The following is a 72,089-nucleotide window of genomic DNA, read 5'->3' on the forward strand; positions in this document are numbered from 1 at the left end:
TAGTTACTATATTATATTCACCTGTAGTCAGGTTAGATAGTTACTGTATTATATTCACCTGTAGTCAGGTTAGATAGTCTATTATATTCACCTGTAGTCAGGTTAGATAGTCTATTATATTCACCTGTAGTCAGGTTAGATAGTTACTATATTATATTCACCTGTAGTCAGGTTAAATAGTTACTGTATTATATTCACCTGTAGTCAATGTTAAATAGTTACTATATTATATTCACCTGTAGTCAGGTTAGATAGTTACTGTATTATATTCACCTGTTGTCAGGTTAGATAGTTACTATATTATATTCACCTGTAGTCAGGTTAGATAGTCTATTATATTCACCAGTAGTCAGGTTAGATAGTTATTATATTATATTCACCTGTAGTCAGGTTAGATAGTCTATTATATTCACCTGTAGTCAGGTTAGATAGTTACTATATTATATTCACCTGTAGTCAGGTTAGATAGTTACTGTATTATATTCACCTGTAGTCAGGTTAGATAGTTACTGTATTATATTCACCTGTAGTCAGGTTAGATAGTTACTATATTATATTCACCTGTAGTCAGGTTAGATAGTTACTGTATTATATTCACCTGTAGTCAGGTTAGATAGTTACTATATTATATTCACCTGTAGTCAGGTTAGATAGTTACTGTATTATATTCACCTGTAGTCAGGTTAGATAGTCTATTATATTCACCTGTAGTCAGGTTAGATAGTCTATTATATTCACCTGTAGTCAGGTTAGATAGTTACTATATTATATTCACCTGTAGTCAGGTTAGATAGTCGATTATATTCACCTGTTGTCAGGTAAGATAGTTACTATATTATATTCACCTGTAGTCAGGGTAGATAGTTACTGTATTATATTCACCTGTAGTCAGGTTAGATAGTCGATTATATTCACCTGTAGTCAGGTTAGATAGTTCCTATATTATATTCACCTGTAGTCAGGTTAGATATTTACTGTATTATATTCACCTGTAGTCAGGTTAGATAGTCTATTATATTCACCTGTAGTCAGGTTAGATAGTTACTATATTATATTCACCTGTAGTTAGGTTAGATAGTTACTATATTATATTCACCTGTAGTCAGGTTAGATAGTTACTGTATTATATTCACCTGTAGTCAGGTTAGATAGTTACTATATTATATTCACCTGTAGTCAGGTTAGATAGTTACTGTATTATATTCAGGTTAGATAGTTACTATATTATATTCACCTGTAGTCAGGTTAGATAGTTACTGTATTATATTCACCTGTAGTCAGGTTAGATAGTCTATTATATTCACCTGTAGTCAGGTTAGATAGTCTATTATATTCACCTGTAGTCAGGTTAGATAGTTACTATATTATATTCACCTGTAGTCAGGTTAGATAGTTACTGTATTATATTCACCTGTAGTCAATGTTAAATAGTTACTATATTATATTCACCTGTAGTCAGGTTAGATAGTCTATTATATTCACCTGTAGTCAGGTTAGATAGTTACTATATTATATTCACCTGTAGTCAGGTTAGATAGTCTATTATATTCACCTTTAGTCAGGTTAGATAGTCTATTATATTCACCTGTAGTCAGGTTAGATAGTTACTATATAATATTCACCTGTAGTCAGGTTAGATAGTTACTATATTATATTCACCTGTAGTCAGGTTAGATAGTCTATTATATTCACCTGTAGTCAGGTTAGATAGTTACTATATTATATTGACCTGTAGTCAGGTTAGAAAGTTACTATATTATATTGACCTGTAGTCAGGTTAGATAGTCTATTATATTCACCTGTAGTCAGGTTAGATAGTCGATTATATTCACCTGTAGTCAGGTAAGATAGTTACTATATTATATTCACCTGTAGTCAGGTTAGATAGTTACTGTATTATATTCACCTGTAGTCAGGTTAGATAGTTACTATATTATATTCAACTGTAGTCAGGTTAGATAGTTACTCTATTATATTCACCTGTAGTCAATGTTAAATAGTTACTATATTATATTCACCTGTAGTCAGGTTAGATAGTTACTATATAATATTCACCTGTAGTCAGGTTAGATAGTTACTATATTATATTCACCTGTGGTCAGGTTGGATAGTTACTATATTATATTCACCTGTAGTCAGGTTAGATAGTTACTATGTTATATTAAACTGTAGTCAGGTTAGATAGTTACTATATTATATTCACCTATAGTCAGGTTAGATAGTTAATATATTATATTCACCTGTAGTCAGGTTAGATAGTTACTATATTATATTCACCTGTAGTCAGGTTCAATAATCGATTATATTCACCTGTAGTCAGGTTAGATAGTTACTATATTATATTCACCTGTAGTCAGGTTAGATAGTTACTGTATTATATTCACCTGTAGTCAGGTTAGATAGTTACTATGTTATATTCACCTGTAGTCAGGTTAGATAGTTACTGTATTATATTCACCTGTAGTTAGGTTAGATAGTTACTATATTATATTCACCTGTAGTCAGGTTAGATAGTTACTGTATTATATTCACCTGTAGTCAGGTTAGATAGTCTATTATATTCACCTGTAGTCAGGTTAGATAGTTACTATATTATATTCACCTGTAGTCAGGTTAGATAGTTACTGTATTATATTCACCTGTAGTCAGGTTAGATAGTTACTATATTATATTCACCTGTAGTCAGGTTAGATAGTTACTGTATTATATTCACCTGTAGTCAGGTTAGATAGTCTATTATATTCACCTGTAGTCAGGTTAGATAGTCTATTATATTCACCTGTAGTCAGGTTAGATAGTTACTATATTATATTCACCTGTAGTCAGGTTAGATAGTTACTGTATTATATTCACCTGTAGTCAATGTTAAATAGTTACTATATTATATTCACCTGTAGTCAGGTTAGATAGTCTATTATATTCACCTGTAGTCAGGTTAGATAGTTACTATATTATATTGACCTGTAGTCAGGTTAGATAGTCTATTATATTCACCTGTAGTCAGGTTAGATAGTCTATTATATTCACCTGTAGTCAGGTTAGATAGTCTATTATATTCACCTGTAGTCAGGTTAGATAGTTACTATATTATATTCACCTGTAGTCAGGTTAGATAGTTACTATATTATATTCACCTGTAGTCAGGGTAGATAGTTACTGTATTATATTCACCTGTAGTCAGGTTAGATAGTTACTATATTATATTGACCTGTAGTCAGGTTAGATAGTCTATTATATTCACCTGTAGTCAGGTTAGATAGTCTATTATATTCACCTGTAGTCAGGTTAGATAGTCTATTATATTCACCTGTAGTCAGGTTAGATAGTTACTATATTATATTCACCTGTAGTCAGGTTAGATAGTTACTATATTATATTCACCTGTAGTCAGGGTAGATAGTTACTGTATTATATTCACCTGTAGTCAGGTTAGATAGTCGATTATATTCACCTGTAGTCAGGTTAGATAGTTCCTATATTATATTCACCTGTAGTCAGGTTAGATATTTACTGTATTATATTCACCTGTAGTCAGGTTAGATAGTCTATTATACTCACCTGTAGTCAGGTTAGATAGTTACTATATTATATTCACCTGTAGTCAGGTTAGATAGTTACTATATTATATTCACCTGTAGTCAGGTTAGATAGTCTATTATATTCACCAGTAGTCAGGTTAGATAGTTATTATATTATATTCACCTGTAGTCAGGTTAGATAGTCTATTATATTCACCTGTAGTCAGGTTAGATAGTTACTATATTATATTCACCTGTAGTCAGGTTAGATAGTTACTGTATTATATTCACCTGTAGTCAGGTTAGATAGTTACTGTATTATATTCACCTGTAGTCAGGTTAGATAGTTACTATATTATATTCACCTGTAGTTAGGTTAGATAGTTACTATATTATATTCACCTGTAGTCAGGTTAGATAGTCTATTATATTCACCAGTAGTCAGGTTAGATAGTTATTATATTATATTCACCTGTAGTCAGGTTAGATAGTCTATTATATTCACCTGTAGTCAGGTTAGATAGTCTATTATATTCACCAGTAGTCAGGTTAGATAGTTATTATATTATATTCACCTGTAGTCAGGTTAGATAGTTACTATATTATATTCACCTGTAGTTAGGTTAGATAGTTACTATATTATATTCACCTGTAGTTAGGTTAGATAGTTACTATATTATATTCACCTGTAGTCAGGTTAGATAGTTACTATATTATATTCACCTGTAGTCAGGTTAGATAGTTACTATATTATATTCACCTGTAGTCAGGTTAGATAGTTAATATATTATATTCACCTGTAGTCAGGTTAGATAGTCTATTATATTCACCTGTAGTTAGGTTAGATAGTTACTATATTATATTCATCTGTAGTCAGGTTAGATAGTTACTATATAATATTCACCTGTTGTCAGGTTAGATAGTTACTATATTATATTCACCTGTAGTCAGGTTAGATAGTTACTATATTATATTCACCTGTAGTCAGGTTAGATAGTTACTATATTATATTCACCTGTAGTCAGGTTCAATAATCGATTATATTCACCTGTAGTCAGGTTAGATAGTTACTATATTATATTCACCTGTAGTCAGGTTAGATAGTTACTGTATTATATTCACCTGTAGTCAGGTTAGATAGTTACTATGTTATATTCACCTGTAGTCAGGTTAGATAGTTACTATGTTATATTCACCTGTAGTCAGGTTAGATAGCTACTATATTATATTCACCTGTAGTTAGGTTAGATAGTTACTATATTATATTCACCTGTAGTCAGGTTAGATAGCTACTATATTATATTCACCTGTAGTTAGGTTAGATAGTTACTATATTATATTCACCTGTAGTCAGGTTAGATAGTTACTATATTATATTCACCTGTAGTCAGGTTAGATAGTCTATTATATTCACCTGTAGTCAGGTTAGATAGTTACTATATTATATTCACCTGTAGTTAGGTTAGATAGTTACTATATTATATTCACCTGTAGTCAGGTTAGATAGTTACTATATTATATTAAACTGTAGTCAGGTTAGATAGTTACTATGTTATATTCACCTGTAGTCAGGTTAGATATTTACTGTATTATATTCACCTGTAGTCAGGTTAGATAGTCTATTATATTCACCTGTAGTCAGGTTAGATAGTTACTATATTATATTCACCTGTAGTCAGGTTAGATAGTTACTGTATTATATTCACCTGTTGTCAGGTTAGATAGTTACTATATTATATTCACCTGTAGTCAGGTTAGATAGTCTATTATATTCACCAGTAGTCAGGTTAGATAGTTATTATATTATATTCACCTGTAGTCAGGTTAGATAGTCTATTATATTCACCTGTAGTCAGGTTAGATAGTTACTATATTATATTCACCTGTAGTCAGGTTAGATAGTTACTATATTATATTCACCTGTAGTCAGGTTAGATAGTTACTGTATTATATTCACCTGTAGTCAGGTTAGATAGTTACTGTATTATATTCACCTGTAGTCAGGTTAGATAGTTACTATATTATATTCACCTGTAGTCAGGTTAGATAGTCGATTATATTCACCTGTAGTCAGGTTAGATAGTTACTGTATTATATTCACCTGTAGTCAGGTTAGATAGTTACTGTATTATATTCACCTGTAGTCAGGTTAGATAGTTACTATATTATATTCACCTGTAGTCAGGTTAGATAGTTACTGTATTATATTCACCTGTAGTCAGGTTAGATAGTTACTATATTATATTCACCTGTAGTCAGGTTAGATAGTTACTGTATTATATTCACCTGTAGTCAGGTTAGATAGTCTATTATATTCACCTGTAGTCAGGTTAGATAGTTACTATATTATATTCACCTGTAGTCAGGTTAGATAGTCTATTATATTCACCTGTAGTCAGGTTAGATAGTTACTATATTATATTCACCTGTAGTCAGGTTAGATAGTCGATTATATTCACCTGTTGTCAGGTAAGATAGTTACTATATTATATTCACCTGTAGTCAGGGTAGATAGTTACTGTATTATATTCACCTGTAGTCAGGTTAGATAGTCGATTATATTCACCTGTAGTCAGGTTAGATAGTTCCTATATTATATTCACCTGTAGTCAGGTTAGATATTTACTGTATTATATTCACCTGTAGTCAGGTTAGATAGTCTATTATATTCACCTGTAGTCAGGTTAGATAGTTACTATATTATATTCACCTGTAGTTAGGTTAGATAGTTACTATATTATATTCACCTGTAGTCAGGTTAGATAGTTACTGTATTATATTCACCTGTAGTCAGGTTAGATAGTCTATTATATTCACCTGTAGTCAGGTTAGATAGTCTATTATATTCACCTGTAGTCAGGTTAGATAGTTACTATATTATATTCACCTGTAGTCAGGTTAAATAGTTACTGTATTATATTCACCTGTAGTCAATGTTAAATAGTTACTATATTATATTCACCTGTAGTCAGGTTAGATAGTTACTGTATTATATTCACCTGTTGTCAGGTTAGATAGTTACTATATTATATTCACCTGTAGTCAGGTTAGATAGTCTATTATATTCACCAGTAGTCAGGTTAGATAGTTATTATATTATATTCACCTGTAGTCAGGTTAGATAGTCTATTATATTCACCTGTAGTCAGGTTAGATAGTTACTATATTATATTCACCTGTAGTCAGGTTAGATAGTTACTGTATTATATTCACCTGTAGTCAGGTTAGATAGTTACTGTATTATATTCACCTGTAGTCAGGTTAGATAGTTACTATATTATATTCACCTGTAGTCAGGTTAGATAGTTACTGTATTATATTCACCTGTAGTCAGGTTAGATAGTTACTATATTATATTCACCTGTAGTCAGGTTAGATAGTTACTGTATTATATTCACCTGTAGTCAGGTTAGATAGTCTATTATATTCACCTGTAGTCAGGTTAGATAGTTACTATATTATATTCACCTGTAGTCAGGTTAGATAGTCTATTATATTCACCTGTAGTCAGGTTAGATAGTTACTATATTATATTCACCTGTAGTCAGGTTAGATAGTCGATTATATTCACCTGTTGTCAGGTAAGATAGTTACTATATTATATTCACCTGTAGTCAGGGTAGATAGTTACTGTATTATATTCACCTGTAGTCAGGTTAGATAGTCGATTATATTCACCTGTAGTCAGGTTAGATAGTTCCTATATTATATTCACCTGTAGTCAGGTTAGATATTTACTGTATTATATTCACCTGTAGTCAGGTTAGATAGTCTATTATATTCACCTGTAGTCAGGTTAGATAGTTACTATATTATATTCACCTGTAGTTAGGTTAGATAGTTACTATATTATATTCACCTGTAGTCAGGTTAGATAGTTACTGTATTATATTCACCTGTAGTCAGGTTAGATAGTCTATTATATTCACCTGTAGTCAGGTTAGATAGTTACTATATTATATTCACCTGTAGTCAGGTTAGATAGTTACTGTATTATATTCAGGTTAGATAGTTACTATATTATATTCACCTGTAGTCAGGTTAGATAGTTACTGTATTATATTCACCTGTAGTCAGGTTAGATAGTCTATTATATTCACCTGTAGTCAGGTTAGATAGTCTATTATATTCACCTGTAGTCAGGTTAGATAGTTACTATATTATATTCACCTGTAGTCAGGTTAGATAGTTACTGTATTATATTCACCTGTAGTCAATGTTAAATAGTTACTATATTATATTCACCTGTAGTCAGGTTAGATAGTCTATTATATTCACCTGTAGTCAGGTTAGATAGTTACTATATTATATTGACCTGTAGTCAGGTTAGATAGTCTATTATATTCACCTGTAGTCAGGTTAGATAGTCTATTATATTCACCTGTAGTCAGGTTAGATAGTCTATTATATTCACCTGTAGTCAGGTTAGATAGTTACTATATTATATTCACCTGTAGTCAGGTTAGATAGTCGATTATATTCACCTGTTGTCAGGTAAGATAGTTACTATATTATATTCACCTGTAGTCAGGGTAGATAGTTACTGTATTATATTCACCTGTAGTCAGGTTAGATAGTCGATTATATTCACCTGTAGTCAGGTTAGATAGTTCCTATATTATATTCACCTGTAGTCAGGTTAGATATTTACTGTATTATATTCACCTGTAGTCAGGTTAGATAGTTACTATATTATATTCACCTGTAGTCAGGTTAGATAGTTACTGTATTATATTCACCTGTAGTCAGGTTAGATAGTTACTATATTATATTCACCTGTAGTCAGGTTAGATAGTCTATTATATTCACCTTTAGTCAGGTTAGATAGTCTATTATATTCACCTGTAGTCAGGTTAGATAGTTACTATATAATATTCACCTGTAGTCAGGTTAGATAGTTACTATATTATATTCACCTGTAGTCAGGTTAGATAGTCTATTATATTCACCTGTAGTCAGGTTAGATAGTTACTATATTATATTGACCTGTAGTCAGGTTAGAAAGTTACTATATTATATTGACCTGTAGTCAGGTTAGATAGTCTATTATATTCACCTGTAGTCAGGTTAGATAGTCGATTATATTCACCTGTAGTCAGGTAAGATAGTTACTATATTATATTCACCTGTAGTCAGGTTAGATAGTTACTGTATTATATTCACCTGTAGTCAGGTTAGATAGTTACTATATTATATTCAACTGTAGTCAGGTTAGATAGTTACTCTATTATATTCACCTGTAGTCAATGTTAAATAGTTACTATATTATATTCACCTGTAGTCAGGTTAGATAGTTACTATATAATATTCACCTGTAGTCAGGTTAGATAGTTACTATATTATATTCACCTGTGGTCAGGTTGGATAGTTACTATATTATATTCACCTGTAGTCAGGTTAGATAGTTACTATGTTATATTAAACTGTAGTCAGGTTAGATAGTTACTATATTATATTCACCTATAGTCAGGTTAGATAGTTAATATATTATATTCACCTGTAGTCAGGTTAGATAGTCTATTATATTCACCTGTAGTTAGGTTAGATAGTTACTCTATTATATTCACCTGTAGTCAGGTTAGATAGTTACTATATTATATTCACCTGTAGTCAGGTTAGATAGCTACTATATTATATTCACCTGTGGTCAGGTTAGATAGTTACTATATTATATTCACCTGTAGTCAGGTTAGATAGTTACTATGTTATATTCACCTGTAGTCAGGTTAGATAGTTACTATGTTATATTCACCTGTAGTCAGGTTAGATAGCTACTATATTATATTCACCTGTAGTTATGTTAGATAGTTACTATATTATATTCACCTGTAGTCAGGTTAGATAGTTACTATATTATATTCACCTGTAGTCAGGTTAGATAGTTACTCTATTATATTCACCTGTAGTCAATGTTAAATAGTTACTATATTATATTCACCTGTAGTCAGGTTAGATAGTTACTATATAATATTCACCTGTAGTCAGGTTAGATAGTTACTATATTATATTCACCTGTGGTCAGGTTAGATAGTTACTATATTATATTCACCTGTAGTCAGGTTAGATAGTTACTATGTTATATTCACCTGTAGTCAGGTTAGATAGTTACTATGTTATATTCACCTGTAGTCAGGTTAGATAGTTACTATATTATATTCACCTGTAGTCAGGTTAGATAGTTACTATATTATATTCACCTGTAGTCAGGTTAGATAGTTACTGTATTATATTCACCTGTAGTCAGGTTAGATAGTTACTATATTATATTCACCTGTAGTCAGGTTAGATAGTTACTATATTATATTCACCTGTAGTCAGGTTAGATAGTTACTGTATTATATTCACCTGTTGTCAGGTTAGATAGTTACTATATTATATTCACCTGTAGTCAGGTTAGATAGTCTATTATATTCACCAGTAGTCGGGTTAGATAGTTATTATATTATATTCACCTGTAGTCAGGTTAGATAGTCTATTATATTCACCTGTAGTCAGGTTAGATAGTTACTATATTATATTCACCTGTAGTTAGGTTAGATAGTTACTATATTATATTCACCTGTAGTCAGGTTAGATAGTTACTATATAATATTCACCTGTAGTCAGGTTAGATAGTTACTATATTATATTCACCTGTAGTCAGGTTAGATAGTTACTATATTATATTCACCTGTAGTCAGGTTAGATAGTTACTGTATTATATTCACCTGTTGTCAGGTTAGATAGTTACTATATTATATTCACCTGTAGTCAGGTTAGATAGTCTATTATATTCACCAGTAGTCAGGTTAGATAGTTACTATGTTATATTAAACTGTAGTCAGGTTAGATAGTTACTATATTATATTCACCTATAGTCAGGTTAGATAGTTAATATATTATATTCACCTGTAGTCAGGTTAGATAGTCTATTATATTCACCTGTAGTTAGGTTAGATAGTTACTCTATTATATTCACCTGTAGTCAGGTTAGATAGTTACTATATTATATTCACCTGTAGTCAGGTTAGATAGCTACTATATTATATTCACCTGTGGTCAGGTTAGATAGTTACTATATTATATTCACCTGTAGTCAGGTTAGATAGTTACTATGTTATATTCACCTGTAGTCAGGTTAGATAGTTACTATGTTATATTCACCTGTAGTCAGGTTAGATAGCTACTATATTATATTCACCTGTAGTTATGTTAGATAGTTACTATATTATATTCACCTGTAGTCAGGTTAGATAGTTACTATATTATATTCACCTGTAGTCAGGTTAGATAGTTACTCTATTATATTCACCTGTAGTCAATGTTAAATAGTTACTATATTATATTCACCTGTAGTCAGGTTAGATAGTTACTATATAATATTCACCTGTAGTCAGGTTAGATAGTTACTATATTATATTCACCTGTGGTCAGGTTAGATAGTTACTATGTTATATTCACCTGTAGTCAGGTTAGATAGTTACTATGTTATATTCACCTGTAGTCAGGTTAGATAGCTACTATATTATATTCACCTGTAGTCAGGTTAGATAGCTACTATATTATATTCACCTGTAGTCAGGTTAGATAGTTACTATATTATATTCACCTGTAGTCAGGTTAGATAGTTACTCTATTATATTCACCTGTAGTCAAGGTTAGATAGTTACTATATTATATTCACCTGTAGTCAGGTTAGATAGTTACTATATTATATTCACCTGTAGTCAGGTTAGATAGTTACTATATTATATTCACCTGTGGTCAGGTTAGATAGTTACTATATTATATTCACCTGTAGTCAGGTTAGATAGTTACTATGTTATATTCACCTGTAGTCAGGTTAGATAGTTACTATGTTATATTCACCTGTAGTCAGGTTAGATAGCTACTATATTATATTCACCTGTAGTTATGTTAGATAGTTACTATATTATATTCACCTGTAGTCAGGTTAGATAGTTACTATATTATATTCACCTGTAGTCAGGTTAGATAGTTACTCTATTATATTCACCTGTAGTCAATGTTAAATAGTTACTATATTATATTCACCTGTAGTCAGGTTAGATAGTTACTATATAATATTCACCTGTAGTCAGGTTAGATAGTTACTATATTATATTCACCTGTGGTCAGGTTAGATAGTTACTATATTATATTCACCTGTAGTCAGGTTAGATAGTTACTATGTTATATTCACCTGTAGTCAGGTTAGATAGTTACTATGTTATATTCACCTGTAGTCAGGTTAGATAGCTACTATATTATATTCACCTGTAGTTAGGTTAGATAGTTACTATATTATATTCACCTGTAGTCAGGTTAGATAGTTAATATATTATATTCACCTGTAGTCAGGTTAGATAGTTACTCTATTATATTCACCTGTAGTCAGGTTAGATAGTTACTATATTATATTCACCTGTAGTCAGGTTAGATAGCTACTATATTATATTCACCTGTGGTCAGGTTAGATAGTTACTATATTATATTCACCTGTAGTCAGGTTAGATAGTTACTATGTTATATTCACCTGTAGTCAGGTTAGATAGTTACTATGTTATATTCACCTGTAGTCAGGTTAGATAGTTACTATGTTATATTCACCTGTAGTCAGGTTAGATAGCTACTATATTATATTCACCTGTAGTTATGTTAGATAGTTACTATATTATATTCACCTGTAGTCAGGTTAGATAGTTACTATATTATATTCACCTGTAGTCAGGTTAGATAGTTACTCTATTATATTCACCTGTAGTCAATGTTAAATAGTTACTATATTATATTCACCTGTAGTCAGGTTAGATAGTTACTATATAATATTCACCTGTAGTCAGGTTAGATAGTTACTATATTATATTCACCTGTGGTCAGGTTAGATAGTTACTATATTATATTCACCTGTAGTCAGGTTAGATAGTTACTATGTTATATTCACCTGTAGTCAGGTTAGATAGTTACTATGTTATATTCACCTGTAGTCAGGTTAGATAGCTACTATATTATATTCACCTGTAGTCAGGTTAGATAGTTACTCTATTATATTCACCTGTAGTCAGGTTAGATAGTTACTATATTATATTCACCTGTAGTCAGGTTAGATAGCTACTATATTATATTCACCTGTGGTCAGGTTAGATAGTTACTATGTTATATTCACCTGTAGTCAGGTTAGATATTTACTGTATTATATTCACCTGTAGTCAGGTTAGATAGTCTATTATATTCACCTGTAGTCAGGTTAGATAGTTACTATATTATATTCACCTGTAGTCAGGTTAGATAGTTACTGTATTATATTCACCTGTTGTCAGGTTAGATAGTTACTATATTATATTCACCTGTAGTCAGGTTAGATAGTCTATTATATTCACCAGTAGTCGGGTTAGATAGTTATTATATTATATTCACCTGTAGTCAGGTTAGATAGTCTATTATATTCACCTGTAGTCAGGTTAGATAGTTACTATATTATATTCACCTGTAGTTAGGTTAGATAGTTACTATATTATATTCACCTGTAGTCAGGTTAGATAGTCTATTATATTCACCTGTAGTCAGGTTAGATAGTCTATTATATTCACCTGTAGTCAGGTTAGATAGTTACTATATTATATTCACCTGTAGTCAGGTTAGATAGTCGATTATATTCACCTGTTGTCAGGTAAGATAGTTACTATATTATATTCACCTGTAGTCAGGGTAGATAGTTACTGTATTATATTCACCTGTAGTCAGGTTAGATAGTCGATTATATTCACCTGTAGTCAGGTTAGATAGTTCCTATATTATATTCACCTGTAGTCAGGTTAGATAGTTACTGTATTATATTCACCTGTAGTCAGGTTAGATAGTTACTATATTATATTCACCTGTAGTCAGGTTAGATAGTTACTGTATTATATTCACCTGTAGTCGGGTTAGATAGTTATTATATTATATTCACCTGTAGTCAGGTTAGATAGTCTATTATATTCACCTGTAGTCAGGTTAGATAGTTACTATATTATATTCACCTGTAGTTAGGTTAGATAGTTACTATATTATATTCACCTGTAGTCAGGTTAGATAGTTACTATATAATATTCACCTGTAGTCAGGTTAGATAGTTACTATATTATATTCACCTGTAGTCAGGTTAGATAGTTACTATATTATATTCACCTGTAGTCAGGTTAGATAGTTACTGTATTATATTCACCTGTTGTCAGGTTAGATAGTTACTATATTATATTCACCTGTAGTCAGGTTGGATAGTCTATTATATTCACCAGTAGTCAGGTTAGATAGTTACTATGTTATATTAAACTGTAGTCAGGTTAGATAGTTACTATATTATATTCACCTATAGTCAGGTTAGATAGTTAATATATTATATTCACCTGTAGTCAGGTTAGATAGTCTATTATATTCACCTGTAGTTAGGTTAGATAGTTACTCTATTATATTCACCTGTAGTCAGGTTAGATAGTTACTATATTATATTCACCTGTAGTCAGGTTAGATAGCTACTATATTATATTCACCTGTGGTCAGGTTAGATAGTTACTATATTATATTCACCTGTAGTCAGGTTAGATAGTTACTATGTTATATTCACCTGTAGTCAGGTTAGATAGTTACTATGTTATATTCACCTGTAGTCAGGTTAGATAGCTACTATATTATATTCACCTGTAGTTATGTTAGATAGTTACTATATTATATTCACCTGTAGTCAGGTTAGATAGTTACTATATTATATTCACCTGTAGTCAGGTTAGATAGTTACTCTATTATATTCACCTGTAGTCAATGTTAAATAGTTACTATATTATATTCACCTGTAGTCAGGTTAGATAGTTACTATATAATATTCACCTGTAGTCAGGTTAGATAGTGTAGATAGTTACTATATTATATTCACCTGTGGTCAGGTTAGATAGTTACTATATTATATTCACCTGTAGTCAGGTTAGATAGTTACTATGTTATATTCACCTGTAGTCAGGTTAGATAGTTACTGTGTTATATTCACCTGTAGTCAGGTTAGATAGCTACTATATTATATTCACCTGTAGTTATGTTAGATAGTTACTATATTATATTCACCTGTAGTCAGGTTAGATAGTTACTATATTATATTCACCTGTAGTCAGGTTAGATAGTTACTCTATTATATTCACCTGTAGTCAATGTTAAATAGTTACTATATTATATTCACCTGTAGTCAGGTTAGATAGTTACTATATAATATTCACCTGTAGTCAGGTTAGATAGTTACTATATTATATTCACCTGTGGTCAGGTTAGATAGTTACTATATTATATTCACCTGTAGTCAGGTTAGATAGTTACTATGTTATATTCACCTGTAGTCAGGTTAGATAGTTACTATGTTATATTCACCTGTAGTCAGGTTAGATAGCTACTATATTATATTCACCTGTAGTTAGGTTAGATAGTTACTATATTATATTCACCTGTAGTCAGGTTAGATAGTTAATATATTATATTCACCTGTAGTCAGGTTAGATAGTTACTCTATTATATTCACCTGTAGTCAGGTTAGATAGTTACTATATTATATTCACCTGTAGTCAGGTTAGATAGCTACTATATTATATTCACCTGTGGTCAGGTTAGATAGTTACTATATTATATTCACCTGTAGTCAGGTTAGATAGTTACTATGTTATATTCACCTGTAGTCAGGTTAGATAGTTACTATGTTATATTCACCTGTAGTCAGGTTAGATAGCTACTATATTATATTCACCTGTAGTTATGTTAGATAGTTACTATATTATATTCACCTGTAGTCAGGTTAGATAGTTACTATATTATATTCACCTGTAGTCAGGTTAGATAGTTACTCTATTATATTCACCTGTAGTCAATGTTAAATAGTTACTATATTATATTCACCTGTAGTCAGGTTAGATAGTTACTATATAATATTCACCTGTAGTCAGGTTAGATAGTTACTATATTATATTCACCTGTGGTCAGGTTAGATAGTTACTATATTATATTCACCTGTAGTCAGGTTAGATAGTTACTATGTTATATTCACCTGTAGTCAGGTTAGATAGTTACTATGTTATATTCACCTGTAGTCAGGTTAGATAGCTACTATATTATATTCACCTGTAGTTAGGTTAGATAGTTACTATATTATATTCACCTGTAGTCAGGTTAGATAGTTACTCTATTATATTCACCTGTAGTCAGGTTAGATAGTTACTATATTATATTCACCTGTAGTCAGGTTAGATAGCTACTATATTATATTCACCTGTGGTCAGGTTAGATAGTTACTATGTTATATTCACCTGTAGTCAGGTTAGATATTTACTGTATTATATTCACCTGTAGTCAGGTTAGATAGTCTATTATATTCACCTGTAGTCAGGTTAGATAGTTACTATATTATATTCACCTGTAGTCAGGTTAGATAGTTACTGTATTATATTCACCTGTTGTCAGGTTAGATAGTTACTATATTATATTCACCTGTAGTCAGGTTAGATAGTCTATTATATTCACCAGTAGTCAGGTTAGATAGTTATTATATTATATTCACCTGTAGTCAGGTTAGATAGTCTATTATATTCACCAGTAGTCAGGTTAGATAGTTATTATATTATATTCACCTGTAGTCAGGTTAGATAGTCTATTATATTCACCTGTAGTCAGGTTAGATATTTACTGTATTATATTCACCTGTAGTCAGGTTAGATAGTCTATTATATTCACCTGTAGTCAGGTTAGATAGTTACTATATTATATTCACCTGTAGTCAGGTTAGATAGTTACTGTATTATATTCACCTGTTGTCAGGTTAGATTGTTACTATATTATATTCACCTGTAGTCAGGTTAGATAGTTACTATATTATATTCACCTGTAGTCAGGTTAGATAGTTACTGTATTATATTCACCTGTTGTCAGGTTAGATAGTTACTATATTATATTCACCTGTAGTCAGGTTAGATAGTCTATTATATTCACCAGTAGTCAGGTTAGATAGTTATTATATTATATTCACCTGTAGTCAGGTTAGATAGTCTATTATATTCACCTGTAGTCAGGTTAGATAGTTACTATATTATATTCACCTGTAGTTAGGTTAGATAGTTACTATATTATATTCACCTGTAGTCAGGTTAGATAGTTACTATATAATATTCACCTGTAGTCAGGTTAGATAGTTACTATATTATATTCACCTGTAGTCAGGTTAGATAGTTACTATATTATATTCACCTGTAGTCAGGTTAGATAGTTACTGTATTATATTCACCTGTTGTCAGGTTAGATAGTTACTATATTATATTCACCTGTAGTCAGGTTAGATAGTCTATTATATTCACCAGTAGTCAGGTTAGATAGTTATTATATTATATTCACCTGTAGTCAGGTTAGATAGTCTATTATATTCACCTGTAGTCAGGTTAGATAGTTACTATATTATATTCACCTGTAGTTAGGTTAGATAGTTACTATATTATATTCACCTGTAGTCAGGTTAGATAGTTACTATATTATATTCACCTGTAGTCAGGTTAGATAGTTACTATATTATATTCACCTGTAGTCAGGTTAGATAGTCTATTATATTCACCTGTAGTTAGGTTAGATAGTTACTGTATTATATTCACCTATAGTCAGGTTAAATAGTTACTATATTATATTCACCTGTAGTCAGGTTAGATAGTTAATATATTATATTCACCTGTAGTCAGGTTAGATAGTCTATTATATTCACCTGTAGTTAGGTTAGATAGTTACTGTATTATATTCACCTATAGTCAGGTTAAATAGTTACTATATTATATTCACCTGTAGTCAGGTTAGATAGTTACTATATAATATTCACCTGTTGTCAGGTTAGATAGTTACTATATTATATTCACCTGTAGTCAGGTTAGATAGTTACTATATTATATTCACCTGTAGTCAGGTTAGATAGTTACTGTATTATATTCACCTGTAGTCAGGTTAGATAGTCTATTATATTCACCTGTAGTCAGGTTAGATAGTTACTGTATTATATTCACCTGTAGTCAGGTTCGATAGTCGATTATATTCACCTGTAGTCAGGTTAGATAGTTACTATATTATATTCACCTGTAGTCAGGTTAGATAGTTACTGTATTATATTCACCTGTAGTCAGGTTAGATAGTCTATTATATTCACCTGTAGTCAGGTTAGATAGTTACTATATTATATTCACCTGTAGTCAGGTTCGATAGTCGATTATATTCACCTGTAGTCAGGTTAGATAGTTACTATATTATATTCACCTGTAGTCAGGTTAGATAGTTACTGTATTATATTCACCTGTAGTCAGGTTAGATAGTCTATTATATTCACCTGTAGTCAGGTTAGATAGTTACTATATTATATTCACCTGTAGTCAGGTTAGATAGTTACTGTATTATATTCACCTGTAGTCAGGTTAGATAGTTACTATATTATATTCACCTGTAGTCAGGTTAGATAGTTACTGTATTATATTCACCTGTAGTCAGGTTAGATAGTCTATTATATTCACCTGTAGTCAGGTTAGATAGTTACTATATTATATTCACCTGTAGTCAGGTTAGATAGTTACTGTAATATATTCACCTGTAGTCAGGTTAGATAGTCTATTATATTCACCTGTAGTCAGGTTAGATAGTTATTATATTACATTCACCTGTAGTCAGGTTAGATAGTCTATTATATTCACCTGTAGTCAGGTTAGATAGTTACTATATTATATTCACCTGTAGTCAGGTTAGATAGTTACTATATTATATTCACCTGTAGTCAGGTTAGATAGTTAGTGTATTATATTCACCTGTAGTCAGGTTAAATAGTTACTATATTATATTCACCTGTAGTCAGGTTAGATAGTTACTACATTATATTCACCTGTAGTCAGGTTAGATAGTTACTATATTATATTCACCTGTAGTCAGGTTAGATAGTTACTGTATTATATTCACCTGTAGTCAATGTTAAATAGTTACAAAATTATATTCACCTGTAGTCAGGTTAGATAGTCTATTATATTCACCTGTAGTCAGGTTAGATAGTTACTATATTATATTCACCTGTAGTCAGGTTAGATAGTTACTGTATTATATTCACCTGTAGTCAATGTTAAATAGTTACTATATTATATTCACCTGTAGTCAGGTTAGATAGTCTATTATATTCACCTGTAGTCAGGTTAGATAGTTACTATATTATATTCACCTGTAGTCAGGTTAGATAGTCGATTATATTCACCTGTTGTCAGGTAAGATAGTTACTATATTATATTCACCTGTAGTCAGGGTAGATAGTTACTGTATTATATTCACCTGTAGTCAGGTTAGATAGTCGATTATATTCACCTGTAGTCAGGTTAGATAGTTCCTATATTATATTCACCTGTAGTCAGGTTAGATATTTACTGTATTATATTCACCTGTAGTCAGGTTAGATAGTCTATTATATTCACCTGTAGTCAGGTTAGATAGTTACTATATTATATTCACCTGTAGTCAGGTTAGATAGTTACTATATTATATTCACCTGTAGTCAGGTTAGATAGTCTATTATATTCACCTGTAGTCAGGTTAGATAGTTACTATATTATATTCACCTGTAGTCAGGTTAGATAGTCGATTATATTCACCTGTTGTCAGGTAAGATAGTTACTATATTATATTCACCTGTAGTCAGGGTAGATAGTTACTGTATTATATTCACCTGTAGTCAGGTTAGATAGTCGATTATATTCACCTGTAGTCAGGTTAGATAGTTCCTATATTATATTCACCTGTAGTCAGGTTAGATATTTACTGTATTATATTCACCTGTAGTCAGGTTAGATAGTCTATTATATTCACCTGTAGTCAGGTTAGATAGTTACTATATTATATTCACCTGTAGTCAGGTTAGATAGTCTATTATATTCACCTGTAGTCAGGTTAGATAGTTACTATATTATATTCACCTGTAGTCAGGTTAGATAGTCGATTATATTCACCTGTTGTCAGGTAAGATAGTTACTATATTATATTCACCTGTAGTCAGGGTAGATAGTTACTGTATTATATTCACCTGTAGTCAGGTTAGATAGTCGATTATATTCACCTGTAGTCAGGTTAGATAGTTCCTATATTATATTCACCTGTAGTCAGGTTAGATATTTACTGTATTATATTCACCTGTAGTCAGGTTAGATAGTCTATTATATTCACCTGTAGTCAGGTTAGATAGTTACTATATTATATTCACCTGTAGTCAGGTTAGATAGTCTATTATATTCACCTGTAGTCAGGTTAGATAGTTACTATATTATATTCACCTGTAGTCAGGTTAGATAGTTACTATATTATATTCACCTGTAGTCAGGTTAGATAGTTACTATATTATATTCACCTGTAGTCAGGTTAGATAGTTAATATATTATATTCACCTGTAGTCAGGTTAGATAGTCTATTATATTCACCTGTAGTTAGGTTAGATAGTTACTGTATTATATTCACCTGTAGTCAGGTTAGATAGTTAATATATTATATTCACCTGTAGTCAGGTTAGATAGTCTATTATATTCACCTGTAGTTAGGTTAGATAGTTACTGTATTATATTCACCTATAGTCAGGTTAAATAGTTACTATATTATATTCATCTGTAGTCAGGTTAGATAGTTACTATATAATATTCACCTGTTGTCAGGTTAGATAGTTACTATATTATATTCACCTGTAGTCAGGTTAGATAGTTACTATATTATATTCACCTGTAGTCAGGTTCGATAATCGATTATATTCACCTGTAGTCAGGTTAGATAGTTACTATATTATATTCACCTGTAGTCAGGTTAGATAGTCTATTATATTCACCTGTAGTCAGGTTAGATAGTTACTATATTATATTCACCTGTAGTCAGGTTAGATAGTCGATTATATTCACCTGTTGTCAGGTAAGATAGTTACTATATTATATTCACCTGTAGTCAGGGTAGATAGTTACTGTATTATATTCACCTGTAGTCAGGTTAGATAGTCGATTATATTCACCTGTAGTCAGGTTAGATAGTTACTATATTATATTCACCTGTAGTCAGGTTAGATAGTTACTATATTATATTCACCTGTAGTCAGGTTAGATAGTTACTATATTATATTCACCTGTAGTCAGGTTAGATAGTTAATATATTATATTCACCTGTAGTCAGGTTAGATAGTCTATTATATTCACCTGTAGTTAGGTTAGATAGTTACTGTATTATATTCACCTGTAGTCAGGTTAGATAGTTAATATATTATATTCACCTGTAGTCAGGTTAGATAGTCTATTATATTCACCTGTAGTTAGGTTAGATAGTTACTGTATTATATTCACCTATAGTCAGGTTAAATAGTTACTATATTATATTCATCTGTAGTCAGGTTAGATAGTTACTATATAATATTCACCTGTTGTCAGGTTAGATAGTTACTATATTATATTCACCTGTAGTCAGGTTAGATAGTTACTATATTATATTCACCTGTAGTCAGGTTCGATAATCGATTATATTCACCTGTAGTCAGGTTAGATAGTTACTATATTATATTCACCTGTAGTCAGGTTAGATAGTTACTGTATTATATTCACCTGTAGTCAGGTTAGATAGTCTATTATATTCACCTGTAGTCAGGTTAGATAGTCTATTATATTCACCTGTAGTCAGGTTAGATAGTTACTATATTATATTCACCTGTAGTCAGGTTAGATAGTTACTGTATTATATTCACCTGTAGTCAGGTTAGATAGTTACTGTATTATATTCACCTGTAGTCAGGTTAGATAGTCTATTATATTCACCTGTAGTCAGGTTAGATAGTTACTATATTATATTCACCTGTAGTCAGGTTCGATAGTCGATTATATTCACCTGTAGTCAGGTTAGGTAGTTACTATATTATATTCACCTGTAGTCAGGTTAGATAGTTACTGTATTATATTCACCTGTAGTCAGGTTAGATAGTCTATTATATTCACCTGTAGTCAGGTTAGATAGTTACTATATTATATTCACCTGTAGTCAGGTTAGATAGTTACTGTATTATATTCACCTGTAGTCAGGTTAGATAGTTACTATATTATATTGACCTGTAGTCAGGTTAGATAGTTACTGTATTATATTCACCTGTAGTCAGGTTAGATAGTCTATTATATTCACCTGTAGTCAGGTTAGGTAGTTATTATATTACATTCACCTGTAGTCAGGTTAGATAGTCTATTATATTCACCTGTAGTCAGGTTAGATAGTTACTATATTATATTCACCTGTAGTCAGGTTAGATAGTTACTATATTATATTCACCTGTAGTCAGGTTAAATAGTTACTATATTATATTCACCTGTAGTCAGGTTAGATAGTTACTATATTATATTCACCTGTAGTCAGGTTAGATAGTTACTATATTATATTCACCTGTAGTCAGGTTAGATAGTTACTGTATTATATTCACCTGTAGTCAATGTTAAATAGTTACAAAATTATATTCACCTGTAGTCAGGTTAGATAGTTACTATATAATATTCACCTGTAGTCAGGTTAGATAGTTACTATATTATATTCACCTGTAGTCAGGTTAGATAGTTACTGTATTATATTCACCTGTAGTCAGGTTAGATAGTCGATTATATTCACCTGTAGTCAGGTTAGATAGTTACTATATTATATTCACCTGTAGTCAGGTTAAAGAGTTACTGTATTATATTCACCTGTAGTCAGGTTAGATAGTTACTATATTATAATCACCTGTAGTCAGGTTAGATAGTTACTATATTATATTCACCTGTAGTTAGGTTAGATAGTTCCTATTTTATATTCACCTGTGGTCATGTTAGATAGTTACTATATTATATTGACCTGTAGTCAGGTTAGATAGTTACTATGTTATATTCACCTGTAGTCAGGTTAGATAGTTACTATATTATATTCACCTGTAGTCAGGTTAGATAGTTACTATGTTATATTCACCTGTAGTCAGGTTAGATAGCTACTATATTATATTCACCTGTAGTTAGTTTAGATAGTTACTATATTATATTCACCTGTAGTCAGGTTAGATAGTTACTATATTATATTCACCTGTAGTCAGGTTAGATAGTCTATTATATTCACCTGTAGTCAGGTTAGATCGTTACTATATTATATTCACCTGTAGTCAGGTTAGATAGTTACTGTATTATATTCACCTGTAGTCAGGTTAGATAGTTTCTATATTATATTCACCTGTAGTCAGGTTAGATAGTTACTGTATTATATTCACCTGTAGTCAGGTTAGATAGTCTATTATATTCACCTGTAGTCAGGTTAGATAGTTACTATATTATATTCACCTGTAGTCAGGTTAGATAGTTACTATATTATATTCACCTGTAGTCAGGTTAGATAGTTACTTTATTATATTCACCTGTAGTCAAGTTAGATAGTTACTATATTATATTGACCTGTAGTCAGGTTAGATAGCTACTATATTATATTCACCTGTAGTTAGGTTAGATAGTTACTATATTATATTCACCTGTAGTCAGGTTAGATAGTTACTATATTATATTCACCTGTAGTCAGGTTAGATAGTTACTATATTATATTCACCTGTAGTCAGGTTAGATAGTTACTATATTATATTCACCTGTGGTCAGGTTAGATAGTCTATTATATTCACCTGTAGTCAGGTTAGATAGTTACTATATTATATTCACCTGTAGTCAGGTTAGATAGTCGATTATATTCACCTGTTGTCAGGTAAGATAGTTACTATATTATATTCACCTGTAGTCAGGGTAGATAGTTACTGTATTATATTCACCTGTAGTCAGGTTAGATAGTCGATTATATTCACCTGTAGTCAGGTTAGATAGTCTATTATATTCACCTGTAGTCAGGTTAGATAGTTACTATATTATATTCACCTGTAGTCAGGTTAGATAGTTACTGTATTATATTCACCTGTAGTCAGGTTAGATAGTTACTGTATTATATTCACCTGTAGTCAGGTTAGATAGTCTATTATATTCACCTGTAGTCAGGTTAGATAGTTACTATATTATATTCACCTGTAGTCAGGTTCGATAGTCGATTATATTCACCTGTAGTCAGGTTAGGTAGTTACTATATTATATTCACCTGTAGTCAGGTTAGATAGTTACTGTATTATATTCACCTGTAGTCAGGTTAGATAGTCTATTATATTCACCTGTAGTCAGGTTAGATAGTTACTATATTATATTCACCTGTAGTCAGGTTAGATAGTTACTGTATTATATTCACCTGTAGTCAGGTTAGATAGTTACTATATTATATTGACCTGTAGTCAGGTTAGATAGTTACTGTATTATATTCACCTGTAGTCAGGTTAGATAGTCTATTATATTCACCTGTAGTCAGGTTAGGTAGTTATTATATTACATTCACCTGTAGTCAGGTTAGATAGTCTATTATATTCACCTGTAGTCAGGTTAGATAGTTACTATATTATATTCACCTGTAGTCAGGTTAGATAGTTACTATATTATATTCACCTGTAGTCAGGTTAAATAGTTACTATATTATATTCACCTGTAGTCAGGTTAGATAGTTACTATATTATATTCACCTGTAGTCAGGTTAGATAGTTACTATATTATATTCACCTGTAGTCAGGTTAGATAGTTACTGTATTATATTCACCTGTAGTCAATGTTAAATAGTTACAAAATTATATTCACCTGTAGTCAGGTTAGATAGTTACTATATAATATTCACCTGTAGTCAGGTTAGATAGTTACTATATTATATTCACCTGTAGTCAGGTTAGATAGTTACTGTATTATATTCACCTGTAGTCAGGTTAGATAGTTACTGTATTATATTCACCTGTAGTCAGGTTAGATAGTTACTGTATTATATTCACCTGTAGTCAGGTTAGATAGTCTATTATATTCACCTGTAGTCAGGTTAGATAGTTACTATATTATATTCACCTGTAGTCAGGTTCGATAGTCGATTATATTCACCTGTAGTCAGGTTAGGTAGTTACTATATTATATTCACCTGTAGTCAGGTTAGATAGTTACTGTATTATATTCACCTGTAGTCAGGTTAGATAGTCTATTATATTCACCTGTAGTCAGGTTAGATAGTTACTATATTATATTCACCTGTAGTCAGGTTAGATAGTTACTGTATTATATTCACCTGTAGTCAGGTTAGATAGTTACTATATTATATTGACCTGTAGTCAGGTTAGATAGTTACTGTATTATATTCACCTGTAGTCAGGTTAGATAGTCTATTATATTCACCTGTAGTCAGGTTAGGTAGTTATTATATTACATTCACCTGTAGTCAGGTTAGATAGTCTATTATATTCACCTGTAGTCAGGTTAGATAGTTACTATATTATATTCACCTGTAGTCAGGTTAGATAGTTACTATATTATATTCACCTGTAGTCAGGTTAAATAGTTACTATATTATATTCACCTGTAGTCAGGTTAGATAGTTACTATATTATATTCACCTGTAGTCAGGTTAGATAGTTACTATATTATATTCACCTGTAGTCAGGTTAGATAGTTACTGTATTATATTCACCTGTAGTCAATGTTAAATAGTTACAAAATTATATTCACCTGTAGTCAGGTTAGATAGTTACTATATAATATTCACCTGTAGTCAGGTTAGATAGTTACTATATTATATTCACCTGTAGTCAGGTTAGATAGTTACTGTATTATATTCACCTGTAGTCAGGTTAGATAGTCGATTATATTCACCTGTAGTCAGGTTAGATAGTTACTATATTATATTCACCTGTAGTCAGGTTAAAGAGTTACTGTATTATATTCACCTGTAGTCAGGTTAGATAGTTACTATATTATAATCACCTGTAGTCAGGTTAGATAGTTACTATATTATATTCACCTGTAGTTAGGTTAGATAGTTCCTATTTTATATTCACCTGTGGTCATGTTAGATAGTTACTATATTATATTGACCTGTAGTCAGGTTAGATAGTTACTATGTTATATTCACCTGTAGTCAGGTTAGATAGTTACTATATTATATTCACCTGTAGTCAGGTTAGATAGTTACTATGTTATATTCACCTGTAGTCAGGTTAGATAGCTACTATATTATATTCACCTGTAGTTAGTTTAGATAGTTACTATATTATATTCACCTGTAGTCAGGTTAGATAGTTACTATATTATATTCACCTGTAGTCAGGTTAGATAGTCTATTATATTCACCTGTAGTCAGGTTAGATCGTTACTATATTATATTCACCTGTAGTCAGGTTAGATAGTTACTGTATTATATTCACCTGTAGTCAGGTTAGATAGTTTCTGTATTATATTCACCTGTAGTCAGGTTAGATAGTTTCTATATTATATTCACCTGTAGTCAGGTTAGATAGTTACTGTATTATATTCACCTGTAGTCAGGTTAGATAGTCTATTATATTCACCTGTAGTCAGGTTAGATAGTTACTATATTATATTCACCTGTAGTCAGGTTAGATAGTTACTTTATTATATTCACCTGTAGTCAAGTTAGATAGTTACTATATTATATTGACCTGTAGTCAGGTTAGATAGCTACTATATTATATTCACCTGTAGTTAGGTTAGATAGTTACTATATTATATTCACCTGTAGTCAGGTTAGATAGTTACTATATTATATTCACCTGTAGTCAGGTTAGATAGTTACTATATTATATTCACCTGTAGTCAGGTTAGATAGTTACTATATTATATTCACCTGTAGTCAGGTTAGATAGTCTATTATATTCACCTGTAGTCAGGTTAGATAGTTACTATATTATATTCACCTGTAGTCAGGTTAGATAGTCGATTATATTCACCTGTTGTCAGGTAAGATAGTTACTATATTATATTCACCTGTAGTCAGGGTAGATAGTTACTGTATTATATTCACCTGTAGTCAGGTTAGATAGTCGATTATATTCACCTGTAGTCAGGTTAGATAGTCTATTATATTCACCTGTAGTCAGGTTAGATAGTTACTATATTATATTCACCTGTAGTCAGGTTAGATAGTCGATTATATTCACCTGTTGTCAGGTAAGATAGTTACTATATTATATTCACCTGTAGTCAGGTTAGATATTCACCTGTAGTCAGGTTAGATAGTTACTATATTATATTCACCTGTAGTCAGGTTAGATAGTTACTATATTATATTCACCTGTAGTCAGGTTAGATAGTTACTGTATTATATTCACCTGTTGTCAGGTTAGATAGTTACTATATTATATTCACCTGTAGTCAGGTTAGATAGTCTATTATATTCACCAGTAGTCAGGTTAGATAGTTATTATATTATATTCACCTGTAGTCAGGTTAGATAGTCTATTATATTCACCTGTAGGGGGTTAGATAGTTACTATATTATATTCACCTGTAGTTAGGTTAGATAGTTACTATATTATATTCACCTGTATTCAGGTTAGATAGTTACTATATTATATTCACCTGTAGTCAGGTTAGATAGTTACTATATTATATTCACCTGTAGTCAGGTTAGATAGTTAATATATTATATTCACCTGTAGTCAGGTTAGATAGTCTATTATATTCACCTGTAGTTAGGTTAGATAGTTACTGTATTATATTCACCTATAGTCAGGTTAAATAGTTACTATATTATATTCATCTGTAGTCAGGTTAGATAGTTACTATATAATATTCACCTGTAGTCAGGTTAGATATTTACTGTATTATATTCACCTGTAGTCAGGTTAGATAGTCTATTATATTCACCTGTAGTCAGGTTAGATAGTTACTATATTATATTCACCTGTAGTCAGGTTAGATAGTCGATTATATTCACCTGTAGTCAGGTTAGATAGTTCCTATATTATATTCACCTGTAGTCAGGTTAGATATTTACTGTATTATATTCACCTGTAGTCAGGTTAGATAGTCTATTATATTCACCTGTAGTCAGGTTAGATAGTTACTATATTATATTCACCTGTAGTCAGGTTAGATAGTTACTATATTATATTCACCTGTAGTCAGGTTAGATAGTCTATTATATTCACCTGTAGTCAGGTTAGATAGTTACTATATTATATTCACCTGTAGTCAGGTTAGATAGTCGATTATATTCACCTGTTGTCAGGTAAGATAGTTACTATATTATATTCACCTGTAGTCAGGGTAGATAGTTACTGTATTATATTCACCTGTAGTCAGGTTAGATAGTCGATTATATTCACCTGTAGTCAGGTTAGATAGTTCCTATATTATATTCACCTGCAGTCAGGTTAGATATTTACTGTATTATATTCACCTGTAGTCAGGTTAGATAGTCTATTATATTCACCTGTAGTCAGGTTAGATAGTTACTATATTATATTCACCTGTAGTCAGGTTAGATAGTCTATTATATTCACCTGTAGTCAGGTTAGATAGTTACTATATTATATTCACCTGTAGTCAGGTTAGATAGTTACTATATTATATTCACCTGTAGTCAGGTTAGATAGTTACTATATTATATTCACCTGTAGTCAGGTTAGATAGTTAATATATTATATTCACCTGTAGTCAGGTTAGATAGTCTATTATATTCACCTGTAGTTAGGTTAGATAGTTACTGTATTATATTCACCTGTAGTCAGGTTAGATAGTTAATATATTATATTCACCTGTAGTCAGGTTAGATAGTCTATTATATTCACCTGTAGTTAGGTTAGATAGTTACTGTATTATATTCACCTATAGTCAGGTTAAATAGTTACTATATTATATTCATCTGTAGTCAGGTTAGATAGTTACTATATAATATTCACCTGTTGTCAGGTTAGATAGTTACTATATTATATTCACCTGTAGTCAGGTTAGATAGTTACTATATTATATTCACCTGTAGTCAGGTTAGATAGTTACTATATTATATTCACCTGTAGTCAGGTTAGATAGTTACTATATTATATTCACCTGTAGTCAGGTTAGATAGTTACTATATTATATTCACCTGTAGTCAGGCTGGATAGTTAATATATTATATTCACCTGTAGTTAGGTTAGATAGTCTATTATATTCACCTGTAGTTAGGTTAGATAGTTACTATATTATATTCACCTGGAGTCAGGCTGGATAGTCTATTATATTCACCTGTAGTTAGGTTAGATAGTTACTATATTATATTCACCTGTAGTCAGGTTAGATAGTTACTATATTATATTCACCTGTAGTCAGGTTAGATAGTTACTATATTATATTCACCTGTAGTCAGGTTAGATAGTTACTATATTATAATCACCTGTAGTCAGGTTAGATAGTTACTATATTATATTCACCTGTAGTCAGGTTAGATAGTTACTATATTATATTCACCTGTAGTCAGGTTAGATAGTTAATATATTATATTCACCTGTAGTCAGGTTAGATAGTTAATATATTATATTCACCTGGAGTCAGGCTGGATAGTCTATTATATTCACCTGTAGTTAGGTTAGATAGTTACTATATTATATTCACCTGTAGTCAGGTTAGATAGTTACTATATTATATTCACCTGTAGTCAGGTTAGATAGTTACTATATTATATTCACCTGTAGTCAGGTTAGATAGTTACTATATTATATTCACCTGTAGTCAGGTTAGATAGTTAATATATTATATTCACCTGGAGTCAGGCTGGATAGTCTATTATATTCACCTGTAGTTAGGTTAGATAGTTACTATATTATATTCACCTGTAGTCAGGTTAGATAGTTACTATATTATATTCACCTGTAGTCAGGTTAGATAGTTACTGTATTATATTCACCTGTAGTCAGGTTAAATAGTTACTATATTATATTCACCTGTAGTCAGGTTAGATAGTTACTATATTATATTCACCTGTAGTCAGGTTAGATAGTTACTATATTATATTCACCTGTAGTCAGGTTAGATAGTTACTGTATTATATTCACCTGTAGTCAATGTTAAATAGTTACAAAATTATATTCACCTGTAGTCAGGTTAGATAGTTACTATATAATATTCACCTGTAGTCAGGTTAGATAGTTACTATATTATATTCACCTGTAGTCAGGTTAGATAGTTACTGTATTATATTCACCTGTAGTCAGGTTAGATAGTCGATTATATTCACCTGTAGTCAGGTTAGATAGTTCCTATATTATATTCACCTGTAGTCAGGTTAGATATTTACTGTATTATATTCACCTGTAGTCAGGTTAGATAGTTACTGTATTATATTCACCTGTAGTCAGGTTAGATAGTTACTATATTATATTCACCTGTAGTCAGGTTAGATAGTTACTATATTATATTCACCTGTAGTCAGGTTAGATAGTTACTATATTATATTCACCTGTAGTTAGGTTAGATAGTTACTATGTTATATTCACCTGTGGTCAGGTTAGATAGTTACTATGTTATATTCACCTGTGGTCAGGTTAGATAGTTACTATATTATATTCACCTGTAGTCAGGTTAGATAGTTCCTATATTATATTCACCTTTAGTCAGGTTAGATATTTACTGTATTATATTCACCTGTAGTCAGGTTAGATAGTTACTGTATTATATTCACCTGTAGTCAGGTTAGATAGTTACTATATTATAATCACCTGTAGTCAGGTTAGATAGTTACTATATTATATTCACCTGTAGTCAGGTTAGATAGTCTATTATATTCACCTGTAGTTAGGTTAGATAGTTACTATGTTATATTCACCTGTAGTCAGGTTAGATAGTTACTATATAATATTCACCTGTAGTCAGGTTAGATAGTTACTATATTATATTCACCTGTAGTCAGGTTAGATAGTCTATTATATTCACCTGTAGTCAGGTTAGATAGTCTATTATATTCACCTGTAGTCAGGTTAGATAGTTACTATATTATATTCACCTGTAGTCAGGTTAGATAGTCGATTATATTCACCTGTAGTCAGGTTAGATAGTTACTATATTATATTCACCTGTAATCAGGTTAGATAGTTACTGTATTATATTCACCTGTAGTCAGGATAGATAGTTACTATATTATATTCACCTGTAGTCAGGTTAGATAGTTACTATATTATATTCACCTGTAGTCAGGTTAGATAGTTACTATATTATATTCACCTGTAGTCAGGTTAGATAGTTACTATATTATATTCACCTGTAGTCAGGTTAGATAGTTAATATATTATATTCACCTGGAGTCAGGCTGGATAGTCTATTATATTCACCTGTAGTTAGGTTAGATAGTTACTATATTATATTCACCTGGAGTCAGGCTGGATAGTCTATTATATTCACCTGTAGTTAGGTTAGATAGTTACTATATTATATTCACCTGTAGTCAGGTTAGATAGTTACTATATTATATTCACCTGTAGTCAGGTTAGATAGTTACTATATTATATTCACCTGTAGTCAGGTTAGATAGTTACTATATTATATTCACCTGTAGTTAGGTTAGATAGTTACTGTATTATATTCACCTGTAGTCAGGTTAAATAGTTACTATATTATATTCACCTGTAGTCAGGTTAGATAGTTACTATATTATATTCACCTGTAGTCAGGTTAGATAGTTACTATATTATATTCACCTGTAGTCAGGTTAGATAGTTACTGTATTATATTCACCTGTAGTCAGGTTAGATAGTCGATTATATTCACCTGTAGTCAGGTTAGATAGTTCCTATATTATATTCACCTGTAGTCAGGTTAGATAGTTACTATATTATATTCACCTGTAGTCAGGTTAGATAGTTACTGTATTATATTCACCTGTAGTCAGGTTAGATAGTCGATTATATTCACCTGTAGTCAATGTTAAATAGTTACAAAATTATATTCACCTGTAGTCAGGTTAGATAGTTACTATATAATATTCACCTGTAGTCAGGTTAGATAGTTACTATATTATATTCACCTGTAGTCAGGTTAGATAGTTACTGTATTATATTCACCTGTAGTCAGGTTAGATAGTCGATTATATTCACCTGTAGTCAGGTTAGATAGTCTATTATATCCACCTGTAGTTAGGTTAGATAGTTACTGTATTATATTCACCTGTAGTCAGGTTAGATAGTCTATTATATTCACCTGTAGTCAGGTTAGATAGTTACTATATTATATTCACCTGTAGTCAGGTTCGATAGTCGATTATATTCACCTGTAGTCAGGTTAGATAGTTACTATATTATATTCACCTGTAGTCAGGTTAGATAGTTACTGTATTATATTCACCTGTAGTCAGGTTAGATAGTCGATTATATTCACCTGTAGTCAGGTTAGATAGTTACTATATTATAATCACCTGTAGTCAGGTTAGATAGTCTATTATATCAACCTGTAGTTAGGTTAGATAGTTACTGTATTATATTCACCTGTAGTCAGGTTAGATAGTCTATTATATTCACCTGTAGTCAGGTTAGATAGTTACTATATTATATTCACCTGTAGTCAGGTTCGATAGTCGATTATATTCACCTGTAGTCAGGTTAGATAGTTACTATATTATATTCACCTGTAGTCAGGTTAGATAGTTACTGTATTATATTCACCTGTAGTCAGGTTAGATAGTCTATTATATTCACCTGTAGTCAGGTTAGATAGTTACTATATTATATTCACCTGTAGTCAGGTTAGATAGTTACTGTATTATATTCACCTGTAGTCAGGATAGATAGTTACTATATTATATTCACCTGTAGTCAGGTTAGATAGTTATTATATTCACCTGTAGTCAGGTTAGATAGCTACTATATTATATTCACCTGTAGTTAGGTTAGATAGTTCCTATATTATATTCACCTGTAGTCAGGTTAGATATTTACTGTATTATATTCACCTGTAGTCAGGTTAGATAGTTACTGTATTATATTCACCTGTAGTCAGGATAGATAGTTACTATATTATATTCACCTGTAGTCAGGTTAGATAGTTATTATATTCACCTGTAGTCAGGTTAGATAGTTACTATATTATATTCACCTGTAATCAGGTTAGATAGTTACTGTATTATATTCACCTGTAGTCAGGATAGATAGTTACTATATTATATTCACCTGTAGTCAGGTTAGATAGTTATTATATTCACCTGTAGTCAGGTTAGATAGCTACTATATTATATTCACCTGTAGTTAGGTTAGATAGTTACTATATTATATTCACCTGTAGTCAGGTTAGATAGTTACTATATTATATTCACCTGTAGTCAGGTTAGATAGTTACTATATTATATTCACCTGTAGTCAGGTTAGATAGTTACTATATTATATTCACCTGTAGTTAGGTTAGATAGTTACTATATTATATTCACCTGTAGTCAGGTTAGATAGTTACTATATTATATTCACCTGTAGTCAGGTTAGATAGTTACTATATTATATTCACCTGTAGTCAGGTTAGATAGTTACTATATTATATTCACCTGTAGTCAGGTTAGATAGTTACTATATTATATTCACCTGTAGTCAGGCTGGATAGTTAATATATTATATTCACCTGTAGTTAGGTTAGATAGTCTATTATATTCACCTGTAGTTAGGTTAGATAGTTACTATATTATATTCACCTGGAGTCAGGCTGGATAGTCTATTATATTCACCTGTAGTTAGGTTAGATAGTTACTATATTATATTCACCTGTAGTCAGGTTAGATAGTTACTATATTATATTCACCTGTAGTCAGGTTAGATAGTTACTATATTATATTCACCTGTAGTCAGGTTAGATAGTTACTATATTATAATCACCTGTAGTCAGGTTAGATAGTTACTATATTATATTCACCTGTAGTCAGGTTAGATAGTTACTATATTATATTCACCTGTAGTCAGGTTAGATAGTTAATATATTATATTCACCTGTAGTCAGGTTAGATAGTCTATTATATTCACCTGTAGTTAGGTTAGATAGTTACTGTATTATATTCACCTATAGTCAGGTTAAATAGTTACTATATTATATTCATCTGTAGTCAGGTTAGATAGTTACTATATAATATTCACCTGTAGTCAGGTTAGATATTTACTGTATTATATTCACCTGTAGTCAGGTTAGATAGTCTATTATATTCACCTGTAGTCAGGTTAGATAGTTACTATATTATATTCACCTGTAGTCAGGTTAGATAGTCGATTATATTCACCTGTAGTCAGGTTAGATAGTTCCTATATTATATTCACCTGTAGTCAGGTTAGATATTTACTGTATTATATTCACCTGTAGTCAGGTTAGATAGTCTATTATATTCACCTGTAGTCAGGTTAGATAGTTACTATATTATATTCACCTGTAGTCAGGTTAGATAGTTACTATATTATATTCACCTGTAGTCAGGTTAGATAGTTACTATATTATATTCACCTGTAGTCAGGTTAGATAGTTACTATATTATATTCACCTGTAGTCAGGTTAGATAGTCTATTATATTCACCTGTAGTCAGGTTAGATAGTTACTATATTATATTCACCTGTAGTCAGGTTAGATAGTCGATTATATTCACCTGTTGTCAGGTAAGATAGTTACTATATTATATTCACCTGTAGTCAGGGTAGATAGTTACTGTATTATATTCACCTGTAGTCAGGTTAGATAGTCGATTATATTCACCTGTAGTCAGGTTAGATAGTTCCTATATTATATTCACCTGCAGTCAGGTTAGATATTTACTGTATTATATTCACCTGTAGTCAGGTTAGATAGTCTATTATATTCACCTGTAGTCAGGTTAGATAGTTACTATATTATATTCACCTGTAGTCAGGTTAGATAGTCTATTATATTCACCTGTAGTCAGGTTAGATAGTTACTATATTATATTCACCTGTAGTCAGGTTAGATAGTTACTATATTATATTCACCTGTAGTCAGGTTAGATAGTTACTATATTATATTCACCTGTAGTCAGGTTAGATAGTTAATATATTATATTCACCTGTAGTCAGGTTAGATAGTCTATTATATTCACCTGTAGTTAGGTTAGATAGTTACTGTATTATATTCACCTGTAGTCAGGTTAGATAGTTAATATATTATATTCACCTGTAGTCAGGTTAGATAGTCTATTATATTCACCTGTAGTTAGGTTAGATAGTTACTGTATTATATTCACCTATAGTCAGGTTAAATAGTTACTATATTATATTCATCTGTAGTCAGGTTAGATAGTTACTATATAATATTCACCTGTTGTCAGGTTAGATAGTTACTATATTATATTCACCTGTAGTCAGGTTAGATAGTTACTATATTATATTCACCTGTAGTCAGGTTAGATAGTTACTATATTATATTCACCTGTAGTCAGGTTAGATAGTTACTATATTATATTCACCTGTAGTCAGGTTAGATAGTTACTATATTATATTCACCTGTAGTCAGGCTGGATAGTTAATATATTATATTCACCTGTAGTTAGGTTAGATAGTCTATTATATTCACCTGTAGTTAGGTTAGATAGTTACTATATTATATTCACCTGGAGTCAGGCTGGATAGTCTATTATATTCACCTGTAGTTAGGTTAGATAGTTACTATATTATATTCACCTGTAGTCAGGTTAGATAGTTACTATATTATATTCACCTGTAGTCAGGTTAGATAGTTACTATATTATATTCACCTGTAGTCAGGTTAGATAGTTACTATATTATAATCACCTGTAGTCAGGTTAGATAGTTACTATATTATATTCACCTGTAGTCAGGTTAGATAGTTACTATATTATATTCACCTGTAGTCAGGTTAGATAGTTAATATATTATATTCACCTGTAGTCAGGTTAGATAGTTAATATATTATATTCACCTGGAGTCAGGCTGGATAGTCTATTATATTCACCTGTAGTTAGGTTAGATAGTTACTATATTATATTCACCTGTAGTCAGGTTAGATAGTTACTATATTATATTCACCTGTAGTCAGGTTAGATAGTTACTATATTATATTCACCTGTAGTCAGGTTAGATAGTTACTATATTATATTCACCTGTAGTCAGGTTAGATAGTTAATATATTATATTCACCTGGAGTCAGGCTGGATAGTCTATTATATTCACCTGTAGTTAGGTTAGATAGTTACTATATTATATTCACCTGTAGTCAGGTTAGATAGTTACTATATTATATTCACCTGTAGTCAGGTTAGATAGTTACTGTATTATATTCACCTGTAGTCAGGTTAAATAGTTACTATATTATATTCACCTGTAGTCAGGTTAGATAGTTACTATATTATATTCACCTGTAGTCAGGTTAGATAGTTACTATATTATATTCACCTGTAGTCAGGTTAGATAGTTACTGTATTATATTCACCTGTAGTCAATGTTAAATAGTTACAAAATTATATTCACCTGTAGTCAGGTTAGATAGTTACTATATAATATTCACCTGTAGTCAGGTTAGATAGTTACTATATTATATTCACCTGTAGTCAGGTTAGATAGTTACTGTATTATATTCACCTGTAGTCAGGTTAGATAGTCGATTATATTCACCTGTAGTCAGGTTAGATAGTTCCTATATTATATTCACCTTTAGTCAGGTTAGATATTTACTGTATTATATTCACCTGTAGTCAGGTTAGATATTTACTGTATTATATTCACCTGTAGTCAGGTTAGATAGTTACTGTATTATATTCACCTGTAGTCAGGTTAGATAGTTACTATATTATAATCACCTGTAGTCAGGTTAGATAGTTACTATATTATATTCACCTGTAGTCAGGTTAGATAGTCTATTATATCCACCTGTAGTCAGGTTAGATAGTTACTATATAATATTCACCTGTAGTCAGGTTAGATAGTTACTATATTATATTCACCTGTAGTCAGGTTAGATAGTTACTGTATTATATTCACCTGTAGTCAGGTTAGATAGTTACTATATTATAATCACCTGTAGTCAGGTTAGATAGTTACTATATTATATTCACCTGTAGTCAGGTTAGATAGTCTATTATATCCACCTGTAGTCAGGTTAGATAGTTACTATATAATATTCACCTGTAGTCAGGTTAGATAGTTACTATATTATATTCACCTGTAGTCAGGTTAGATAGTCTATTATATTCACCTGTAGTCAGGTTAGATAGTTACTATATTATATTCACCTGTAGTCAGGTTAGATAGTTACTATATTATATTCACCTGTAGTTAGGTTAGATAGTTACTATGTTATATTCACCTGTGGTCAGGTTAGATAGTTACTATGTTATATTCACCTGTGGTCAGGTTAGATAGTTACTATATTATATTCACCTGTAGTCAGGTTAGATAGTTCCTATATTATATTCACCTGTAGTCAGGTTAGATAGTTCCTATATTATATTCACCTTTAGTCAGGTTAGATATTTACTGTATTATATTCACCTGTAGTCAGGTTAGATAGTTACTGTATTATATTCACCTGTAGTCAGGTTAGATAGTTACTATATTATAATCACCTGTAGTCAGGTTAGATAGTTACTATATTATATTCACCTGTAGTCAGGTTAGATAGTCTATTATATCCACCTGTAGTCAGGTTAGATAGTTACTATATAATATTCACCTGTAGTCAGGTTAGATAGTTACTATATTATATTCACCTGTAGTCAGGTTAGATAGTCTATTATATTCACCTGTAGTCAGGTTAGATAGTTACTATATTATATTCACCTGTAGTCAGGTTAGATAGTTACTATATTATATTCACCTGTAGTTAGGTTAGATAGTTACTATGTTATATTCACCTGTGGTCAGGTTAGATAGTTACTATGTTATATTCACCTGTGGTCAGGTTAGATAGTTACTATATTATATTCACCTGTAGTCAGGTTAGATAGTTCCTATATTATATTCACCTGTAGTCAGGTTAGATAGTTCCTATATTATATTCACCTTTAGTCAGGTTAGATATTTACTGTATTATATTCACCTGTAGTCAGGTTAGATAGTTACTGTATTATATTCACCTGTAGTCAGGTTAGATAGTTACTATATTATAATCACCTGTAGTCAGGTTAGATAGTTACTATATTATATTCACCTGTAGTCAGGTTAGATAGTCTATTATATTCACCTGTAGTTAGGTTAGATAGTTACTATGTTATATTCACCTGTAGTCAGGTTAGATAGTTACTATATAATATTCACCTGTAGTCAGGTTAGATAGTTACTATATTATATTCACCTGTAGTCAGGTTAGATAGTCTATTATATTCACCTGTAGTCAGGTTAGATAGTTACTATATTATATTCACCTGTAGTTAGGTTAGATAGTTTCTACATTATATTCACCTGTAGTCAGGTTAGACAGTTACTATATTATATTCACCTGTAGTCAGGTTAGATAGTTACTATATTATACTCACCTGTAGTCAGGTTAGATAGTCTATTATATTCACCTGTAGTCAGGTTAGATAGTTACTATATTATATTCACCTGTAGTCAGGTTAGATAGTCGATTATATTCACCTGTAGTCAGGTTAGATAGTTACTATATTATATTCACCTGTAATCAGGTTAGATAGTTACTGTATTATATTCACCTGTAGTCAGGATAGATAGTTACTATATTATATTCACCTGTAGTCAGGTTAGATAGTTACTATATTATATTCACCTGTAGTCAGGTTAGATAGTTACTATATTATATTCACCTGTAGTCAGGTTAGATAGTTACTATATTATATTCACCTGTAGTCAGGTTAGATAGTTAATATATTATATTCACCTGGAGTCAGGCTGGATAGTCTATTATATTCACCTGTAGTTAGGTTAGATAGTTACTATATTATATTCACCTGGAGTCAGGCTGGATAGTCTATTATATTCACCTGTAGTTAGGTTAGATAGTTACTATATTATATTCACCTGTAGTCAGGTTAGATAGTTACTATATTATATTCACCTGTAGTCAGGTTAGATAGTTACTATATTATATTCACCTGTAGTCAGGTTAGATAGTTACTATATTATATTCACCTGTAGTTAGGTTAGATAGTTACTGTATTATATTCACCTGTAGTCAGGTTAAATAGTTACTATATTATATTCACCTGTAGTCAGGTTAGATAGTTACTATATTATATTCACCTGTAGTCAGGTTAGATAGTTACTATATTATATTCACCTGTAGTCAGGTTAGATAGTTACTGTATTATATTCACCTGTAGTCAGGTTAGATAGTCGATTATATTCACCTGTAGTCAGGTTAGATAGTTCCTATATTATATTCACCTGTAGTCAGGTTAGATAGTTACTATATTATATTCACCTGTAGTCAGGTTAGATAGTTACTGTATTATATTCACCTGTAGTCAGGTTAGATAGTCGATTATATTCACCTGTAGTCAATGTTAAATAGTTACAAAATTATATTCACCTGTAGTCAGGTTAGATAGTTACTATATAATATTCACCTGTAGTCAGGTTAGATAGTTACTATATTATATTCACCTGTAGTCAGGTTAGATAGTTACTGTATTATATTCACCTGTAGTCAGGTTAGATAGTCGATTATATTCACCTGTAGTCAGGTTAGATAGTCTATTATATCCACCTGTAGTTAGGTTAGATAGTTACTGTATTATATTCACCTGTAGTCAGGTTAGATAGTCTATTATATTCACCTGTAGTCAGGTTAGATAGTTACTATATTATATTCACCTGTAGTCAGGTTCGATAGTCGATTATATTCACCTGTAGTCAGGTTAGATAGTTACTATATTATATTCACCTGTAGTCAGGTTAGATAGTTACTGTATTATATTCACCTGTAGTCAGGTTAGATAGTCGATTATATTCACCTGTAGTCAGGTTAGATAGTTACTATATTATAATCACCTGTAGTCAGGTTAGATAGTCTATTATATCCACCTGTAGTTAGGTTAGATAGTTACTGTATTATATTCACCTGTAGTCAGGTTAGATAGTCTATTATATTCACCTGTAGTCAGGTTAGATAGTTACTATATTATATTCACCTGTAGTCAGGTTCGATAGTCGATTATATTCACCTGTAGTCAGGTTAGATAGTTACTATATTATATTCACCTGTAGTCAGGTTAGATAGTTACTGTATTATATTCACCTGTAGTCAGGTTAGATAGTCTATTATATTCACCTGTAGTCAGGTTAGATAGTTACTATATTATATTCACCTGTAGTCAGGTTAGATAGTTACTGTATTATATTCACCTGTAGTCAGGATAGATAGTTACTATATTATATTCACCTGTAGTCAGGTTAGATAGTTATTATATTCACCTGTAGTCAGGTTAGATAGCTACTATATTATATTCACCTGTAGTTAGGTTAGATAGTTCCTATATTATATTCACCTGTAGTCAGGTTAGATATTTACTGTATTATATTCACCTGTAGTCAGGTTAGATAGTTACTGTATTATATTCACCTGTAGTCAGGATAGATAGTTACTATATTATATTCACCTGTAGTCAGGTTAGATAGTTATTATATTCACCTGTAGTCAGGTTAGATAGTTACTATATTATATTCACCTGTAATCAGGTTAGATAGTTACTGTATTATATTCACCTGTAGTCAGGATAGATAGTTACTATATTATATTCACCTGTAGTCAGGTTAGATAGTTATTATATTCACCTGTAGTCAGGTTAGATAGCTACTATATTATATTCACCTGTAGTTAGGTTAGATAGTTACTATATTATATTCACCTGTAGTCAGGTTAGATAGTTACTATATTATATTCACCTGTAGTCAGGTTAGATAGTTACTATATTATATTCACCTGTAGTCAGGTTAGATAGTTACTATATTATATTCACCTGTAGTTAGGTTAGATAGTTACTATATTATATTCACCTGTAGTCAGGTTAGATAGTTACTATATTATATTCACCTGTAGTCAGGTTAGATAGTTACTATATTATATTCACCTGTAGTCAGGTTAGATAGTTACTATATTATATTCACCTGTAGTCAGGTTAGATAGTTACTATATTATATTCACCTGTAGTCAGGCTGGATAGTTAATATATTATATTCACCTGTAGTTAGGTTAGATAGTCTATTATATTCACCTGTAGTTAGGTTAGATAGTTACTATATTATATTCACCTGGAGTCAGGCTGGATAGTCTATTATATTCACCTGTAGTTAGGTTAGATAGTTACTATATTATATTCACCTGTAGTCAGGTTAGATAGTTACTATATTATATTCACCTGTAGTCAGGTTAGATAGTTACTATATTATATTCACCTGTAGTCAGGTTAGATAGTTACTATATTATAATCACCTGTAGTCAGGTTAGATAGTTACTATATTATATTCACCTGTAGTCAGGTTAGATAGTTACTATATTATATTCACCTGTAGTCAGGTTAGATAGTTAATATATTATATTCACCTGGAGTCAGGCTGGATAGTCTATTATATTCACCTGTAGTTAGGTTAGATAGTTACTATATTATATTCACCTGTAGTCAGGTTAGATAGTTACTATATTATATTCACCTGTAGTCAGGTTAGATAGTTACTATATTATATTCACCTGTAGTCAGGTTAGATAGTTACTATATTATATTCACCTGTAGTCAGGTTAGATAGTTAATATATTATATTCACCTGGAGTCAGGCTGGATAGTCTATTATATTCACCTGTAGTTAGGTTAGATAGTTACTATATTATATTCACCTGTAGTCAGGTTAGATAGTTACTATATTATATTCACCTGTAGTCAGGTTAGATAGTTACTGTATTATATTCACCTGTAGTCAGGTTAAATAGTTACTATATTATATTCACCTGTAGTCAGGTTAGATAGTTACTATATTATATTCACCTGTAGTCAGGTTAGATAGTTACTGTATTATATTCACCTGTAGTCAATGTTAAATAGTTACAAAATTATATTCACCTGTAGTCAGGTTAGATAGTTACTATATAATATTCACCTGTAGTCAGGTTAGATAGTTACTATATTATATTCACCTGTAGTCAGGTTAGATAGTTACTGTATTATATTCACCTGTAGTCAGGTTAGATATTTACTGTATTATATTCACCTGTAGTCAGGTTAGATAGTTACTATATAATATTCACCTGTAGTCAGGTTAGATAGTTACTATATTATATTCACCTGTAGTTAGGTTAGATAGTTTCTACATTATATTCACCTGTAGTCAGGTTAGACAGTTACTATATTATATTCACCTGTAGTCAGGTTAGATAGTTACTATATTATACTCACCTGTAGTCAGGTTAGATAGTCTATTATATTCACCTGTAGTCAGGTTAGATAGTTACTATATTATATTCACCTGTAGTCAGGTTAGATAGTCGATTATATTCACCTGTAGTCAGGTTAGATAGTTACTATATTATATTCACCTGTAATCAGGTTAGATAGTTACTGTATTATATTCACCTGTAGTCAGGATAGATAGTTACTATATTATATTCACCTGTAGTCAGGTTAGATAGTTACTATATTATATTCACCTGTAGTCAGGTTAGATAGTTACTATATTATATTCACCTGTAGTCAGGTTAGATAGTTACTATATTATATTCACCTGTAGTCAGGTTAGATAGTTAATATATTATATTCACCTGGAGTCAGGCTGGATAGTCTATTATATTCACCTGTAGTTAGGTTAGATAGTTACTATATTATATTCACCTGGAGTCAGGCTGGATAGTCTATTATATTCACCTGTAGTTAGGTTAGATAGTTACTATATTATATTCACCTGTAGTCAGGTTAGATAGTTACTATATTATATTCACCTGTAGTCAGGTTAGATAGTTACTATATTATATTCACCTGTAGTCAGGTTAGATAGTTACTATATTATATTCACCTGTAGTTAGGTTAGATAGTTACTGTATTATATTCACCTGTAGTCAGGTTAAATAGTTACTATATTATATTCACCTGTAGTCAGGTTAGATAGTTACTATATTATATTCACCTGTAGTCAGGTTAGATAGTTACTATATTATATTCACCTGTAGTCAGGTTAGATAGTTACTGTATTATATTCACCTGTAGTCAGGTTAGATAGTCGATTATATTCACCTGTAGTCAGGTTAGATAGTTCCTATATTATATTCACCTGTAGTCAGGTTAGATAGTTACTATATTATATTCACCTGTAGTCAGGTTAGATAGTTACTGTATTATATTCACCTGTAGTCAGGTTAGATAGTCGATTATATTCACCTGTAGTCAATGTTAAATAGTTACAAAATTATATTCACCTGTAGTCAGGTTAGATAGTTACTATATAATATTCACCTGTAGTCAGGTTAGATAGTTACTATATTATATTCACCTGTAGTCAGGTTAGATAGTTACTGTATTATATTCACCTGTAGTCAGGTTAGATAGTCGATTATATTCACCTGTAGTCAGGTTAGATAGTCTATTATATCCACCTGTAGTTAGGTTAGATAGTTACTGTATTATATTCACCTGTAGTCAGGTTAGATAGTCTATTATATTCACCTGTAGTCAGGTTAGATAGTTACTATATTATATTCACCTGTAGTCAGGTTCGATAGTCGATTATATTCACCTGTAGTCAGGTTAGATAGTTACTATATTATATTCACCTGTAGTCAGGTTAGATAGTTACTGTATTATATTCACCTGTAGTCAGGTTAGATAGTCGATTATATTCACCTGTAGTCAGGTTAGATAGTTACTATATTATAATCACCTGTAGTCAGGTTAGATAGTCTATTATATCCACCTGTAGTCAGGTTAGATAGTTACTGTATTATATTCACCTGTAGTCAGGTTAGATAGTCTATTATATTCACCTGTAGTCAGGTTAGATAGTTACTATATTATATTCACCTGTAGTCAGGTTAGATAGTTACTGTATTATATTCACCTGTAGTCAGGTTAGATAGTTACTGTATTATATTCACCTGTAGTCAGGTTAGATAGTTACTATATTATATTCACCTGTAGTCAGGTTAGATAGTTACTATATTATATTCACCTGTAGTCAGGTTAGATAGTTACTATATTATATTCACCTGTAGTCAGGTTAGATAGTTAATATATTATAATCACCTGTAGTCAGATTAGATAGTTACTATATTATATTCACCTGTAGTCAGGTTAGATAAGTCTATTATATTCACCTGTAGTCAGGTTAGATAGTTACTGTATTATATTCACCTGTAATCAGGTTAAATAGTTACTGTATTATATTCACCTGTAGTCAGGATAGATAGTTACTATATTATATTCACCTGTAGTCAGGTTAGATAGTTATTATATTCACCTGTAGTCAGGTTAGATAGTTACTATATTATATTCACCTGTAGTCAGGTTAGATAGTTACTATGTTATATTCACCTGTAGTCAGGTTAGATAGCTACTATATTATATTCACCTGTAGTTAGGTTAGATAGTTACTATATTATATTCACCTGTAGTCAGGTTAGATAGTTACTATATTATATTCACCTGTAGTCAGGTTAGATAGTTACTATATTATATTCACCTGTAGTCAGGTTAGATAGTTACTATATTATATTCACCTGTAGTCAGGTTAGATAGTTACTATATTATATTCACCTGTAGTCAGGTTAGATAGTTAATATATTATATTCACCTGGAGTCAGGCTGGATAGTCTATTATATTCACCTGTAGTCAGGTTAGATAGTTACTATATTATATTCACCTGTAGTCAGGTTAGATAGTTACTATATTATATTCACCTGTAGTCAGGTTAGATAGTTACTATATTATATTCACCTGTAGTCAGGTTAGATAGTTAATATATTATATTCACCTGGAGTCAGGCTGGATAGTCTATTATATTCACCTGTAGTTAGGTTAGATAGTTACTATATTATATTCACCTGTAGTCAGGTTAGATAGTTACTGTATTATATTCACCTATAGTCAGGTTAAATAGTTACTATATTATATTCACCTGTAGTCAGGTTAGATAGTTACTATATTATATTCACCTGTAGTCAGGTTAGATAGTTACTATATTATATTCACCTGTAGTCAGGTTAGATAGTTACTGTATTATATTCACCTGTAGTCAATGTTAAATAGTTACCAAATTATATTCACCTGTAGTCAGGTTAGATAGTTACTATATAATATTCACCTGTAGTCATGTTAGATAGTTACTATATTGTAGTCAGGTTAGATAGTTACTGTATTATATTCACCTGTAGTCAGGTTAGATAGTCGATTATATTCACCTGTAGTCAGGTTAGATAGTTCCTATATTATATTCACCTTTAGTCAGGTTAGATATTTACTGTATTATATTCACCTGTAGTCAGGTTAGATATTTACTGTATTATATTCACCTGTAGTCAGGTTAGATAGTTACTGTATTATATTCACCTGTAGTCAGGTTAGATAGTTACTATATTATAATCACCTGTAGTCAGGTTAGATAGTTACTATATTATATTCACCTGTAGTCAGGTTAGATAGTCTATTATATCCACCTGTAGTTAGGTTAGATAGTTACTATGTTATATTCACCTGTAGTCAGGTTAGATAGTTACTATATAATATTCACCTGTAGTCAGGTTAGATAGTTACTATATTATATTCACCTGTAGTCAGGTTAGATAGTTACTATATTATATTCACCTGTAGTCAGGTTAGATAGTCTATTATATTCACCTGTAGTCAGGTTAGATAGTTACTATATTATATTCACCTGTAGTTAGGTTAGATAGTTACTATGTTATATTCACCTGTGGTCAGGTTAGATAGTTACTATGTTATATTCACCTGTGGTCAGGTTAGATAGTTACTATATTATATTCACCTGTAGTCAGGTTAGATAGTTCCTATATTATATTCACCTTTAATCAGGTTAGATATTTACTGTATTATATTCACCTGTAGTCAGGTTAGATAGTTACTGTATTATATTCACCTGTAGTCAGGTTAGATAGTTACTATATTATATTCACCTGTAGTCAGGTTAGATAGTCTATTATATTCACCTGTAGTTAGGTTAGATAGTTACTATGTTATATTCACCTGTAGTCAGGTTAGATAGTTACTATATAATATTCACCTGTAGTCAGGTTAGATAGTTACTATATTATATTCACCTGTAGTCAGGTTAGATAGTCTATTATATTCACCTGTAGTCAGGTTAGATAGTTACTATATTATATTCACCTGTAGTTAGGTTAGATAGTTTCTACATTATATTCACCTGTAGTCAGGTTAGACAGTTACTATATTATATTCACCTGTAGTCAGGTTAGATAGTTACTATATTATACTCACCTGTAGTCAGGTTAGATAGTCTATTATATTCACCTGTAGTCAGGTTAGATAGTTACTATATTATATTCACCTGTAGTCAGGTTAGATAGTCGATTATATTCACCTGTAGTCAGGTTAGATAGTTACTATATTATATTCACCTGTAATCAGGTTAGATAGTTACTGTATTATATTCACCTGTAGTCAGGATAGATAGTTACTATATTATATTCACCTGTAGTCAGGTTAGATAGTCGATTATATTCACCTGTAGTCAGGTTAGATAGTTACTATATTATATTCACCTGTAATCAGGTTAGATAGTTACTGTATTATATTCACCTGTAGTCAGGATAGATAGTTACTATATTATATTCACCTGTAGTCAGGTTAGATAGTTATTATATTCACCTGTAGTCAGGTTAGATAGTTACTATATTATATTCACCTGTAATCAGGTTAGATAGTTACTGTATTATATTCACCTGTAGTCAGGATAGATAGTTACTATATTATATTCACCTGTAGTCAGGTTAGATAGTTATTATATTCACCTGTAGTCAGGTTAGATAGCTACTATATTATATTCACCTGTAGTTAGGTTAGATAGTTACTATATTATATTCACCTGTAGTCAGGTTAGATAGTTACTATATTATATTCACCTGTAGTCAGGTTAGATAGTTACTATATTATATTCACCTGTAGTCAGGTTAGATAGTTACTATATTATATTCACCTGTAGTCAGGTTAGATAGTTACTATATTATATTCACCTGTAGTCAGGTTAGATAGTTACTATATTATATTCACCTGTAGTCAGGTTAGATAGTTACTATATTATATTCACCTGTAGTCAGGTTAGATAGTTACTATATTATATTCACCTGTAGTCAGGTTAGATAGTTACTATATTATATTCACCTGTAGTCAGGCTGGATAGTTAATATATTATATTCACCTGTAGTTAGGTTAGATAGTCTATTATATTCACCTGTAGTTAGGTTAGATAGTTACTATATTATATTCACATGGAGTCAGGCTGGATAGTCTATTATATTCACCTGTAGTTAGGTTAGATAGTTACTATATTATATTCACCTGTAGTCAGGTTAGATAGTTACTATATTATATTCACCTGTAGTCAGGTTAGATAGTTACTATATTATATTCACCTGTAGTCAGGTTAGATAGTTACTATATTATATTCACCTGTAGTCAGGTTAGATAGTTACTGTATTATATTCACCTGTAGTCAGGTTAAATAGTTACTATATTATATTCACCTGTAGTCAGGTTAGATAGTTACTATATTATATTCACCTGTAGTCAGGTTAGATAGTTACTATATTATATTCACCTGTAGTCAGGTTAGATAGTTACTGTATTATATTCACCTGTAGTCAGGTTAGATAGTCGATTATATTCACCTGTAGTCAGGTTAGATAGTTCCTATATTATATTCACCTGTAGTCAGGTTAGATAGTTACTATATTATATTCACTTGTAGTCAGGTTAGATAGTTACTGTATTATATTCACCTGTAGTCAGGTTAGATAGTCGATTATATTCACCTGTAGTCAGGTTAGATAGTTCCTATATTATATTCACCTGTAGTCAGGTTAGATAGTTACTATATTATATTCACCTGTAGTCAGGTTAGATAGTTACTGTATTATATTCACCTGTAGTCAGGTTAGATAGTCGATTATATTCACCTGTAGTCAGGTTAGATAGTTCCTATATTATATTCACCTGTAGTCAGGTTAGATAGTTACTATATTATATTCACCTGTAGTCAGGTTAGATAGTTACTATATTATATTCACCTGTAGTCAGGTTAGATAGTTACTATATTATATTCACCTGTAGTCAGGTTAGATAGTTACTGTATTATATTCACCTGTAGTCAGGTTAGATAGTCGATTATATTCACCTGTAGTCAGGTTAGATAGTTCCTATATTATATTCACCTTTAGTCAGGTTAGATATTTACTGTATTATATTCACCTGTAGTCAGGTTAGATATTTACTGTATTATATTCACCTGTAGTCAGGTTAGATAGTTACTGTATTATATTCACCTGTAGTCAGGTTAGATAGTTACTATATTATAATCACCTGTAGTCAGGTTAGATAGTCTATTATATTCACCTGTAGTCAGGTTAGATAGTTACTATGTTATATTCACCTGTAGTCAGGTTAGATAGTTACTATATAATATTCACCTGTAGTCAGGTTAGATAGTTACTATATTATATTCACCTGTAGTCAGGTTAGATAGTTAATATATTATATTCACCTGGAGTCAGGCTGGATAGTCTATTATATTCACCTGTAGTTAGGTTAGATAGTTACTATATTATATTCACCTGTAGTCAGGTTAGATAGTTACTATATTATATTCACCTGTAGTCAGGTTAGATAGTTACGATATTATATTCACCTGGAGTCAGGTTAGATAGTTAATATATTATATTCACCTGGAGTCAGGCTGGATAGTCTATTATATTCACCTGTAGTTAGGTTAGATAGTTACTATATTATATTCACCTGTAGTCAGGTTAGATAGTTACTGTATTATATTCACCTGTAGTCAGGTTAAATAGTTACTATATTATATTCACCTGTAGTCAGGTTAGATAGTTACTATATTATATTCACCTGTAGTCAGGTTAGATAGTTACTATATTATATTCACCTGTAGTCAGGTTAGATAGTTACTGTATTATATTCACCTGTAGTCAGGTTAGATAGTCGATTATATTCACCTGTAGTCAGGTTAGATAGTTCCTATATTATATTCACCTTTAGTCAGGTTAGATATTTACTGTATTATATTCACCTGTAGTCAGGTTAGATATTTACTGTATTATATTCACCTGTAGTCAGGTTAGATAGTTACTGTATTATATTCACCTGTAGTCAGGTTAGATAGTTACTATATTATAATCACCTGTAGTCAGGTTAGATAGTCTATTATATTCACCTGTAGTTAGGTTAGATAGTTACTATGTTATATTCACCTGTAGTCAGGTTAGATAGTTACTATATAATATTCACCTGTAGTCAGGTTAGATAGTTACTATATTATATTCACCTGTAGTCAGGTTAGATAGTCTATTATATTCACCTGTAGTCAGGTTAGATAGTTACTATATTATATTCACCTGTAGTTAGGTTAGATAGTTACTATATTATATTCACCTGTAGTCAGGTTAGATAGTTACTATGTTATATTCACCTGTGGTCAGGTTAGATAGTTACTATGTTATATTCACCTGTGGTCAGGTTAGATAGTTACTATATTATATTCACCTGTAGTCAGGTTAGATAGTTACTATATTATATTCACCTGTAGTCAGGTTAGATAGTTACTATATTATATTCACCTGTAGTCAGGTTAGATAGTTACTATATTATATTCACCTGTAGTCAGGTTAGATAGTTAATATATTATAATCACCTGTAGTCAGATTAGATAGTTACTATATTATATTCACCTGTAGTCAGGTTAGATAAGTCTATTATATTCACCTGTAGTTAGGTTAGATAGGAACTATATTATATTCACCTGTAGTCAGGTTAGATAGTCGATTATATTCACCTGTAGTCAGGTTAGATAGTTACTATATTATATTCACCTGTAATCAGGTTAGATAGTTACTGTATTATATTCACCTGTAGTCAGGATAGATAGTTACTATATTATATTCACCTGTAGTCAGGTTAGATAGTTATTATATTCACCTGTAGTCAGGTTAGATAGTTACTATATTATATTCACCTGTAGTCAGGTTAGATAGTTACTGTATTATATTCACCTGTAGTCAGGATAGATAGTTACTATATTATATTCACCTGTAGTCAGGTTAGATAGTTACTATATTATATTCACCTGTAGTCAGGTTAGATAGTTACTATATTATATTCACCTGTAGTCAGGTTAGATAGTTACTATATTATATTCACCTGTAGTCAGGTTAGATAGTTAATATATTATAATCACCTGTAGTCAGATTAGATAGTTACTATATTATATTCACCTGTAGTCAGGTTAGATAAGTCTATTATATTCACCTGTAGTTAGGTTAGATAGGAACTATATTATATTCACCTGTAGTCAGGTTAGATAGTCGATTATATTCACCTGTAGTCAGGTTAGATAGTTACTATATTATATTCACCTGTAATCAGGTTAGATAGTTACTGTATTATATTCACCTGTAGTCAGGATAGATAGTTACTATATTATATTCACCTGTAGTCAGGTTAGATAGTTATTATATTCACCTGTAGTCAGGTTAGATAGTTATTATATTCACCTGTAGTCAGGTTAGATAGTTACTGTATTATATTCACCTGTAGTCAGGATAGATAGTTACTATATTATATTCACCTGTAGTCAGGATAGATAGTTACTATATTATATTCACCTGTAGTCAGGTTAGATAGTTACTATATTATATTCACCTGTAGTCAGGTTAGATATTTACTATATTATATTCACCTGTAGTCAGGTTAGATAGTTAATATATTATAATCACCTGTAGTCAGATTAGATAGTTACTATATTATATTCACCTGTAGTCAGGTTAGATAAGTCTATTATATTCACCTGTAGTCAGGTTAGATAGTTATTATATTCACCTGTAGTCAGGTTAGATAGTTACTATATTATATTCACCTGTAGTCAGGTTAGATAGTTCCTATATTATATTCACCTTTAGTCAGGTTAGATATTTACTGTATTATATTCACCTGTAGTCAGGTTAGATAGTTACTGTATTATATTCACCTGTAGTCAGGTTAGATAGTTACTATATAATCACCTGTAGTCAGGTTAGATAGTTACTATATTATATTCACCTGTAGTCAGGTTAGATAGTCTATTATATTCACCTGTAGTCAGGTTAGATAGTTACTATATTATATTCACCTGTAGTCAGGTTAGATAGTTACTATATTATATTCACCTGTAGTCAGGTTAGATAGTTCCTATATTATATTCACCTGTAGTCAGGTTAGATATTTACTGTATTATATTCACCTGTAGTCAGGTTAGATAGTTACTATATTATATTCACCTGTAGTCAGGTTAGATAGTCTATTATATTCACCTGTAGTCAGGTTAGATAGTTACTATATTATATTCACCTGTAGTCAGGTTAGATAGTTACTATATTATATTCACCTGTAGTCAGGTTAGATAGTTCCTATATTATATTCACCTGTAGTCAGGTTAGATATTTACTGTATTATATTCACATGTAGTCAGGTTAGATAGTTACAATATTATATTCACCTGTAGTCAGGTTAGATAGTCTATTATATTCACCTGTAGTCAGGTTAGATAGTCTATTATATTCACCTGTAGTCAGGTTAGATAGTCTATTATATTCACCTGTAGTCAGGTTAGATAGTTACTATATTATATTCACCTGTAATCAGGTTAGATAGTTACTGTATTATATTCACCTGTAGTCAGGTTAGATAGTTATTATATTCACCTGTAGTCAGGTTAGATAGCTACTATATTATATTCACCTGTAGTCAGGTTAGATAGTTACTATATTATATTCACCTGTAGTCAGGTTAGATAGTTACTATATTATATTCACCTGTAGTCAGGTTAGATAGTTACTATATTATATTCACCTGTAGTCAGGTTAGATAGTTACTATATTATATTCACCTGTAGTCAGGTTAGATAGTTACTATATTATATTCACCTGTAGTCAGGTTAGATAGTTACTATATTATATTCACCTGTAGTCAGGTTAGATAGTTACTATATTATATTCACCTGTAGTCAGGTTAGATAGTTACTATATTATATTCACCTGTAGTCAGGTTAGATAGTTACTATATTATATTCACCTGTAGTCAGGCTGGATAGTTAATATATTATATTCACCTGTAGTTAGGTTAGATAGTCTATTATATTCACCTGTAGTTAGGTTAGATAGTTACTATATTATATTCACCTGGAGTCAGGCTGGATAGTCTATTATATTCACCTGTAGTTAGGTTAGATAGTTACTATATTATATTCACCTGTAGTCAGGTTAGATAGTTACTATATTATATTCACCTGTAGTCAGGTTAGATAGTTACTATATTATATTCACCTGTAGTCAGGTTAGATAGTTACTATATTATATTCACCTGTAGTCAGGTTAGATAGTTACTGTATTATATTCACCTGTAGTCAGGTTAAATAGTTACTATATTATATTCACCTGTAGTCAGGTTAGATAGTTACTATATTATATTCACCTGTAGTCAGGTTAGATAGTCGATTATATTCACCTGTAGTCAGGTTAGATAGTTCCTATATTATATTCACCTGTAGTCAGGTTAGATAGTTACTATATTATATTCACCTGTAGTCAGGTTAGATAGTTACTGTATTATATTCACCTGTAGTCAGGTTAGATAGTCGATTATATTCACCTGTAGTCAGGTTAGATAGTTCCTATATTATATTCACCTGTAGTCAGGTTAGATAGTTACTATATTATATTCACCTGTAGTCAGGTTAGATAGTTACTGTATTATATTCACCTGTAGTCAGGTTAGATAGTCGATTATATTCACCTGTAGTCAGGTTAGATAGTTCCTATATTATATTCACCTGTAGTCAGGTTAGATAGTTACTATATTATATTCACCTGTAGTCAGGTTAGATAGTTACTATATTATATTCACCTGTAGTCAGGTTAGATAGTTACTGTATTATATTCACCTGTAGTCAGGTTAGATAGTCGATTATATTCACCTGTAGTCAGGTTAGATAGTTACTATATTATATTCACCTGTAGTTAGGTTAGATAGTTACTATGTTATATTCACCTGTAGTCAGGTTAGATAGTTACTATATTATATTCACCTGTAGTCAGGTTAGATAGTTACTGTATTATATTCACCTGTAGTCAGGTTAGATAGTCTATTATATTCACCTGTAGTTAGGTTAGATAGTTACTATGTTATATTCACCTGTAGTCAGGTTAGATAGTTACTATATAATATTCACCTGTAGTCAGGTTAGATAGTTACTATATTATATTCACCTGTAGTCAGGTTAGATATTTACTGTATTATATTCACCTGTAGTCAGGTTAGATAGTCTATTATATTCACCTGTAGTCAGGTTAGATAGTTACTATATTATATTCACCTGTAGTTAGGTTAGATAGTTACTATGTTATATTCACCTGTAGTCAGGTTAGATAGTTACTATATTATATTCATCTGTAGTCAGGTTAGATAGTTACTATATTATATTCACCTGTAGTCAGGTTAGATAGTTACTGTATTATATTCACCTGTAGTCAGGTTAGATAGTCGATTATATTCACCTGTAGTCAGGTTAGATAGTTCCTATATTATATTCACCTGTAGTCAGGTTAGATAGTTACTATATTATATTCACCTGTAGTCAGGTTAGATAGTTACTGTATTATATTCACCTGTAGTCAGGTTAGATAGTCGATTATATTCACCTGTAGTCAGGTTAGATAGTTCCTATATTATATTCACCTTTAGTCAGGTTAGATATTTACTGTATTATATTCACCTGTAGTCAGGTTAGATATTTACTGTATTATATTCACCTGTAGTCAGGTTAGATAGTTACTGTATTATATTCACCTGTAGTCAGGTTAGATAGTTACTATATTATAATCACCTGTAGTCAGGTTAGATAGTCTATTATATTCACCTGTAGTCAGGTTAGATAGTTACTATGTTATATTCACCTGTAGTCAGGTTAGATAGTTACTATATAATATTCACCTGTAGTCAGGTTAGATAGTTACTATATTATATTCACCTGTAGTCAGGTTAGATAGTTAATATATTATATTCACCTGGAGTCAGGCTGGATAGTCTATTATATTCACCTGGAGTTAGGTTAGATAGTTACTATATTATATTCACCTGTAGTCAGGTTAGATAGTTACTATATTATATTCACCTGTAGTCAGGTTAGATAGTTACTATATTATATTCACCTGGAGTCAGGTTAGATAGTTAATATATTATATTCACCTGGAGTCAGGCTGGATAGTCTATTATATTCACCTGTAGTTAGGTTAGATAGTTACTATATTATATTCACCTGTAGTCAGGTTAGATAGTTACTGTATTATATTCACCTGTAGTCAGGTTAAATAGTTACTATATTATATTCACCTGTAGTCAGGTTAGATAGTTACTATATTATATTCACCTGTAGTCAGGATAGATAGTTACTATATTATATTCACCTGTAGTCAGGTTAGATAGTTACTGTATTATATTCACCTGTAGTCAATGTTAAATAGTTACAAAATTATATTCACCTGTAGTCAGGTTAGATAGTTACTATATAATATTCACCTGTAGTCAGGTTAGATAGTTACTATATTATATTCACCTGTAGTCAGGTTAGATAGTTACTGTATTATATTCACCTGTAGTCAGGTTAGATAGTCGATTATATTCACCTGTAGTCAGGTTAGATAGTTCCTATATTATATTCACCTGTAGTCAGGTTAGATAGTTACTATATTATATTCACCTGTAGTCAGGTTAGATAGTTACTGTATTATATTCACCTGTAGTCAGGTTAGATAGTCGATTATATTCACCTGTAGTCAGGTTAGATAGTTCCTATATTATATTCACCTTTAGTCAGGTTAGATATTTACTGTATTATATTCACCTGTAGTCAGGTTAGATATTTACTGTATTATATTCACCTGTAGTCAGGTTAGATAGTTACTGTATTATATTCACCTGTAGTCAGGTTAGATAGTTACTATATTATAATCACCTGTAGTCAGGTTAGATAGTTACTATGTTATATTCACCTGTAGTTAGGTTAGATAGTTACTATGTTATATTCACCTGTAGTCAGGTTAGATAGTTACTATATAATATTCACCTGTAGTCAGGTTAGATAGTTACTATATTATATTCACCTGTAGTTAGGTTAGATAGTTACTATATTATATTCACCTGTAGTTAGGTTAGATAGTTACTATGTTATATTCACCTGTAGTCAGGTTAGATATTTACTGTATTATATTCACCTGTAGTCAGGTTAGATAGTTACTGTATTATATTCACCTGTAGTCAGGTTAGATAGTTACTATATTATAATCACCTGTAGTCAGGTTAGATAGTTACTATATAATATTCACCTGTAGTCAGGTTAGATAGTTACTATATTATATTCACCTGTAGTCAGGTTAGATAGTCTATTATATTCACCTGTAGTCAGGTTAGATAGTTACTATATTATATTCACCTGTAGTTAGGTTAGATAGTTACTATATTATATTCACCTGTAGTTAGGTTAGATAGTTACTATGTTATATTCACCTGTGGTCAGGTTAGATAGTTACTATGTTATATTCACCTGTGGTCAGGTTAGATAGTTACTATATTATATTCACCTGTAGTCAGGTTAGATAGTTACTATATTATATTCACCTGTAGTCAGGTTAGATAGTTACTATATTATATTCACCTGTAGTCAGGTTAGATAGTTACTATATTATATTCACCTGTAGTCAGGTTAGATAGTTAATATATTATAATCACCTGTAGTCAGATTAGATAGTTACTATATTATATTCACCTGTAGTCAGGTTAGATAAGTCTATTATATTCACCTGTAGTTAGGTTAGATAGGAACTATATTATATTCACCTGTAGTCAGGTTAGATAGTCGATTATATTCACCTGTAGTCAGGTTAGATAGTTACTATATTATATTCACCTGTAATCAGGTTAGATAGTTACTGTATTATATTCACCTGTAGTCAGGATAGATAGTTACTATATTATATTCACCTGTAGTCAGGTTAGATAGTTATTATATTCACCTGTAGTCAGGTTAGATAGTTACTATATTATATTCACCTGTAGTCAGGTTAGATAGTTACTGTATTATATTCACCTGTAGTCAGGATAGATAGTTACTATATTATATTCACCTGTAGTCAGGATAGATAGTTACTATATTATATTCACCTGTAGTCAGGTTAGATAGTTACTATATTATATTCACCTGTAGTCAGGTTAGATATTTACTATATTATATTCACCTGTAGTCAGGTTAGATAGTTAATATATTATAATCACCTGTAGTCAGATTAGATAGTTACTATATTATATTCACCTGTAGTCAGGTTAGATAAGTCTATTATATTCACCTGTAGTCAGGTTAGATAGTTATTATATTCACCTGTAGTCAGGTTAGATAGTTACTATATTATATTCACCTGTAGTCAGGTTAGATAGTTCCTATATTATATTCACCTTTAGTCAGGTTAGATATTTACTGTATTATATTCACCTGTAGTCAGGTTAGATAGTTACTGTATTATATTCACCTGTAGTCAGGTTAGATAGTTACTATATAATCACCTGTAGTCAGGTTAGATAGTTACTATATTATATTCACCTGTAGTCAGGTTAGATAGTCTATTATATTCACCTGTAGTCAGGTTAGATAGTTACTATATTATATTCACCTGTAGTCAGGTTAGATAGTTACTATATTATATTCACCTGTAGTCAGGTTAGATAGTTCCTATATTATATTCACCTGTAGTCAGGTTAGATATTTACTGTATTATATTCACCTGTAGTCAGGTTAGATAGTTACTATATTATATTCACCTGTAGTCAGGTTAGATAGTCTATTATATTCACCTGTAGTCAGGTTAGATAGTTACTATATTATATTCACCTGTAGTCAGGTTAGATAGTTACTATATTATATTCACCTGTAGTCAGGTTAGATAGTTCCTATATTATATTCACCTGTAGTCAGGTTAGATATTTACTGTATTATATTCACCTGTAGTCAGGTTAGATAGTTACAATATTATATTCACCTGTAGTCAGGTTAGATAGTCTATTATATTCACCTGTAGTCAGGTTAGATAGTCTATTATATTCACCTGTAGTCAGGTTAGATAGTCTATTATATTCACCTGTAGTCAGGTTAGATAGTCTATTATATTCACCTGTAGTCAGGTTAGATAGTTACTGTATTATATTCACCTGTAGTTAGGTTAGATAGTTACTATATTATATTCACCTGTAGTCAGGTTAGATATTTACTGTATTATATTCAGCTGTAGTCAGGTTAGATAGTTACTGTATTATATTCACCTGTAGTCAGGTTAGATAGTCGATTATATTCACCTGTAGTCAGGTTAGATAGTTACTATATTATATTCACCTTTAGTCAGGTTAGATATTTACTGTATTATATTCACCTGTAGTCAGGTTAGATAGTCTATTATATTCACCTGTAGTCAGGTTAGATAGTTACTATATTATATTCACCTGTAGTCAGGTTAGATAGTCTATTATATTCACCTCTAGTCAGGTTAGATAGTTACTGTATTATATTCACCTGTAGTCAGGTTAGCTATTCTATTATATTCACCTGTAGTCAGGTTAGATAGTTACTGTATTATATTCACCTGTAGTCAGGTTAGATAGTGACTATATTATATTCACCTGTAGTCAGGTTAGATAGTTATTATATTATATTCACCTGTAGTCAGGTTAGATGGTCTATTATATTCACCTGTAGTTAGGTTAGATAGTTACTATATTATATTCACCTGTAGTCAGGTTAGATAGTTACTATATTATATTCACCTGTAGTCAGGTTAGATAGTTACTATATTATATTCACCTGTAGTCAGGTTAGATAGTCTATTATATTCACCTGTAGTTAGGTTAGATAGTTACTATATTATATTCACCTGTAGTCAGTTTAGATAGTTACTATATAATATTCACCTGTAGTCAGGTTAGATAGTCTATTATATTCACCTGTAGTCAGGTTAGATAGTTACTATATTATATTCACCTGTAGTCAGGTTAGATAGTTACTATATTATATTCACCTGTAGTCAGGTTAGATAGTTACTGTATTATATTCACCTGTAGTCAGGTTAGATAGTTACTGTATTATATTCACCTGTAGTCAGGTTAGATAGTCGATTATATTCACCTGTAGTCAGGTTAGATATTTACTGTATTATATTCACCTGTAGTCAGGTTAGATATTTACTGTATTATATTCACCTGTAGTCAGGTTAGATAGTCTATTATATTCACCTGTAGTCAGGTTAGATAGTCTATTATATTCACCTGTAGTCAGGTTAGATAGTTACTATATTATATTCACCTGTAGTCAGGTTAGATAGTTACTATATTATATTCACCTGTAGTCAGGTTAGATAGTTACTGTATTATATTCACCTGTAGTCAGGTTAGATAGTCGATTATATTCACCTGTAGTCAGGTTAGATAGTTACTATATTATATTCACCTGTAGTCAGGTTAGATATTTACTGTATTATATTCACCTGTAGTCAGGTTAGATAGTCTACTATATTCACCTGTAGTCAGGTTAGATAGTCTACTATATTCACCTGTAGTCAGGTTAGATAGTCTACTATATTCACCTGTAGTCAGGTTAGATAGTCTATTATATTCACCTGTAGTTAGGTTAGATAGTTACTATATTATATTCACCTGTAGTCAGTTTAGATAGTTACTATATTATATTCACCTGTAGTCAGGTTTGATAGTCTATTATATTCACCTGTAGTCAGGTCTGATAGCTACTCTAGTCCTCTGATCTAGTGTGATGTGAGTGGGCTACCTAGAAGGGTGTAATTGTGTGTGAAAATTGAGCTGATATGGAGAGAAGTGTAGACAGAAGGGGTAATGTTCCCCCAGAATGCTGTGTGAGGGGTAATGTTCCCCCAGAATGCTGTATGGGGAGTAATGTTCCCCCAGAGTGCTGTGTGAGGGGTAATGTTCCCCCAGAGTACTGTGTGAGGGGGTAATGTTCCCCCAGAGTGCTGTGTGAGGGGTAATGTTCCCCCAGAGTGCTGTGTGAGGGGTAATGTTCCCCCAGAGTGCTGTGTGAGGGGGTAATGTTCCCCCAGAGTGCTTTGTGAGGGGGTAATGTTCCCCCAGAGTGATGTGTGAGGGGATAATGTTCCCCCAGAGTGCTGTGTGAGGGGTTAATGTTCCCCCAGAATGCTGTGTGAGGGGTAATGTTCCCCCAGAATGCTGTGTGAGGGGGTAATGTTCCCCTAGAATGCTGTGTGAGGGGGTAATGTTCCCCCAGAATGCTGTGTGAGGGTGTAATGTTCCCCCATAGTGCTGTGTGAGGGGTAATGTTCCTTCAGAGTGCTGTGTGAGGGGTAATGTTCCCCCAGAATGCTGTGTGAGAGATAATGTTCCCCTAGAGTGCTGTGTGAGGGGTAATGTTCCCCCAAAATGCTGTGTGAGGGGTAATGTTCCCCCAGAATGCTGTGTGAGGGGTAATGTTCCTCCAGAGTGCTGTGTGAGGGGGAAATGTTCCCCCAGAATGCTGTGTGAGGTGGGTTATGTCTCATGTTGGAGAATTGGAAGGTGTGTCACAAATTGCGTCCTATTCCCCACTACTTCTGAACAGAGCCCTATGGTCTAGTAGTATGCTGCAGTCATGTCTGTAGTGTCCAGACTAGAGCGTAGAGATCCTGTAGGAATAATGCAGAGTGTTTGCTCTCCTGAAAGAGAGGCTGAGGACGTGAATATTTATGTTTTTGCATCAGGCGAACTGCAGTGTATGAAGCTGTATAAATCCGACACTTCCTGGCATGCTTCCTGCTGGTTATTTCACATCACTGTCCATTTTACTGCAAAGCCAGCAACAAACACACACACGCACACACACACACACACACACACACACACACCCTGCTTCTTGACGGGGTCATCAAATATCAGATCTGACTCTTATTGATGTCCTTCGATATGCAGTGGAATCGTTGGGCTAGTGAAAAGCAATGATGTTGGTTTCCAAGGCAACTCTGTCTGTTACACTGGGTCTGTGTTGTTGTTTAGACAATATGTTCTCTCCTCTACCCTTCCTCCCTCTCTCCTCTCCTCTACCCTTCCTCCCTCTCTCCACTCCTCTACCCTTCCTCCCTCTCTCCTCTACCCTTCCTTCCTCCCTCTCTCCTCTCCTCTACCCTTCCTTCCTCCCTCTCTCCTATACCCTTCCTTCCTCCCTCTCTCCTCTACCCTTCCTCCCTCTCTCCTCTCCTCTACCCTTCCTCCCTCTCTCCTCTCCTCTACCCTTCCTCACTCTCTTCTACCCTTCCTTCCTCCCTCTCTCCTCTCCTCAACCCTTCCTCCCTCTACCCTTCCTCCCTCTCTCTTCTCCTCTACCCCCTCTCTCCTCTACCCTTCCTCCCTCTCCTCTACCCTTCCTCCCTCTCTCCTCTCCCCTTCCTCCCTCTCTCCTCTCCCCTTCCTCCCTCTCTCCTCTCCTCTCCCCTTCCTCCCTCTCTCCTCTCCCCTTCCTCCCTCTCTCCTCTACCCTTCCTCCCTCCCTCTCTCCTCTCCTCTACCCTTCCTCCCTCCCTCTCTCCTCTCCTCTACCCTTCCCCCTCTCTCCTCTACCCTTCCTCCCTCTCTCCTCTCCTCTCCTCTACCCTTCCTTCCTCCCTCTCTCCTCTACCCTTCCTCCCTCTCTCCTCTCCTCTACCCTTCTTTGCTCTCTCCTCTACCCCCTCTCTCTTCTCTCCTTCCTTCCTTCCTTCCTTCCTTCCTTCCTTCCTTTCTCCTCTACTCTTCTTCTCTCCTCTACCCTTCCTCACCTCTACCCTTCCTCTCTCCTCTAACCTTCCCTCCTCTCTCTTCTCCCCTTCCTCCCGCTCTCCTCTCCTCTACCCTCCCTCCCTCCTCTTCCTCCTCCTCCTCCCTCTTCCCCCCCCCCCCCTCTCTCTCTCAGGCTGCATCTCCAGGACAGTGAGCTCACCCAATCAACATCTCCTCCGTGTGGACGACGTGGTCAGCTGTTGTCTGGACCTCAGCGCTCCCAGTATATCCTTCCGTATCAACGGTCAGCCCGTCCAGGGGATGTTCGAGAACTTCAACTCTGACGGACTGTTCTTCCCTGTAGCCAGCTTCTCCGCCGGGGTCAAGTGAGTGCTCCTCAACCAATCAAAATGATCTTGACAAAATCATTGGGTCTTCTCCAATCGTCTCTCTTCTGTCCGTTTTGACCTTCCATAAGTGTTTTTTATTTTAGCAGTCAGTCCTACGTGTAGCTCTCACATGGCCCACCCACGCTCAGTATATTATGCTGAGATGATGCATGGTGGAATTATAACAAGTGGTTGAACCTTGTATTGCTGTTTACAGCGACCTGCAGTGGGGTCGTGAAATTATTGACACCCTTTATAAAGATGTGCAAAAAAATAAAAAATGACTGTATAAAAGAAATTATTCAAATATTGAGGTACATTGTTATCCTCCAAAAAAATTTGATTTGTATTATTGTATACTAATAAAATTGCTCAGAGAAAGAGATTTTGTTTAAGATGAGCAAACATTACTGTATAAAATAAATGATTCAAATACTGAGGTACATTGTTATCCTCCAAAAATGTGATTTGTATTATTGTATACTAATAAAATTGCTCAGAGAAAGAGATTTTGTTTAAGATGAGCAAAAATTACTGTATAAAATAAATTATTCAAATACTGAGGTACATTGTTATCCTCCCAAAAAATGTGATTTGTATTATTGTATACTAATAAAATTGCTCAGAGAAAGAGATTTTGTTTAAGATGAGCAAAAATTACTGTATAAAATAAATTATTCAAATACTGAGGTGCATTGTATCCTCCAAAAATGTGATTTTTATTATTGTATACTAATGAAATTAGATTTTTTTGTTGTATTACTTATTAAACAAAATATCTTCCTCTGAGCAATTGTATTAGTACAAAATAATATAATGTCCCAATTTATTTTGTTGCATACAATATAGCTCAGTATTTGAATTATACAGTAATTTCTTGCTCGTCTTTATCAAAGGGTGTCAATAATTTCGTATAGGCCTATTTCTCACAGGACAATAATTGTTAGATGAAATGTGAAAACATCCTTCTGATAGCCAGTGTTTACCAGCAGACCATCAGAGGGTTAGTACCCTGGAATGGGAAGGTTGATGGTGCACTGTGGGAGAATTATGGATCCAGTTCACTGAATGGTCTTTCTCTCCAGCTAATGACGCTATGCCCTAAGAGCTCTATTTAAGAACATAGGCTAACATAGGCTAATGACATTATGCCCTTAGAGCTCTATTTAGGAACATAGGCTAACATAGGCTAATGACGTTATGCCCTAAAAGCGCTATTTAAGAACATAGGCTGCTGACGTTATGCCCTAAGAGCTCTATTTAAGAACATAGGCTACTGACGTTATGCTCTATTTAAGAACATAGACTGCTGACGTTATGCCCTAAGAGCTCTATTTAAGAACATAGGCAACTGACGTTATGCCCTAAGAGCTCTATTTAAGCACATAGGCTAATGACGTTAAGCCCTAAGAGCTCTATTTAAGAAGATAGGCTACTGTCGTTATGCCCTAAGAGCTCTATTTAAGCACATAGGCTAACATAGGCTAATGATGTTATGTCCTAAGAGCTCTATTTAAGAACATAGGCTAATGACGTTATGCCCTAAGAGCTCTATTTAAGAACATAGGCTACTGACATTATGTCCTTAGAGCTCTATTTAAGAACATAGGCTACTGACGTTATGCCCTTAGAGCTCTATTTAAGCTAACATAGGCTAATGACATTATGCCCTAAGAGCTCTATTTAAGAACATAGGCTAATGACGTTATGCTCTATTTAAGAACATAGGCTGATGATGTTATGCCCTAAATCTCTATTTAGGCACATAGGCTACAAAAACACAATGCAATAGCCGGATAGAGGACTACCTGTGTCTTATGTTGAACTATCTTGATCTCTGTCTCCATCTCTCTTGCGAAGTTGATATTTATCTCAATAAGGTAAACCTGAATTAATAAAAGTGAATAATACACAATGTAGAAAAACTCTTCTTCTTATAATCCTCCTTCTTCTCCTTCTTCTAACCTTTCTTCTTCTTCTTCTCCTTATAATCCTTCTCCATCTTCTTCTTCTAATTCTTCTTCTTCTTCTCCTTATAATCCTTCTTCTTCTTCTAATCCTTCTTCTTCTCCTTCTAATACTTCTCCTTATAATCCTTCTTCTTCTCCTTCTAATACTTCTCCTTCTTATAATCCTCCTTTTTCATCTTCTTCTTCTCCTTATAATCCTTCTTCTTCTCCTTCTAATCCTTATTCTTCTCCTTCTTCTAATCCTCCTTCTGCTTCTTCTCCTTATTATCCTCCTTCTTCTCCTTCTCCTTATAATCCTTCTTCTTCTTCTTCTCCTCCTTATAATCCTTCTTCTTCTAATCCTTCTTCTTCTTCTTCTAATCCTTCTTCTCCTTCTTCTTCTTCTCCTAATCCTTCTTCTCCTTCTTCTTCTTCTCCTTCTTCTAATACTTCTTCTTTCCTCCAGAGTGCGTTTCCTGCTGGGTGGTCGTCAAGGAGAGTTTAAGTTCCTGCCCCCGCCGGGCTACGCTCCGTGTTTCGAGGCTGTGCTACCCAGGGAGAAGCTGAGAGTGGAACACAGCCAGGAGTACAAGGAGGACCACAGTGAGACCAGGGACCTCCTGGGGCCCACCATCACCCTGTCCCAGGCTGCCTTCACCCCTACACCTGTTGACACCAGCCAGGTGGGTAAAGAATACTTTTTACTATACTGCGTCATGGTGGGTGTGAACTTTACTTTAACTGGTCAACAACTGACAGGGGTTAAGGTCAATTGACTAGCCTCCCTTGCCTCAATAGTTAGTCCAGATCTACTTTACATTTTACATTTACATTTTAGTCATTTAGCAGACGCTCTTATCCAGAGCGACTTACAGTAGTGAATACATTTCATACATTTCATGCATTTATTTTTATTTTAAAAAATGTTGTACTGGCCGCCCGTGGGAATCATACCCACAACCCTGGCGTTGCACACACCATGCTGGCGTTGCAAACACCATGCTCTACCAACTGAGCCACAGGGAAGGCGGGTAATGTGTGCGGGTAATGCTTCTGGCCAAAGGCATGGACTTCCTGTGTATCTTGTCTTGTGGTTTCAGGTTGTTCTGCCTCCTCACCTGGAGAGGATTAGGGAGAAGCTGGCAGAGAACATCCACGAGCTGTGGGTGATGAACAAGATTGACCTGGGCTGGACCTACGGAGCTGTGAGTACACACGTGCACGCTCACACAAGCACTCAACGGTCACACGTGCACACTAATGATGCACGGGTCAGCTGTTTGTTCTCTCGCACCGCCAGCAACGGCTAATTAACATCTACAACTATTTAGAACTGTGTAAAACTTCCTATAAAACTGCAAAAAAAAAGGAAATTAACTTTATTAAAAAGTATGTTTTTCTCTCCGCCGTCAAGACGGGAGTCATTACATTTTCTTGCCCACTTGATGGGGTGAGGGGGGGGTGCCCAAATATTGCATAGGGCCCCCAAAAGACTAGAGCCGGCCCGGGTCATTACTTAGTGACCTAGAAGACTAAATATACCCTGATTCACCAGAATGTAACAAATCATAGAACGACATCAGTTGATTTTCTCTTTCCTCGTTCATCTCTGCTGCTCTACAGCAGGGGGGTTAGACTGTAGGGTTACAGGGGGTTAGACTGTAGGGTTACAGGGGGTTAGACTGTGGGGTTACAGGGGGGTTAGATTGTAGGGTTACAGGGGGGTTAGACTGTAGGGTTACAGGGGGTTAGACTGTAGGGTTACAGGGGGTTAGACTGTAGGGTTACAGGGGGTTAGACTGTAGGGTTACAGGGGGTTAGACTGTAGGGTTACAGGGGGTTAGACTGTGGGGATACAGGGGGTTAGACTGTAGGGTTACAGGGGGTTAGACTGTAGGGTTACAGGGGGTTAGACTGTAGGGTTACAGGGGGTTAGACTGTAGGGTTACAGGGGGGTTAGACTGTAGGGTTACAGGGGGTTAGACTGTAGGGTTACAGGGGGTTAGACTGTAGGCTTACAGGGGGGTTAGACTGTAGGGTTACAGGGGGTTAGACTGTAGGGTTACAGAGGGGTTAGACTGTAGGGTTACAGGGGGGTTAGACTGTAGGGTTACAGGGGGTTAGACTGTAGGGTTACAGGGGGTTAGACTGTAGGGTTACAGGGGGGTTAGACTGTAGAGTTACAGGGGGTTAGACTGTAGTGTTACAGGGGGTTAGACTGTAGGGTTACGGGGGTTAGACTGTAGGGTTACAGGGGGGTTAGACTGTAGGGTTACAGGGGGTTAGACTGTAGGGTTACAGGGGGTTAGACTGTAGGGTTACAGGGGGTTAGACTGTAGGGTTACAGGGGGTTAGACTGTAGGGTTACAGGGGGTTAGACTGTAGGGTTACAGGGGAGTTAGACTGTAGGGTTACGGGGGGTTAGACTGTAGGGTTACAGGGGGGTTAGACTGTAGGGTTACAGGGGGTTAGACTGTAGGGTTACAGGGGGTTAGACTGTAGGGTTACAGGGGGTTAGACTGTAGGGTTACAGGGGGGTTAGACTGTACCCCTCTCTGCATAATAGACCCTGTTAGTGAAGCAGGTCTGTCCTCCTCTACCCCTCTCTGTATAATAGACCCTGTTAGTGAAGCAGGTCTGTCCACCTCTACCCCTCTCTGTATTATAGACCCTGTTAGTGAAGCAGGTCTCTCCACCTATACCCATCTCTGTATTATAGACCCTGTTAGTGAAGCAGGTCTGTCCACCTCTACCCCTCTCTGTCTAATATACCATGTTAGTGAAGTAGGTCTCTCCACCTGTACCCCTCTCTGCATAATAGACCCTGTTAGTGAAGCAGGTCTGTCCACCTCTACCCCTCTCTGTCTAATAGACCCTGTTAGTTAAGCAGGTCTGTCCACCTCTACCCCTCTCTGTATAATAGACCCTGTTAGTGAAGCAGGTCTGTCCACCTCTACCCCTCTCTATCTAATAGACCCTGTTAGTGAAGCAGGTCTGTCCACCTCTACCCCTCTCTGTATTATAGACCCTGTTAGTGAAGCAGGTCTGTCCACCTATACCCATCTCTGTATTATAGACCCTGTTAGTGAAGCAGGTCTGTCCACCTCTACCCCTCTCTGTCTAATATACCATGTTAGTGAAGTAGGTCTCTCCACCTGTACCCCTCTCTGCATAATAGACCCTGTTAGTGAAGCAGGTCTGTCCACCTCTACCCCTCTCTGTATTATAGACCCTGTTAGTGAAGCAGGTCTGTCCACCTCTACCCCTCTCTGTCTAATAGACCCTGTTAGTTAAGCAGGTCTGTCCACCTCTACCCCTCTCTGTATAATAGACCCTGTTAGTGAAGCAGGTCTGTCCACCTCTACCCCTCTCTATCTAATAGACCCTGTTAGTGAAGCAGGTCTGTCCACCTCTACCCCTCTCTGTATTATAGACCCTGTTAGTGAAGCAGGTCTGTCCACCTCTACCCCTCTCTGTATAACAGACCATGTTAGTGAAGCAGGTCTGTCCACCTCTACCCCTCTCTGTATAACAGACCCTGTTAGTGAAGCAGGTCTGTCTACCTCTACCCCTCTCTATAATATACCCTGTTAGTGAAGCAGGGCTGTCCACCTCTACCCCTCTCTGTATAATAGACCCTGTTAGTGAAGCAGGTCTGTCCTCCTCTACCCCTCTCTGTATAATAGACCCTTTTAGTGAAGCAGGTCTGTCCACCTCTACCCCTCTCTGTATTATAGACCCTGTTAGTGAAGCAGGTCTGTCCACCTATACCCATCTCTGTATTATAGACCCTGTTAGTGAAGCAGGTCTGTCCACCTCTACCCCTCTCTGTCTAATATACCATGTTAGTGAAGCAGGTCTCTCCACCTCTACCCCTCTCTGCATAATAGACCCTGTTAGTTAAGCAGGTCTGTCCACCTCTACCCCTCTCTGTCCAATAGACCCTGTTAGTGAAGCAGGTCTGTCCTCCTCTACCCCTCTCTGTATTATAGACCCTGTTAGTGAAGCAGGTCTCTCCACCTATACCCATCTCTGTATTATAGACCCTGTTAGTGAAGCAGGTCTGTCCACCTCTACCTCTGTCTAATATACCATGTTAGTGAAGCAGGTCTCTCCACCTCTACCCCTCTCTGCATAATAGACCCTGTTAGTGAAGCAGGTCTGTCCTCCTCTACCCCTCTCTGTATTATAGACCCTGTTAGTGAAGCAGGTCTCTCCACCTATACCCATCTCTGTATTATAGACCCTGTTAGTGAAGCAGGTCTGTCCACCTCTACCCCTCTCTGTCTAATATACCATGTTAGTGAAGCAGGTCTCTCCACCTCTACCCCTCTCTGCATAATAGACCCTGTTAGTGAAGCAGGTCTGTCCTCCTCTACCCCTCTCTGTATAATAGACCCTGTTAGTGAAGCAGGTCTGTCCACCTCTACCCCTCTCTGTATTATAGACCCTGTTAGTGAAGCAGGTCTCTCCACCTATACCTATCTCTGTATTATAGACCCTGTTAGTGAAGCAGGTCTGTCCACCTCTACCCCTCTCTGTCTAATATACCATGTTAATGAAGCAGGTCTCTCCACCTCTACCCCTCTCTGCATAATAGACCCTGTTAGTGAAGCAGGTCTGTCCTCCTCTACCCCTCTCTGTATAATAGACCCTGTTAGTGAAGCAGGTCTGTCCACCTCTACCCATCTCTGTCTAATCGGGGTGGCCGGTAGCCTAGCGGTTAGAGCGTTGGGCCAGTGACTGAAAGGTCACGAGCCGAAAAGGTGAAAAATCAGTCGCTGTTGTCTTGAGAAATTCACTTAACCTTAATTGGCTCCAGAGGTGCTGTTCTACTCTACATGTGAAAATTAAACGTTTAATTGTATTTACATTTTTTGGTTAAAATCCGGTCAGTGTTTTTCTCAGGCCTCGGTCACCACCTATCAGACAGGGCTGGAGCAACGCTGGTTATCGTCTACCGCTTCCAGTCAACATCTCCCCGTCGGTTTAGACATTTCTGCATTATCCCTCCACAAAACAGGACGAGTTCCTGCCTGGGATACTGCCAGTCTCCCAGGGCCTCTCTTACCCCCCAGCAGGTTTGTTGAGGATTCAGGTAATGGTGTTGTGTTCCAGGTACGGGACAACAACAGATAATGGTGTTGTGTTCCAGGTAGGGGACAACAACAGATAATGGTGTTGTGTTGCAGGTACGGGACGATAACAGATAATGGTGTTGTGTTGCAGGTACGGGACGATAACAGATAATGGTGTTGTGTTGCAGGTACGGGACGATAACAGATAATGGTGTTGTGTTGCAGGTACGAGACGATAACAGATAATGGTGTTGTGTTCCAGGTATAGGACAACAACATATAATGGTGTTGTGTTCCAGGTATGGGACAACAACAGATAATGGTGTTGTGTTGCAGGTATGGGACAACAACAGATAATGGTGTTGTGTTGCAGGTATGGGACAACAACAGATAATGGTGTCGTGTTCCAGGTATGGGACAACAACAGATAATGGTGTCGTGTTGCAGGTATGAAGCAACAACAGATAATGGTGTTGTGTTGCAGGTACGGGACAACAACATATAATGGTGTTGTGTTGCAGGTACGGGACAACAACAGATAATGGTGTTTTGTTGCATGTACGGGACGATAACAGATAATGGTGTTGTGTTGCAGGTACGGGACGATAACAGATAATGGCGTTGTGTTCCAAGTACGGGACGATAACAGATAATGGTGTTGTGTTTCAGGTACGGGACAACAACAGATAATGGTGTTGTGTTGCAGGTACGGGACGATAACAGATAATGGTGTTGTGTTCCAGGTACGGGACGATAACAAGCGGCAGCATCCTTGTCTGGTGGAGTTCTCCAAGCTGCCTGAGCAGGAAAGGAGCTACAACCTACAGATGTCTCTGGAGACTCTCAAGTAAGTTACCACCCTGCATACTATTCCTGCTGGGTACAATCCCTAGTTACCACCCTGCATACATACTATTCCTGCTGGGTACAATCCCTAGTTACCACCCTGCATACTGTTCCTGCTGGTTACAATCCCTAGTTACCACCCTGCATACTATTCCTGCTGGGTACAATCCCTAGTTACCACCCTGCATACTGTTCCTGCTGGTTACAATCCCTAGTTACCACCCTGCATACTGTTCCTGCTGGGTACAACCCCTAGTTACCACCCTGAATACTGTTTCTGTTGGGTACAACCCCTAGTTACCACCCTGAATACTGTTCCTGTTGGGTACAACCCCTAGTTACCACCCTACATACTGTTCCTGCTGGGTACAATCCCTAGTTACCACCCTGCATACTGTTCCTGTTGGGTACAACCCCTAGTTACCTCCCTGCATTCTGTTCCTGTTGGGTACAACCCCTAGTTACCACCCTACATACTGTTCCTGTTGGGTACAACCCCTAGTTACCACCCTGCATACTATTTCTGCTGGGTACAACCCCTAGTTACCACCCTACATACTGTTCCTGTTTGGTACGATCCCTTATAGTAATCTAAATGTTAGGTGATTGACTAAGAATACCTTGAAGATCGACGGGTTGGTGATTACCACACGATCAGGCAATAAAAGTAGATTTCCCGGACACAAATTTCACAGACGTACCTTTTCCAGGATTAAAAAGCACCTTCAGTGATCATGTTGTTTAGTCCAGGAATAGGTTGAATCTAGCAAAAGCAGCCCTAAGTGGTATGTGGTTTTGGCATGTGGCCAAAACGACACAGAAAAAGGCATGTAATGTAATGGAATGGAGGAATGGTCTGATGAATGGATTTCTGTAGAACAAACATACTTTTGAACTATATTGCAGTCAGTTTATGATTTTTCAAACATGTCCCAAGTTCTCCTGATCCGTACATCATCACAGAGGGGTTTCGTCTTTGTGTTCGACTCTTACCCATTTCTGTGATCAATTAACCTTTTGACAGGAGAAATTATTTTTCAATACCTGGTTTAGCTCTCCACGAACCGTTAGGCTACTGCTCTCTCAGCAACATACCGCCGCATTTGAATTCCATGAGTAATTTAAAAACCTGTAGGGACAACTTTTGTTAGTTTTAATTAATTGCATATTTTGAGGAGAGGAGAAGGAGAGAGAGGAAGAGAGAGAGAGAGGTGAAGACCAAGACGGAGTGCCATCTAAATGCAGAAATTAATTCCGTGTCCTGAATCTCAGACACATGAATGTCCCAAATGGCACCCTATTTCCTATATAGTACACTACTTTATACTACAGCCCTATTCCCTATATAGTGCACTACTTTATACTACAGCCCTATTCCCTATATAGTGCACTACTTTATACTACAGCCCTATTTCCTATATAGTGCACTACTTTATACTACAGCCCTATTCCCTATATAGTGCACTACTTTATACTGCAGCCCTATTCCCTATATAGTGCAGTACTTTATACTACAGCCCTATTCCCTATATAGTGCAGTACTTTATACTACAGCCCTATTCCCTATATAGTGCACTACTTTATACTACAGCCCTATTCCCTATATAGTGCACTACTTTATACTACAGCCCTATTCCCTATATAGTGCAGTACTTTATACTACAGCCCTATTCCCTATATAGTGCACTACTTTATACTACAGCCCTATTCCCTATATATAGTGCACTACTTTATACTACAGCCCTATTCCCTATATATAGTGCACTACTTTATACTACAGCCCTATTCCCTATATAGTGCACTACTTTATACTACAGCCCTATTCCTCTATATAGTGCACTACTTTATACTACAGCCCTATTCCCTATATAGTACACTACTTTTGACCAGGGCCCATAGGAATTTGGTAAAAAGTAGTGCACTATTTACGGAAAAGGGTCCCATTTGGGATGCAGACATAGACACGGCTGGAGAGCGTTTATTTTAATTATACTTAGTGTATTATAATGGAGTGTGTGTGTGTGTGCTCAATGGCAACATATTCCCTATATCGTGCACTACTTTTAAATAGAGCCCTATGGACCCTGGTCAAAAGTAATGCACTATAAAAGGAATAGAGTTCCATTTGGGACACAGATTGTGGCAGGGAGGGACTGGATCAGAACTGCCCACCAGGGTCTTCTTGTTGTAGACTATTAAGTCTTTTAAGTATCCAGTAGTTTTCACAACATGGATTAAACAACTGTATTTCATACTGGACTCTCATGGAGCACGAGCCATCAGATCAGACAGACCAAGTACTATACACTGAGTGGACAGAACATTAGGAACACCTGCTCTTTCAATGACTTAGACTGACCAGGTAGAATCCAGGTGGAAGCTATGATCCCTTATTGATGTCACTTGTTAAATCCACTTCAATCAGTGTAGATGAAGGGGGAGGAGACAGGTTAAAGAATGATTTAGACATTGATTATGTATTTGTGCCATTCGGAATACAAACGATTTAAGTGCCTTTGAACGTGGTATGGTAGTAAGTGCCATGCGCACCGGCACTTGTGTCAAGAACTGCAACGCTGCTGGGTTTTTCACCCTCAACAGTTTTCTGTATGGATCAAGAATGGTCCCTGGAAGGGTAGAATTACTAGCTCACTCTCTCGTTTAGGTTAACCCACTACCGTGCTGCGTTGACTACACCGAATGTCCTATCTTCACTAGACTAACAAGGCACTAGCTTATCTTTGGCTAACATTGTGCTAACGATGACACAACAGTGGTACTGTAGGCCTGATCACAGACAACGATGAGACAGCCTATAGGGAGGAGGTCAGAGATCTGGCCGTGTGATGCCAGGACAACAACCTCTCCCTCAACGTGGTCAAGACTAAGGAGATGATTGTGGACTACAGGAAAATGAGGACCGAGCATGCCCCCATTCTCATCGGGGGCAGCAGGTAGCCTAGTGGTTAGAGCGTTGGGCCAGTAACCGAAAGGTTACTGGATTGAATCCCCGAGCTGACAAGGTAAAAATCTGTCGTTCTGCCCCTGAACAAGGCTAAATAAATCTTAAATAAAAAATTGACGGGGAGCAGGTTGAGAGCTTCAAGTTCCTCTGTGTCCACATCACCAACAAACTAGAATGGTCCAAACACACCAAGACAGTCATAAAGAGGCCATGACAAAGCCTATTCCCCCTCAGGAGACTGAAAATATTTGGCATGGGTCCTCAGATCCTCAAAAGATTCTACAGCTGCACCATCGAGAGCATCCTAACTGGTTGCATCACCGCCTGGTATGGCAACTGCTTGGCTTCTGACTGCAAGGCACTACAGAGGGTAGTGAGTACAGCCCAGTACATCACTGGGGCCAAGCTTCCTGCCATCCAGGACCTCTGTACCAGGCGGTGACAGAGGAAGGCCCTAAAGATTGCCAAAGACTCCAGCCA

Source organism: Salmo salar, chromosome 18, assembly GCF_965601325.2.
Source record: "Salmo salar chromosome 18, fSalSal1, whole genome shotgun sequence".
NCBI lineage: Eukaryota > Metazoa > Chordata > Actinopteri > Salmoniformes > Salmonidae > Salmo > Salmo salar.